The sequence below is a fragment of the Thermobia domestica genome, chromosome 18 (genome assembly GCF_964235325.1).
Source record: "Thermobia domestica chromosome 18, izTheDome1.hap1.1, whole genome shotgun sequence".
Classification (NCBI taxonomy): Eukaryota; Metazoa; Arthropoda; class Insecta; order Zygentoma; family Lepismatidae; genus Thermobia; species Thermobia domestica.
In genome coordinates, this window is record NC_137471.1 from 83,015,020 (window position 1) to 83,087,108 (window position 72,089).

A 72,089-nucleotide genomic window follows, 5' to 3' on the forward strand; every position below is an offset into this window, starting at 1 on the left:
GACTATCCGCAACAAAGTCCCTATAGATATTTTTGGGGCACAAGCAGAGATCACCCATGTCACACCTTCAACGCGCAAGCAACCCCCTCCACCTCGGAGGCCAGCTCTTCTCTTTGTTGTTATCCGCGGCGTAGACCCGTCTTACACAGACGAGGAAGTTCTTGAAGAACTCAAATTTGAAGTATACACCATCTCTAAGGCACTTAGAAGCCGAAACGACCGTGGGCCCACCTTCATGGTTCACATTCTTACACCCCATCGAGATACAATAGACGATTTGCTTGCTCATGGGGCTCTCATCTACAATCACAAACATAGAGTCGAACCCTCACGTTCAATGGCACCGCTTCCAGTTTGCTGCGAACGCTGTCAGGCCTACAATACTCATAGTACAACTGAGTGCAAAAACGAGTTCAAATCCGGTTACTGTGCAAGACCACACTCTACCAGATTATGCACAAATTTACATCAGCCAGCACAATGTTCTACATGTCCTGACAGCCATCCTACCTACAGTTATAAATGTAAAGCAAAACCGGAACCGTCGCCGCAGCACCCTGAATTGGTCGTACCGCTACGTACAACATCCAATGTTCCCACCACCCTGCCCACAGTCGACACTCCAGTCACAGTAACTCAAATGCTTACCTTTCTTACTCTTGCACTGCAAAACATCCACCCTTTTATACGGCCACATATCTTGCAGCAAATCACCCTTGCAGCCAAAGCAACCTTTCATATTCATTTCAGGCAACATATTCTGGGAACACAGTCCATTTTCATGCATCTCCAACTAATCAAACCGGTTTATTTCTACTTCATCATGGCCCTAAACTTTCTCTTTTTAAACATCCGATCGTTTTCGAAAAACAAACTCCTGTTTGAAGCCCTGCTCCTCGAGGAACATATTACAGTTTTTCTACTCAATGAAACATTCCTCACAAAATCAACTCCATGTCGCCTACCAGGCTATACCATATTACGCGCAGACAATGTCCTGCCAGCACAGCGAGCTAATGGGGGAGTAGCAGTTGGTTTCTCTCCTCATTTACCTTATCGCCAACACAATTGTTCAATTACGGCTCTACCGGAACACATCATTGTCACTGTGTATTTTAAATTTCTTATCATCACCCTAGCTACAATCTACATCCGGCCTGGCCATCCTCTCCCATTACAACTTGTACAGCATATTTCCAACACATATCGGCACTATATTATCATGGCAGATTTCAATATGCACAGTCGTTCCCAACACGATCGTACTAACTTTGAAGCTTTTATCACCACAAACACCACTGGCACCATCCATCATCTGCCCAAACCTACGCGCCCAGAGTCTAACACAACACCAGACATCGTTATCACATCTAGCAATCTCCTAACTCATAGCTCCATTGCAGTACTTGATACTCTAGGTAGTGATCATGCTCCTATTAAACTCACCATAAATCTCAACTCTTCTGCATCCCCTCGCTTCCAAATGCCTTCCCGGACCTCCTATCGTTTTGACAAAGATAACTGGGTCTCTTATCGGTCTTACCTCACTCACCACACCGAGCACCTTTCATCCCCCACTACGGAAGACGATCTCTACACCACTGTCAATACGGTCACACATACTATACAGGAAGCGAGCACTCTTTATATACCTACCAGTAAAATATTCCCTATCAACCTCGCTTGCTCCCACATTATCTGACCATGATCTCACGTTCTCGCCAACTTCATCGAGACTACATTCGTACTAGAAATCCTGAAGCTTTACGCCATCATCATCAGCTACAGAGAACTGTGCACAACTACATTCAAGCCTATAAACTTCGATGTTGTGTTAAAATCTGTAGTAATCTGTCTACCACCAGCCACCTACCAAATACTGGAAAAAGTTTAATGCTTTATGATGCGGAAAGCTTACAAAAACTCCATACCCCATTCTGATCGGCAACTCCGCTGCTCACACTGATACGGAGAAAGCAAATGCATTCGCAGATCATCTGCAGAGCATCTTCACTCCACCACCACCTGTAAATACACCCCATATTGCTGATAGAGCCGACACTTCTCCACTTTTACAACCTAATCATCTACATGAACTCTCTATCAATTAACCTGTCACTGCACCTATCACTGTACAAGAGATCACCGATACCATCAATATAAACGAAACACAGTGCCTCGCCTTGATAACGTGACTTATCGCCAGATCAGGGAGTGTCCACCTACACTACTCATCCTTATCGCCAATATCTTCACGTTCATACTACGTACAGGTTACTTCCCTCTGTCCTGGAAAACATCAAAGACACTTATGTTCCCAAAACCACGTAAGCCTCCTCAAGAGATCTCTTCGTACAGACCGATCCAGCTCACAAGCACATTCAGTAAAATCCTCGAACGCATCCTCGTTAAACTTCTTCATATTTATCTAAATAGCAGAAACGTCATACCTCTCACTCAAGCAGGTTTTCGCCCTTCTTTCTCGATAAACGATCAACTTTTACGACTCACAAGCCTTATCACTACACACTATAACAGAGTGAAACCATCATATCTGGTGTTATTCGATCTCGAGAAGCTTTCGATAAGGTGTGGCATCTCGGACTTATTCACAAACTGTTCAGGCTCCGACTTCCTATAGCATACATAAGGATTATCTTTAACTTTCTCTCTGGGCGTCTCACTTATGTTGCCAAAAACGAACATCTGTCTCACCCGATCTTCTTACTCTCAGGCGTTCCACAAGGATCCGCACTTTTACCTCTATTATACATCCTGTTCGTTGCTGATATGCCACGTCTTCCAGATAAAGTCTATTCTTTCCAGTATGCAGATGACACCGCATTTCTTGCTCTAGGAACATCTATCCAGCATATCAACAACGTCTTACAAACAGCCATCACTGACTTCTGCCTTTGATGTCGACATTGGAAACTTACCATAGATGCTACTAAAACTCAAGCCATCCTCTTTATTCCGCCAAAGAAAACTACCAAAGTCCGCCGAAATCCAAGTTGTCTTTCTCTCTATGTGGACGACGTTCCATTGCTAGCTACTAACACAGTCACCTACTTAGGCATCACGCATGACAAACATCTTACCTGGACGCACCACCTTAAAACAATCTTAACTAAAGCTTACAATCGCCTGAATTTGCTTAAACGTCTCGCAGGAACGACATGAGGTCTACAAGCCCATATAGTCTTAACCACTTATAAAGTCTTTCTCCGCCCTACTCTAACATATGATTTCACAGCTTGGATTGCTGCATCAGAAAAATTCTATAACAAACTTCTTATCCTTGAACGTCACGGCTTCCGCATAGCTTATCGTATCAAATTACCTAGTCCAACACAGGAACTCTATCAGCGCATTACTTTTCCTGCCTTGCAGTACTACCTCGAAACTCTTCGGTTATCATACATACGTCGCCGTTTTCAAACCCAACATCCTTTACTTTTCGAGACTATGCACAACATAGCACTACATCCCACACCTACCCGGTATTTTCACACTCCCTTATCTCTTCTGTTTACATTATATCATTACACGCTTCCTCCCGATGACCCCTCCCTGTTCTTGCTAAATGATTACGTCACTCATGCTCATTTACCACTCATTTTTCCATCATTTCACGCACAGTAAATTCCTCATACTAACCTGGGTCCATTAGGTCTCTCATCATAGCCTAGCCATCTGTCTGCTAATATTTTCCTATGTGTTGTCCTGTGCTTGCACCTCATCTCATCACTCACCATCATTAATTATTATGCTATAATACCACGAACAATCACTTTATGCTTTCCTCATATTTATATATCCCGTATTGTTTATATAATGTTTGTCATTTATTGTTATTATTGTTATTCTCATATTTCTACTTTGATGTTCATAACAGCTATATATGTTATTCTTTTGTGTCTATATATTTATGTGTACCTTTAAACCTAATGTTAAGGAGCGAAAAGTTCCTTAAATGTCTTACTACTATGAATAAAGTCTCTTAAATCACTTAGACCAACCACAAACCTTATACTCCTCTGTCTCTTAACATCATTTCCCTAAAAGAGGGCGTAAGCTTCTCAGAGATAGCTAGCTTTTGCTAGCAATGTAAAAAAAATATTAATAACCTAATAATATGGTAAATCCCATTTATTTCGACAAACAATACGAGGGGTAGTTTGCCGTTGGGGCCCCTTTTGTGATATTTTGCAACAAGGACACAAGTGACTTTCTTCTTATTTCATAAATAAATATATTTTTTAATAATTCTCTAATTTTTTGTATAAATTACTCCTTAAAAATATTCAAAAAGAGTAGTTTAATATTGATGGCGAGCTTCTTCGCAAAAATACTTTTTTTTTCAAAAACGACTCAATCGATTTGACATATTTCGTAAATAAATATTCTATTAATATTTCCATAATTATAGATAAACCGCGTCCACCAGAGTCCACAGGGATAGTTGACTTTTGAGGTGAGTTTCGGAATTGGGATTCATGAGATTTTGTTATTTTATAGACAAATATTTCATTAATAACACATACATATGAAATGAGTCATTTATTATGGAAAATCTAACAGGGATTTTTGGGGTGAATTTTCTTTGGTTATTATAATTTTGTTCGAATTTCCCTAGAAAACGTCATATTATTAAATACACCCCAGCATGATTTAGTTTTAATATTGCAGTAATAAAGTTTAATATGATAGCCTGTTTTGCATCTTGTGTGCCGCTGTTGGAGCAACAAAGGAATTGCTTGTTAAACTAAAAGTGACTTTATATGCCCAGCTCTATAATTTTACCAGCTACGAACATAATTTAGGTGTCTTTACAATCTTAAAGTTATATTTTAAGATATTTCTCGTTGTAAGTGTTTTTCATTTTGTACCTATAATGATTGAACTAATATTCTATAACACTGAAATTTGCATTTAATTCAATTAATTTAATTGTCTTCTTTCACTTCATGTTAGCACCATGCATTTCTTATTCTATGATTAAATGAAAATCTCTTTGTCAATCGTATACGGGTTTTGAAATTCTAAAAATAAATAATAATGATGAAAAATATTTTTATTACATATGAAGATGTGCTTAGCGGGTTGTAAATTTCGCGAACAAGTATCTGTTTGTTCGGGTAAAAGATGTGAAAGGAAGTCATGTTCTTACATCCCTAATAATGAGTACTTTAGAAGATACTTATTACTAGATAGATAATATATCACCCAGAAAATAGCATACAAGACCATTTACATAATAACCATTTATGAGAAAAAACAAAACACTTTACAAAACATTATAGAGTAAACCTGTTATTTTGAAATTTAGTGTAATTGTTAGTAAACATTACCGTCTCGATTGGTCACAAGAACATTAGGCAGCATGATTATAGTCCATCCATCGTTTCAGAAAAATGAAACGTGTTATGTGTAACCTCATTTTACACATAATATTTGTGGTGATGTCTTACAAAGTACGTTCTATTATAATTATAATTTAAAACGCCATTAACTATAATTTGAATGATTATGAAATTATATGCTAAATGGTTCTAAGATAGTTACGTGGATAATTTCACTAACGTGTCGTAAAGTAAATGCTTCTCTAAAGTGGAAGTTCGTTGTTTTTCATGTCGAAATTGCTTGCTGTTAAAACCCTTCAAGTAGTTTCAACATAGTGTATGTTTCGTAACCAAATAATATGAACGCTGATGTAAGTTTTAGTTTCATTAGACATCAGTATTTGTCCAAAGGACGAGGAAAAAATAGAACTTTGCTGAGTCGCAGTTCGAAGACATTCATAACATACTCTGTATTATCTGTGCGAATAGTAAGCTTGCTTTCAAGGAGAACAATCATTTCTCTATATTTTATTATAATAAGGTATTCCTAACTATAAAATATTATAATTGATTATACTGTTAAAACTATACTTAAATTTAACTTAATTCAAAAGGATTCAACCACAAAATACGCTTTCCATTTCTTTGAAAAATAATAAACATAAAATTATTTGTCTTAAGGAGGTTGAATACCTGCATCATTTTTCTTTTTCTAGCCCACTGATTGATAGGAGGAATCCGATCAATCGAAACGAACAGGAATTTTAATATCTTTATTTTATTTATTTCATCAGAAAAATCTGTTTGGATCTTCTTTGCTTTTGTAAAAATTAAATACATGGTTTGCATGGTTTCGAATACTTAATAATTTAATTTAATTTCAATATTACTAAATTTATTTTTAAAGCAAATGCGTTTTTAAAAGGAAACAATGTTTAACTGATTGTACAGACAAAATCAGAAAAGTTGAAACTTTAAAGCCGCTATTCTTTTGAACAAGAAAAGAATTAGTTAGAAAAGAATGCTTCCAAATGTTAGTCAATGAGGTAAAAAAAAGAAAAATTGGTGCCAATAATCAACAGCGTTTTGGACTTCGATGTGGAAGACGTATTACACGAAACAACAGTCATAACTAAACTGATGTGTTATAAGCGATTTTTCGTTTTCCATCACAAGTGAGGAAATGAATCCCATGTAGTGCAACATCTATACGTTGAAGCACATCACTACAATGCAAAGTGCACAAAAGTAGCTGATGGTTATGGATCAGGCAGTCCGATTAGGGTTTCTGTCGTTAAGCGACAAAAATCTATGATCCTATAGTTACAGCATTTAACATTTGGCACAATGCAATTATAGGGTTTGAGAATCCATTAACAACGAATTCGCTACTCTAAATCAGTTAATCTCTATCTTGAAAGAAAATTCTTCTTGAAGCTCCGAATCACATTGTTGTCAACGAAGACACCACAGTCCTTACCCTTCTAAATTTCACGCTCATCATTCACTGGCTATCATGGATCAAGTGTGTTGAGACTTTTGACCGAATCAGGCAATATTTCTTTCGATGAAGGCTTTGGTAAAGAACGATCTTGTTAACGTTTTATCTGAAAATACAAGCACATGTTTAACAATTTAATATCTCTATGTTGTTAAATAGAACATTTTCTTCCTTATCTTTGGTGATGGCCAATATAGGAGTATAATCTACTATATCTATATCTATCTATCTATCTATCTATCTATCTATCTATCTATATATATATATATATATATATATAGATAGATAGATAGATAGATAGATAGATAGATAGATAGATAGATAGATAGATAGATAGATAGATATAGATATAGATATAATTCTAATTAGAGTTTATTTTACACAGGCTTGGCATTGGTGGTCATGTCATTTAACCAAAATCAAAATATTACAAGGTGGTGATATGGTTTTCAATTAAGCTTATACTGGTGTATTTATGAAATCTTTATAATCTATCAAATCAACTAGAAAATCTACACTTACTCGGAACGTTACCACTAGATTTCTACATTGTCGGTTTCCCGGCAAATAGTTTGTGATAATACTTCGACAGAATAAATAAGGACGTTTCGCTTTCCAAAGTTTGCTAAGTGTATACCAATATTGGAGGTGTAGCGTGAATTTCGTGGAACTGAACTAGTTCGCCGATTGGTGATACAGACCAGTGGTTTCCAACCTTTCTTGATTGATACTCTTTACTCAACTTCCACGACATTGCGACGCATTTGTTTGATTTTTATAATTAATTATTTAAACTCTAATAGTGTTATGCTATAAGTTTCTATGCGGTATCGACTCTATGCAGTACTGAGCATTGCTCCTTCTTCTGAGGGCATTACATGTATAGTCTATATTTAACTTTTAGTTATTATTAAATGCTTTATGCTTTTTAAATTCTAAAATTTCGCGACAACCTTTTGGGACTGCGCAACACATCAATATGTCTTCACTTAACCGGTTTGGAAACACTCCTATAGGTAAATCAGTGCGGCGGGACTCGCATAAGGTTTTCTGTTATTAGGCTAATTTTAAAAATATGAAACGTAGCATATCTTTGTATCTAAATAAGCCTGTTTGAAGTAGTAGGAAGTAAAGTGAGGAAGTAGGTAGAGCTGAAAGGACATCTTCATTTGATATTCATTTTATCACTCGCTCATTTCTATGTTCTTCGCTTGCCTTCTTAGCTGCGAATATCAAACTGCATGATTTGTGGAGGGAGAAGGAGAAAGATAAGAAAATGGGCAGTTAGTGTCTTCTACGTAAGATGAATATCTCCCATCTTGACCAATAGTGTATGAGTCTGGTATTTTTGTTTGTTAATTTAATTTAAATTTACTTTTCATAAGTTCATACTTGAGTGATTGACTAACCATTTTACAGATATCACACCCTTTTGCATTTAGTACGTCTTAATTTTGCTTTGAATTTAAAATAACCTTTTGCAATTTTTCAGCATCAAATATTCCTTTAATTTCTTCACTATTCCAATCTTTTAATTTAAATGTTATGGAATTTAATTTAATACTTTATTAACAATAAATATTTGTTGAGACCATTTTGGTAAATATCTTTTTTCTAACTTATGTATATATTTGCTTACACGAACAGAATTTCCTACACTAAATTTAAAGTTATTTTTCTTACACTTATTTTGATTTGCATATAATGTATTTATATTCGACTTTCATTTGAATCATTTAGTTGTGCAAATGCCATTTTAATACTTCTATAATAAGAATAATTATAATTATGTACAATTTAACCAAGAACGTCAATACACTATAACGATCTATTTCTTATTGTAAAATAACAATATTTATTCTTTTAAAGTACACCTTGTCTCAAAAAGGTTGAGCGCATTCTTTATTGGTGTTTTGAGGCAAAAATTTTCAAAGTCCAACTTCGGGTATCTTCGGGAAATAGTAAACCAGGTTCGAACCTCCAAGCCAGCCTTTGCAATCGGGAAAAAGTTTGCAGATGTGTTTTTCTTCTTTCAAATATAATAAGACTTGTTATCAAGTGTTGAAAAAAGCAACATTGATTGAAATACTTAATGATACAATATTTCGAATCATTGTATTAATGTCAGCACAATTTTGTTTGTCATTTAGCTCTCCATACGTAATGGAACATTTAGATATGTAAACGAATCTTTCCATATGTAAAAGAATGCTCAAAGTTAAGACATAGAACATAATAATCGCCTGAGTACTAAAATAATAGTCAAAGTAGAATAAAAATAGCCTTTCTAATGGGTATGAATGTCATAATTTTCTTGAGAACCGTTATACATCGCTAAAAGTACCTTAGTAGAAGTAGAAGTACCTTAGTAGTGTGTGTTAGCTCACTGGTAAGCTGTCGGATTTCAAATCATAAGGTTGTGAGTTCGAATCCCATCTGGGTCAATGCTCTTTTAAAAATTATATTTTCAGAAATGCATGAAAAATTATATAAAATAATGACATTAAATACATCAGTTGTATATATATAACATAATCATTGCAGAATGTAGTAATTATTATGTTTAAAATATAACATCTGAAATAGGTAGGTGTTCACAGTAGGTCTGTATTATATATATGAGAATGTTAAATACAAGTTAAGAAACTCGTTCACTAGCAATAAATAAATCATATAGTGTATTTATTTGCAGCTATTTGTCATATAGAGGGTAATTCTCAACATTCATAATACAGCATATCATTTATGTTCTTGAAAACTTATTCGATGCATAAACCGAGGGTTTAAACAGAGAATCCAAAGTCGCAACGCTCGCAAGAAATTCATGAACCCCAAAGGTCACGTGAGCAGACTGGAATTGTCCTTATGAAGCACGCCACAGCAGAAAGTCTTTACATAGATTTTCAATTCAATTCCTGATATATGCTTTTGCAATGTGGAAGTGGTGATGCCTTTAGTCGCTCTCTCTCCCTCGCTCGCTCGCTCGCTCTCTATTTATACAGAATATAAAAGTGGATGTATGTGTGTATTTCAACATAATTCTGATATATCTAGCGCAATTATAACTATATTTCTTACAGTCCGGAAAAGAGTACTGTCGGGATACATATCAAAAATGCTATTTTAGAAACCGGTCGATATTAGTATCGATTCCATAGCTTCGTGATCGCTTAGGTGAATAGCTCTACTTTCAATTCAAGTCCAATTAAGTTCCCATTAGCACCCAGGGTGGTTACGTAGCAACATAAAAATATCGAAATCAACCGATATTAGAATCGAATCGTAAGTTTTCAGCGGCGCTAACAGTGCCGCATTTCCCATTAGTCCACATTAGTCCACATTTCACATTAGTCCCATTGCCTAGAGGGCAATATATTTGCAGAGTGCAAAGTTTAAAACTTGAATAATATTTTAATTTTTTCCGTATGAAAAAGTTAAAAATCAAGAGCAAATATACTATTTCATGAACAATTCTCTTTTACTGTTCTAATATGTATATTAATAGCGTAAGAAATCTAAAAATAATTCAGAACACGTTTCACATTTGTTATTTTTTGTTACGTAGTTCTAGCTGTAGCATGTAGTGAGTGGTATTTAAATGTAATAAATTCACTAATTAAGCATATTCGAATTAAGTTTTATTTTTAAGTTAGGGATGAAGGGGCGGAGAAATATGTAGTTATTGGGGGCGCCGAGAGCAAAAGTGCGTAGGGGCGCCGAGCTTTTAAATGCAACACTGGTCGCTAAATTAATTGGTAGAAATTTTAATGTCATTTAAGACCAAATTTAGTCCTAACGGTGGCAGTATTCGTTTGCTCTCCTAGGAGAAATGAAAGGGGCTGACATCAAAATTATATATATATATATATATATATATATATATATATATATATATATATATATATATATATATATAAAGACCGACATTAGTGTCGAATCCATAATTTTCGAGGTGGATTAGATAAAGAGTGGCACTCCAGGTGCTTAATGATATAGAAAATTAGTTTTTCTTTCTTTTTTTACGTTGGTCTACTTTTCTTTGATTTGAGACTTTCAAATTTCATCCTATGTTCTACTGAAATGTGTCTGTAAGGCAACAAAGAAATAATTATATATGATAAATTTCAATTAATTTTAATTCGGAAGTTGAGAAACACTTTGCCATAATATATCGTAGAGGTCAGATCCACCAGTATAGTAACAGAGAGGTGCTTGAGCCATTGACGGTAGAAATTCAAACTCCGATAAGTGATAATTTCACAGTCTTGTTTTATTACAAGTGTAGCCTCTTTAGTCAACGGAGAAGAGGACGTGGATCATGGGTCAGAGTTGATGACGATGGGTCGGAGTTGGTCGCAATGGTTCAGAGTGGTTCATAGTTGGTGGTGGGTCACAGTGGATCACGATGGATGATGGGTCAGAGTGGGCCAATGGGTCATTTGGGTGGTGTGTGATACTGGATCATGGTGGGTCGTGAATCAAATTTTCATTGACCCACTCCATCTCTGGTTAAAATTGTACTAAAGAGAAGAGGCACCGAAGATGCATGTCGGCTATTATGCTCAAATTTTGCACATAGATAGTACCCCACCAGAAAGCAATAAATCTGAAACGGTTCACGGTATCACCTCCTAGAACTCGAGATGTAGGGGTTTGTCTGATTGGCTAAATTAAGACGTCAATGATTTATCCATCAACAAGCAAACTTTTTATGATCGTTTCCGTGGGGAAATCAGAAGAACACGTGCCTAGTAATCGTAATATTGATAGTTCGCGTCCACCCCGGGGTATTTGTTTTGTGTTTTTTTGTCTCACCTAAATATAAACAAATCAAACATATAGGCATTTTAACATATTTTGGGAGAGTAATTTTGTGGTTCGTTGTCGTTTCATCGCGTCTCTACCGCTGGTAGTAAAGTTTTCAAAATGGAACTGGGGCCACCGCGGATTGTCGCTGCGGGGCCACCAATTTTTGGCGAGAGGTCAATAGTTGACCATCTGTAGTCCACCGACGCTTACAGCTTAGGGTAAAGAACGATGTCTTTGCCTTGTAGACGTCATGACTACCGACGTCGGCAGTCAACTAGCTTTTAGTATTCCTTTACTAACCATCTATCGTTCATGTTTATACACGGTGTTGTAATAGTAATAATAATAATAATAATAATAATAATAATAATAATTATTATTATTATTATTATTATTATTATTATTATTATTATTATTATTATTTGTAGTAATAGTACTTTAATTGATGATAGAATAATTATATTGTCTATGTATTGTCTAGGTAGGACTACACACAGGATTTGGCTCGTTTTAGTTTGACTCGACTCTAATCCGAGTCGAGTTGGAGGATATTTTTCGCGCCGAGTCCTAGAGTAGACCTTAAAGATGTCTGTTTTGAGTCGAGTCGAGTTTCAAAGAAAAGTCGCTCGTGCCCATCCCTACTAATGAGAGCTTAATCGGAGTTAAGCGAAATCGAAAGTCACACTATTTATCTAAGCGACCCCGAAAACTATGAATTCGACACTAATACCGATCATTTTCTAGCAATCTTTTATATGTATCCCCCTCCCATTCACCATAGGTAACCCGACAGCACTCTTTTTCAGACTATAAGAAATTTGGTTAAAATTACTCTAGGCCAGTGGTTCTCAATCTAATTCCTATCACGATCCCCTTTTATCACATCCTCTTGCCAGCGACCCTTTTATAATTTGTGTTTTATAATAAGCTTGTGTGGGATTTTTAACATACCTATTTCTATAATAGTAGAATCCATTTCTTGTTTATAGTGAACAGTGCCGTGACATGGAAAATCAGCGCTCGGGGCGAGAGTATACGACGATGTCTCCGTACATTTGAGTGAAAAAAAAAATTCAAAAGTAAACCCTGCCTTTTCTTGATTTTGAGCACATTTTATTACGTTTTTCCTTTTATTTTATACATGTGCACATGCACTTTTCTATAGAGATGCACGCGAGACGCGAGAAGTCTCGTCTCGTCTCGCGTCTCGTCTCGCATTTGCGATACGAGACACGAGACGACAGTGAAAATTTTATGCGAGACGCGAGACGAGACGCTAGACGAGACTCGGTTAAGTCTCGCACGAGAAGTCTCGCGAGACTTCTCGCCGTCTCGCAACATTTATGAATTACATTTAATTGTATATTTAGTAATTTTACATTTATTGAGTTTTCTAAGTTGAGCGTTAATGCCTTCAGGAACAAAAAAGTGATTGGGGCAATAGACATTTTATGAGATTTATTATTAATCAAGGTTAATTTTCAGAATTAAAGCCTTCTTTAGTTTCTAAAAAAGTAAAGCTTTGTAAATTGGAAATTTATTACAGCATCGATTTAGGACTTTATTTTGCGACACAAACACATAAACGCGGGCGCGCACGAATACATGAACTTCTATTTTTGGTCTGAAAAGCGAATAAGACCTGTGCTGTATCTTGAATATTTCCCTATTGCTGCGAAATATGATATTTCTGTTGTTTCTGTCTTTTTCACATTACTACTAGCGATTAATGTTGAAGGATGGTGGGGAAATCCCCTCTCGCCAAAGTTTATCCCCGGCCCGGTTCGCAGAAATAACATTATATTTTTACATGGAATAAGTATTTTTTTCTATATATTTATCAAAAACATCCCCGTCTAGTTCGGAAGTTTAATTCAAATACTGGTTTGGCATGATGTCCCTATAGGTTTCGTGGGAGATGGTAGGAATGGCCCTATATCTGTCAGTAATGTTATTTTCTAGATCTGGCAGTATAAGTTGAAAGCGAAAGTTGATAAAATGCGATAATCCAACATTGCTACAAGCGCGAACGAACCAAAAGAATTCGGTCGTATTGTGTTGTAAGGAGTTCTTTTGTTGTGTACAAGCACTTTTGGTGGTATAAAAACATCTTTATACTGGAAAATCACCCTTCAAGGAAACGACCAAAACGTGTAAATGTTGACAGTGGCGACGATATTTTAGAAGAGCCAAATATTGCTGGACACCTCTAAGCTGGAAAACAATGTTGGATCCAGCAACAATTTATGCTGGTTTTGCTGTAAATTATGCTATTCATCATCATCATGATAGGTATTCTGCCTTTATTGGCAGGTCACTTGCTGCAGCTGAGAAGCTTCCATGCTCCACGGTCCTCCGCTAATTTTTTCGTCTTCGCGTATGATCTTTCTGTTTTAATATCATCCATTAATTGTAGTCTCTTTCGCCCTTTCCCTCTCTTTCCCGCCACCATACCCTCTAGTACGTCCCTCATCATACAATCTCTTCTTACGCAATGTCCCAACCAGTTTCTCTTCCTCTTCCTAATAATATCTAAAAGTGTTCTTTTCTCACCCACCATTTCTAACACTCTCTCATTCGTTTTCCGCTCGACCCAACTAATTATTTCCATTCTTCTCCACACCCACATTTCTAAGGCTTCCAGTCGATTTTCGTCACCTTTACGTAATGTCCACGTTTCCGCCCCATACAATACAACACTCCACACGAAGCATTTTATGAGTCTTTTTCTCAACTCTTTTTTCAAGGTCCCACAAAACAGACTTTTCTTTCTTTTAAAGGCTTCTTTCGCCATTCCCATCCTTGCTTTTATTTCACGTTCGCATTTCATGTCATTACTAAGGACACAACCCAGGTATTATGCTATTAATTTGACGAAAATTAATGGTCCAGCGATCAAATTCCAGCACAACTTTTCTTTTAATTTGGAGCGGAGGGGACACAAGTTCGGATACCATGTTGAACTCTAGGTTCCGTCTCCTTAGGATGTTATGAACATTCATCCCATGGAGAGCAATGGCAAACCACCATTCACCTTGCCAAGGGACTTTTAGGTCAAATACCTGCCTTCGGACAGAATATCACATCATCATTCATAGAATAACACATTGCAAAATTTTGACCTAGAATATATGCGAGACAGCGAGACCATGCGAGAAAGTCTCGCGCGAGACGCGAGATGAGACTCAAAATTTTATGCGAGACGCGAGACGAGACTTCACATTTGCGAGACGAGACCTTACGCGAGACGAGACCAACGCTTGAGGTTGCGAGACGAGACGAGACTTTTCCATTTCTCGTCTCGTCTTGTCTCGCGTGCATCCCTTTCCTAACATGAGTAACACACTTCCTCCGAAATTTGTGCCCCCTTTTTTCGGCGCCCGGCATTGACAGTGGATACAGTAACTGTACTATCTATATTCCCAACGACGAAGGTGCTGGTTCAAGATGGATGTGAAACTCCTTCATTGAAGAGGCCATTAACGTATCTGATCTAAGCCCACAACTTCTTGACCAAATAATAGAATGATCATGCTACAAGTCTTTGCAACTGGTTTTCTGTAACGAAGACTTGGACAAGTTCTGCCTGATGAGGACAGAAGAATATCCTGGTCTGGTATCTGCTGCTTTAAAAGTAATAATTCCATTTGCTACATCGTACTTGTGCGAAAGTTTTTTTTTCATGGTAAACATTAAAACAAAGACAAGAAATCGCTTATCAGCTGAAAGTGGCTTCATAATGTTCGTCACGAAGATTGAACCGGGCATTGCTGCACTAGTAAAATTACACCATGCTTAGGTATCTCATTAGGTTTCAATTTTAATTGCATTTCAATGTGCAGGTTTTGTTCCATGTGTATTTTTCTAGTATTTCTATATACAGTTCTCATTAGTATCATATCATACCTCTTTCATTTAAATTCATTTTTAAACAACTCTGCACCCTTTGACAATGTTCAATAGACTTATTTTTTATTGTTCTTTACAGTATGTATAAAAAATAAAAGTATGCCTATCAGAACAAAATTCAAAATAATTTCCGGTATTAGATTCTAACTATATTTATCTCTTCCGCTTATCTTCGCGACCTCCTAGGGGCCACGACTCCCAGGTTGAGAAACCTTGCTCTAGGCATTCATGAGTTATGTTGGAACATACATACATACACTTTTATATGTATAAATGCAGATAAGATAGAGTTGAGAGAGAGCGATTAAGGTATTACCGCTCTCAATCTCTTCACTTTACTTTTGCGATTCGTGAATTTCTTACGTGACAGTTTGGGGCTAGCTAGTTTTTTTGTCTTGAACCACGATCCGATTTTCGATATGCTCTACCTAAATGCTGTAATGCGAATATTGAGAAGTTACCTGCGTATGAAAATAGCTGCAAATAAATACATTACATAACTTATTTATTGCTATTACACGATTTTCTTAATTTCTATTTAATATTCACATATAACATACCGACGTTCTGTCAATACCTTAAATGTTATACTTTAAAGATAAGAATTGCTTATATCGTGAAATGATATGAATATATATATTCAACTGATATATACAATTGATGAATTGTAATGTAACTATTTTACATAATTTTCATGCATTGAGGAAAGTAGAATATCATAAAAGAATCTCACCTGAACGGGTATCGAACTCACGATTTAAACGCTCGGGGGTGTACCACTGAGCTAACATGACCGCTTTTCGGAAGCTGCTTCTGAAATATAACTGAGCTCATACGTAAATTATTTTTTTTTCGTATGGAAATCACAATGACGAAACGAAAGTGTAAATACATAGTTTCGAAATATTGTATCATTAAGTATTTCAATCAATGTTACTTTTTTGTACACTTAATACCATTTCAACATGTCTTATTATATTTAACAGAAGGAAAAACATATCTGTACATTTTTCCCGAGTGCTAAGTTTGGCTTGGAGGTTCGAACCAGCAGCTTTAGTTTACTGTTTTCAGAAGATACCCGAAGTTGGACTTCGAAAGTGTTCGTCTCAATACAGCTATCATCATATCGCTCAATCTGTTTGGTATATGGTATATGTATTTATACGTGTAAAGTCAGTATAACAATTCATTCTTTAAACAGCATTTCGTATGTATTAATACTCCTTTATAAAAACTGTTATTAATATTATTATTACGGCGCACCATTTTCAGATTTCTTTCGCGAGTCGTTGACCAAGTCGTTCCCCACAATAGGCGTGTCGTGCAATTAACCAACCACACGTCAGGTACTAGCTTTTACCTATTGCTTCCTGTTCACAGCTCAGAACATTGGTAACTATGGATAGACGTACAGCAGTAATTACTTTATGGAAGTTGGAAGGCTATTCTGCAACTGCAGCTAGCAGGCGAGTAGGTGTCCCGGCCTCTACAGGAAGGCGATGGATTTGGAAATATGGTCCTACACGTCAAACTGGTAATTTACGATCTTCTGGTTGTCCGCATGTGTCAACCGAAGCCGAAGATGCGAGATTAGTAAACGAAGCCCGGTTAGACCCACTAAGGACGTCTAGACAGCTAAGGGAAGCTTCCCTTTTTCCTGGTAGTAAGCATACAGTTCTGCGAAGGCTTCGTCTTGCTGGCTTACGTGGCTGTGTTGCTACCGTGAAGGAAAAACTCTCAGACGACCACAAAATGTACCATCTCGCGTTTGCACAGGCGAATGTGGGTCGCAATTGGGAACACGTAGTTTTCTCAGATGAATCCATATTCACAACATCAAATGAGGGAAGCCGTTTTGTGTATCGCCCGAGAGGCACCCGATATGACCCTGGATGTGTTGCTGCTTGAAATCGCAGTGGTCATGTATCTATTTCATGTTGGGGTTGGATTTTCAGGCGCGGAGCAGAACAGCTTCACAGAATTGAAGGACACCTGGACAGTGCTCAGTACTTAGATATTATGAGTAATATCATGGTGCCATCTGTACGAGTGTTTCAGCCTGATGGTGTAATTCAGTTCCAGCAAGACCAGTTGCCAATACATACTTCCCGTGTGGTTCAGGAATGGTTCGCAGGGCAGCCTGAGATTGATTTAATTGACTGGCCGCCTCGTGGAGCAGACCTCAATCTCATAGAAAATATGTGGGCAGAAGTGAAGCGTACTCTAAGGGATAGTTGGCCTGAGGCAGATCCACCAAGAACCCAGGATGACCTGTGGCATCTTGTTTCCGAAGCATAGCTGGAGGTAGGGGAAGGAGATAAATTTGTCACCCATTTAATAGATTCCATGCCCAGAAGAATGGGGCGTGCAATAAATTCAGAAGGGTATTGGACACAATATTAATGTCCCCGCCTTAACTCCCGAAAACAGCCCTTTTCAGGGCTACCTAAACGCTTCTGAAAATATTTCTAGAAGGAAACCACTCCTTGAATCCGATTTCTGTGCAATTCTACTATTAAAAAAAAGATAATTCTCTGCAGGCTTTGAACTCAAGACGACCTCATTAACAAGCCCGTACTCTACCAGTGAGCTAACATGAACACGCAAATCCAACCTGAAGAAACACAACTTTCAATTTCCGGTATTCCATGACACTGATGGTCATATACTTTGCAAATGTTGTATTCAACTTGGGATATTCCGCAACACATAAACAAAGCGAAAGAGAGAGAGAGAAATGAATATACAAAAGCATATTCAACGTATTCGAATGAGACTCTAAGTAACGATATTCCGTTCTAAAGAGAATTTGTGTTTCTTCCCGTGACGTTAAGGGGATCGGGAAAAGTTATGTGTCTTGAAGCAGGATCCGACTTTGGATACTCTGTTTACACACTTTCTATATCTGTAGGAATATACTGTATTTCACGAATGTAAGTGATATGCTGTATTGAGAATATTGAGAAGTTACATCTGTATGACAAATAGCTGCAAATTAATACACTACATAATTTATTTATTGCTATTAAACGATTTTCCTAACTTGCATTTAACATTCTCATATATAATACCGACCTACTGTGAAAATTATCTCAGATTTTATATTTTAAACATAATAATTACTATGTTCTGCAATGATTATGTTATATATATACAACTGATGTATTTTAATGTAATTATTTTATATAATTTTTCATGCATTGCGGAAAATATAATTTTTAAAAATGCATTGACCCAGATGGGATTCGAACTCATAACCTTATGATTTAAGGTCCGACAACTTACCAGTGAGCTACCACAAGGACTTCTGCTAAGGTACTTTTAGCGATGTATAAATATTCTCAAGATAATTATGACATTCATATCCACTTCAAACGCTGTTTCTGTTCTACTTTGACTTTTATTTTAGTACTCAGGTGATAATTATATTCTGTCTTAACTTGGAGCATTCTTTTACATATGGAAAGATTCGTTTACGTATCTAAATGTTCCATCACGTATGGAGAGCTAAATGACAAACAAATATGCGCTGACATTAATACAAAGTTTCGAGATATTGTATCATTAAATATTTCAATCAATGTTGCTTTTTTTCTACACTTGGTAAAAAAAGCAACAAGTCTTATAATATTTAAAAGAAGAAAAACACATCTGCAAACTTTTTCCCGATTGCAAAGGCTGGCTTGGAGGTTCGAACCTGGTTTACTATTTCCCGAAGATACCCGAAGTTGGACTTTGAAAATTTTTGCCTCAAAACACCAATAAAGAATGCGCTCAACCTTTTTGAGACAAGGTGTACGTATAAAACGTTTTCGTAATGCACATTTAATTTCTTAAAGTACGATATAATGATTAGTATTATGTTCCTTAAACATTTCACATGTGGATTATATAAAATTTCGAACCTAAATCAGTATGTACGTTTTTACAGGAAATTTATTTCTTAAATATTTTTCGTACCCAAAACCTATTTTTTAAACGTCGGTATGCTAGATGTCGCTACTCTTTCAGACTAATTCCTCATTCCAATTATATAAGTGAGTGGATATAAAACCCAACACTAGAAGTGCTCCAATGTCTGATCCTACGGGCTGATGCACCTATTTCCTATGCATGCAACTCTTCCTGTTGCAGTCCTGCCCTGTCTCGGTGATATAATATTCTTGCGTTTTACTAACCATCTACCACAAGATTGTATTAATCTGCACTGATAAAAAACCATTAGGCCCTACTTATACGAACAGTTTACAACTAGCTTACTGTTCATAGCGCGCTTCCTTCGTCGTTATCCCTGTGCTCCTACTGCAGTCCTTTCTTAACTCGTTAGATAGTGATATTGTGTTTAGTAACCACCTAGTACAATTTCGTTTCAACACATACTAATAAGAAAAGATAATTTATACAAATAGTTAAAAATTCCATGCATGTTCAATATCGCTGACACGCTCCCTCGATATAATTTTCAAGCCCTGCCCGACTCCTGCCCTTACTCGGTTATATACTATTCTTGCCTTTTACTAAGTATCTACCACAAATTAATTCTAGGGCGTAAGAAAAAATAATTTTAACTCTCAATTTACAACTCCTTCAATCAAACAATCGATCACACGATTCTCCTTCTGGTTCTTCCTGCCATCACTCGATTAGATAACAATCTTGTCTTTTACTATCCGTGTAGCACAAGTTGGCTTTTGCGAGTATTTACAAGAAAAACTAATTTAACTGACAATTTCCAATTTCATGCATGCTCACGCGCTCCCTGAATATCACTTTCAACCACTTCGTTGCTTTCCATATGAATATGTATACCAATGCAAAAGATAACCAATAAGGACGTGTTACTACCTACTTTTACTACTAATGTATGTAATTAGTACCTCTTGTATAACTGAATCTGTGTTGTATTTTTTTCAATGTAACAATAAGCTAGATGTCACTACGTTTAAGATTGTTTCGTCAATACTATTAAAACAACTGAGTGCATATCAAAACCAAAAGTACAAGCGCTGCAATGTCTTACTCCACTCTCTTCCGTATGAAGGCAACCCCTCTTGCCGCACCACAACCCTCACTCGTTAGATAGCATTTTTCTTTTAATGACCTACTCCACATGTTTGTTTCAATGTGTAAAGTTATTAGCATCGAAACTAGATTTAAATTTCGTACCCATTTTGCAACATGTTTATATATTATTAATCAGTAATCATACACCAAAGGTCATATTAGTGCACAAGATCTAATGTCTCCGTATAGCGATTACTTCAATATACGCAAGTATTCGGAGCGTAGCGATTTTCATACACATCTTCTCCACCGCGGGATGATTTAGACTAAATATGATTTTACTTCTCATATAACTATAGAATACTATGTACCCTCAGTCATTAACGCGACATTTAATTGGAAGTTAGAAATTCCGATACTTACATTTTTTGCAACAATGTTCCAGAAACAGAATGCAAATAATTCACCCAGTTTTATCCACACATTGCAAGTCTAACTACTCATAATGCACAATAATTCAATAAAATAGTGCTTTGAAGGGAATATAATGAGATAAAAGTATAATGTATTCAAATATCCGATTTCAACCATAATTTTCATAAATATTATTGTAAGGTACGGTTGAATACTCTTTTCTGGGTTTGATTAACACACAAATTTCAAAGCTTGCAAGTATACTTTTCACTAAGCATAAGGGTGATTTTTCATTATAAAATACATAAGTTTAATTCTTATTCGCTAAGACTTTATGAGAAGGCATACCTCTCCCAAGGATCATCAACCCAAACCTTATGGTTCTAAAATATTCGAAGACACGTTAGATTTTAGTTTTAAGTATATCAATTAAGGTTATCTATATTCAACTTAACCAATCATGTCTTCTTAATTTTAAATTGACTACCTAACTTTCTAACAAAACATTATTTCAATCAAGTATTAATAATACTTTTCCAGAATAATATTACATCTGTTAACTTGCATTAAGATTATTACTTAATAGTGTATAGTGCAAATAAAGGACAACATCGAAACACAAATCCAGAAATAGCTGTTAAACGGAGAAAAAAAGTAAATATTGTCGAAGTGGGTACATAAAATTCAAATGTGAACAAATGCGCCAACAACCAAACGCTTACCAAACAACGATTTCGGTGTATTGGTTATGGCGCTAGATTACAAATCCGAGGAACGTCAGTTCGAATGCACTGCAAGCAGTTTTTTATTTTTCTTAATAAAGCATAGAGCACATGAGAGTTGGTAAAAGAGAGCGTATGACCGTTTACTATGTTAAGTGAAAACGTGGTAAAAACACAAGTGACAATTATTAGAGAACTGAAACCATGAAAAAGAAGCACCTCTAATCAGGGGTAGGTATCAGAGGGCGGTTATCAGAAAAAAGAAATGTTCTCGAATTCCGAACATGTGAGTCTCTAAAATAAGCAAATGTCTTCAGAACTGTGTCTATTGCACAGGACATCATGTCAGAAATGATAAAAATTTTACGCACGTCTGCGGATCATCACCCTCTGAGAAAAAAACTTCCTAAGGTCCCCGAAAGTTTCTCTCCTTCTGTGTCTATCTGTCAATATATATATATATATACATATATATATATATATATATATATATATATATATATATATATATATATATATATATATATATATATTGTAGAGATATTGGATTTTCCTAATATTTTTAATATTTAATATATAAATAAATTAAAATTTAAAAACAATATTATTTTTTATTTTTTTTTATTTTCTGTGGATAATAAGAGACAAACACAACTTGAAATAATAAAACAGTTAGCAAACATTTTAAAATTTTTTTTAGTAGATAATTTCTTATTTTTTATTTTTGGTAAATTTATGTAACTTATGTAATTTGATGTAACCAAAGCGTTTTGTAACTGTTGACAAATTATTAAATAAATCAAAAATTCCATTTACCTTGCATTTTTTTGAATCCTACACGTGCGTACTTTGGATGCTCTATGCTTTATTAAGAAAAATAAAAAACTGCTTGCAGTGCATTCGAACTGACGTTCCTCGGATTTGTAATCTAGCGCCATAACCAATACACCGAAATCGTTGTTTGGTAAGCGTTTGGTTGTTGGCGCATTTGTTCACATTTGAATTTTATGTACCCACTTCGACAATATTTACTTTTTTTCTCCGTTTAACAGCTATTTCTGGATTTGTGTTTCGATGTTGTCCTTTATTTGCACTATACACTATTAAGTAATAATCTTAATGCAAGTTAACAGATGTAATATTATTCTGGAAAAGTATTATTAATACTTGATTGAAATAATGTTTTGTTAGAAAGTTAGGTAGTCAATTTAAAATTAAGAAGACATGATTGGTTAAGTTGAATATAGATAACCTTAATTGATATACTTAAAACTAAAATCTAACGTGTCTTCGAATATTTTAGAACCATAAGGTTTGGGTTGATGATCCTTGGGAGAGGTATGCCTTCTCATAAAGTCTTAGCGAATAAGAATTAAACTTATGTATTTTATAATGAAAAATCACCCTTATGCTTAGTGAAAAGTATACTTGCAAGCTTTGAAATTTGTGTGTTAATCAAACCCAGAAAAGAGTATTCAACCGTACCTTACAATAATATTTATGAAAATTATGGTTGAAATCGGATATTTGAATACATTATACTTTTATCTCATTATATTCCCTTCAAAGCACTATTTTATTGAATTATTGTGCATTATGAGTAGTTAGACTTGCAATGTGTGGATAAAACTGGGTGAATTATTTGCATTCTGTTTCTGGAACATTGTTGCAAAAAATGTAAGTATCGGAATTTCTAACTTCCAATTAAATGTCGCGTTAATGACTGAGGGTACATAGTATTCTATAGTTATATGAGAAGTAAAATCATATTTAGTCTAAATCATCCCGCGGTGGAGAAGATGTGTATGAAAATCGCTACGCTCCGAATACTTGCGTATATTGAAGTAATCGCTATACGGAGACATTAGATCTTGTGCACTAATATGACCTTTGGTGTATGATTACTGATTAATAATATATAAACATGTTGCAAAATGGGTACGAAATTTAAATCTAGTTTCGATGCTAATAACTTTACACATTGAAACAAACATGTGGAGTAGGTCATTAAAAGAAAAATGCTATCTAACGAGTGAGGGTTGTGGTGCGGCAAGAGGGGTTGCCTTCATACGGAAGAGAGTGGAGTAAGACATTGCAGCGCTTGTACTTTTGGTTTTGATATGCACTCAGTTGTTTTAATAGTATTGACGAAACAATCTTAAACGTAGTGACATCTAGCTTATTGTTACATTGAAAAAAATACAACACAGATTCAGTTATACAAGAGGTACTAATTACATACATTAGTAGTAAAAGTAGGTAGTAACACGTCCTTATTGGTTATCTTTTGCATTGGTATACATATTCATATGGAAAGCAACGAAGTGGTTGAAAGTGATATTCAGGGAGCGCGTGAGCATGCATGAAATTGGAAATTGTCAGTTAAATTAGTTTTTCTTGTAAATACTCGCAAAAGCCAACTTGTGCTACACGGATAGTAAAAGACAAGATTGTTATCTAATCGAGTGATGGCAGGAAGAACCAGAAGGAGAATCGTGTGATCGATTGTTTGATTGAAGGAGTTGTAAATTGAGAGTTAAAATTATTTTTTCTTACGCCCTAGAATTAATTTGTGGTAGATACTTAGTAAAAGGCAAGAATAGTATATAACCGAGTAAGGGCAGGAGTCGGGCAGGGCTTGAAAATTATATCGAGGGAGCGTGTCAGCGATATTGAACATGCATGGAATTTTTAACTATTTGTATAAATTATCTTTTCTTATTAGTATGTGTTGAAACGAAATTGTACTAGGTGGTTACTAAACACAATATCACTATCTAACGAGTTAAGAAAGGACTGCAGTAGGAGCACAGGGATAACGACGAAGGAAGCGCGCTATGAACAGTAAGCTAGTTGTAAACTGTTCGTATAAGTAGGGCCTAATGGTTTTTTTATCAGTGCAGATTAATACAATCTTGTGGTAGATGGTTAGTAAAACGCAAGAATATTATATCACCGAGACAGGGCAGGACTGCAACAGGAAGAGTTGCATGCATAGGAAATAGGTGCATCAGCCCGTAGGATCAGACATTGGAGCACTTCTAGTGTTGGGTTTTATATCCACTCACTTATATAATTGGAATGAGGAATTAGTCTGAAAGAGTAGCGACATCTAGCATACCGACGTTTAAAAAATAGGTTTTGGGTACGAAAAATATTTAAGAAATAAATTTCCTGTAAAAACGTACATACTGATTTAGGTTCGAAATTTTATATAATCCACATGTGAAATGTTTAAGGAACATAATACTAATCATTATATCGTACTTTAAGAAATTAAATGTGCATTACGAAAACGTTTTATACGTACACCTTGTCTCAAAAAGGTTGAGCGCATTCTTTATTGGTGTTTTGAGGCAAAAATTTTCAAAGTCCAACTTCGGGTATCTTCGGGAAATAGTAAACCAGGTTCGAACCTCCAAGCCAGCCTTTGCAATCGGGAAAAAGTTTGCAGATGTGTTTTTCTTCTTTTAAATATTATAAGACTTGTTGCTTTTTTTACCAAGTGTAGAAAAAAAGCAACATTGATTGAAATATTTAATGATACAATATCTCGAAACTTTGTATTAATGTCAGCGCATATTTGTTTGTCATTTAGCTCTCCATACGTGATGGAACATTTAGATACGTAAACGAATCTTTCCATATGTAAAAGAATGCTCCAAGTTAAGACAGACTGTAATGTAAGACTTTATGAACTGTAATTTCATAAAGAAGAATAAACAAAAAGGAACTAGAACATAAACACATATTTCAATAAGACCTATTTGCACTCTCCCTTTCTCTCTTTTAAGATGTGCATGATTCTTGAATCACATCTCTAGATGGAAAATTTTGAGCAAAGAGAATATTGATCGTTCACTTTCCGTGCAGCCATTATTTTATGCGAAAAAAATGTTATATGGTGTGGAATTGACCCAACTTTTCCAGTTGGAAGTCTACCACGATAACCATATTCAGCAGATTACCCAAAACTTTTTAACAAATTGTGTGATGTTTCTTTCTGAGACCCATAACAATGGATACTTCAGATCAATGAAGTTTTGAACTGCACTGGTAATCACTGTAGATGTTTGTCCTTTCCCAACCAACATTCGAAAATCATGTCCGCGATAGCTTCCTTCCACCTTCTTAAGGATTGCTCGTTTAGTGTGAGAAGTCATTCTCCGATTTTTTACGATCGCTTTGTAACAATACCGTTCCTTGAAAAAGTTTTGAACCTGTGCTCATTAGGTGTATTACTCACAAATCCATCACACTACCTTACCTGTACACTACCTTAGCAAGTAAAATGAGAAGTTAAATATTTCTAAGTTCAACCCTGATGTTTTGAATGTATCTGTAGTGTTCTTCTTGTAATGATATTTGCAAGAAAGTGCATGCCGAAATTCATCTATTCGATGACCTGAAGACACATTAGTGCCTACTAACAAACTAAATAACATACAATGCAAGAACAATTACAAAAATGATAACATATTATACAGTAATTTCGCAATGCATACTCCGCATTTATCAATATCAATAGTTTTTTTACTTTTCTTTATGAATTACAGTTCTCGATTACTTAGAGTATAGCAAGATATGTCAAAGATATATATATATATATATATATATATATATATATATATATATATATATATATATATATATATATATATATATATGTGTGTGTGTGTGTGTGTGTGTGTTAACTATTTTCATATTTAAAACATATTGCATGTTTTCTATTGACGCAATAGTGTTCACAAATTAAACTTTACACACTGCATGCCTTGGTTTTCCTTTATTAGTTTGTCTTTTTTCGATTACACTTTCCAAACAGGCTTGAAACGAATAATATAACAACGAAAACTATTCTTGTTGGCTTTAATATATAAATAATATCACAGAAGAATCTTCTCAATAGAGGACTTTGTTCTTTCCCTTAAGGTCTTCTCGCTTTGAACTCCGTTCCCCACTAGAAGGCGATTGCAATAACCGTTTATCCACTGAGGAGCTCACCGTTGAGAGAACTATCAACTTCCGATATTTTCTTCCACCATCACGAATGTGAAGCGATTACTTATTTATTTTTCAAATATAAAGAGGTTGTTAAACCATATTGTGTGCATACAATTTAGAAATACTTTTTAAGCGTAACAGAAATTTAACTTAATCGAAATGGGGAATAGTTCTTACACACAACCTTTCAGAATCCTAAACTAATAGCTGTCTACAAACAAACATGATCATAATACAAAGCAATTTGTATAAAGCTACACGTCGTGTATTAACATCCGGTAGCACTTGTTTCATTATCTAACAAGAAATTGCCTTTATCTTATTACCAGAAGCTGAGGTATGAAAAATTGTTTTGGGCCTTATCTTTTTAGTGAATTTACAACCCTGCAAACCACTGAATATCTAAACAACTTTCGTTAAATACAAGTTGTTGTATTCACAGTTACACCCATTTGTCTCTACATGATAGGGTTAGTACTGGAATACAGACAAATTTAATGTATCATGATCACAATGTAAGACAGTTGTTCTTTCTCTACTCTATTGTAAAATTGTGATGTATAATATACGATCTATTCCAGGATACAGAACGAAATATCAATTTAACCAAAGTTGTTGTATTACTACATATCTCATTCCACCTCTGTTAATTGTGGTCGACCTCGTTGACGCGACATGTTAGTTTTATGTACCCTTGTCTTCTTTTAGTGACCTAGACAGTAACTATTCTGAATTATGTTACTGCGCATGCCTCGTAGATAAATATTTCTTCTGATGATAATAGTTTATGATTTGTCCAAGCACTCTTCTGTTTCTTATTCCCAGCCTGACCCTCTTATTAAATAATATGGAGAGCATGTAGGTCTAAATACCTCATGCATTACATAACTTGCAGGTATAACTACTACATGTAAGCCTGTTGTCGACTTACATCAAAGAAGGAACATGCGATCACAATATACAACCCCCTAAAGTGGTATCTATAATTGCTAACGATGTAGTGGCTGAGTGGACAAAGCACTGTCTTCTCGCGTCGGTCACCCGAGTTCGAATCTAACTTGACTTTTTTATACAATTGAATTAAGTATTGTTTCTTTTCGTTATAGGTAATCACTCTTTATTTTTCGTCGTCCTTCGCAGTTAAAGTAACTATTCCTTTTTTTTCTACGAATTGATGGATCTTCTGTTTGGTTCCAAATGAAACATGCGCAGATAGTGAAAGACGCTGTTGATAATGACAACAATAATAATAAATATTACTAGCTGACCCGTGCGTATATTTCGCACAATATAATTTTGTATTATCATGTGGAAATAAGTAAGAGAGGATGACGCTACCACATATTTTTTCGATGCGCATTATGGGTTCACAGTGTCCAACATTGGTCCCATCCCTCTATCACGTCCTTTTCTCTCGATATGAATTATCGACATTTTTCCTGTGGAGTTCTCTGCCGTGGCCCCATGACAATGCCCCTTCCTTATTATTTGCAACTTGTTTACATCTTAATAGAGTTGTGGGAGTCTGGTGCATACACATATTGTTTTCGATGGGCCCTAGAAGCGCATAGTGTGCAACGTTTCTTCCATCCCTCTATCACCTCCCGTTCTCTAGATATACAGTAAACTATTAATATTTTGCTTGTAAATGATATATGGCGTTTCAATCATTACTTTTCATGAAGAAGTGAAGAAGATATGGCATTGCCTCATAAAACACCTTTTACTACTACTATACATAGTAATTATTATTATTATTATTTTACTTATCACATATATTGCCAATCACTGTTTCCAGTGCAATGTGTTGCTGAAAACAAGTCAAGTAACAATCCTCGCCATTCAGGCTTTCGAATTAGAAACAATTGATTTCTAGTTCTCTGTATGAGGGGAACGTAATTTTATTATACTATTCTTTCAAATAAAACGTTTCACAAGCTACTGCATTTTCGACGTGTTACTTCACATTATCCCTAACAATTCAATAGGAAAATATTCCCCTCCCAAAACCCGAGCCTGACCGTAGTGACAGGACGCGAACCTTCTTTAAGTGATTAATTGGATCAGATATTTCAATAACAGGAAAAGTTCCTCGACACAAATATTTCAATACAAGAGGAAAAGTCACTCAAACATTGTGAATACCCTCTTATGGGCCAAATTTGGTTCTTTTGGAACTTTTTGAGAGTTCGACCGGTTGCCATATTGAACATATTCATCTGATTATTATTGCTAACGAACTCATCAAAAATATTTCAACAATTAATGTTTGCGTCAAGAATGGTCTCAATCCGCTGAAATTTACGGCAGATATGTCATTCACAAAAAACATTATATATATATATGTCGAACTCTCAAAAAGTTCCAAAAGAACCAAATTTGGCCCATAAGAGGGTATTCACAATGTTTGAGTGACTTTTCCTCTTGTATTGAAATATTTGTGTCGAGGAACTTTTCCTGTTATTGAAATATCTGATCCAATTAATCACTTAAAGAAGGTTCGCGTCCTGTCACTACGGTCAGGCTCGGGTTTTGGGAGGGGAATATTTTCCTATTGAATTGTTAGGGATAATGTGAAGTAACACGTCGAAAATGCAGTAGCTTGTGAAACGTTTTATTTGAAAGAATAGTATAATAAAATTACGTTCCCCTCATACAGAGAACTAGAAATCAATTGTTTCTAATTCGAAAGCCTGAATGGCGAGGATTGTTACTTGACTTGTTTTCAGCAACACATTGCACTGGAAACAGTGATTGGCAATATATGTGATAAGTAAAATAATAATAATAATAATTACTATGTATAGTAGTAGTAAAAGGTGTTTTATGAGGCAATGCCATATCTTCTTCACTTCTTCATGAAAAGTAATGATTGAAACGCCATATATCATTTACAAGCAAAATATTAATAGTTTACTGTATATCTAGAGAACGGGAGGTGATAGAGGGATGGAAGAAACGTTGCACACTATGCGCTTCTAGGGCCCATCGAAAACAATATGTGTATGCACCAGACTCCCACAACTCTATTAAGATGTAAACAAGTTGCAAATAATAAGGAAGGGGCATTGTCATGGGGCCACGGCAGAGAACTCCACAGGAAAAATGTCGATAATTCATATCGAGAGAAAAGGACGTGATAGAGGGATGGGACCAATGTTGGACACTGTGAACCCATAATGCGCATCGAAAAAATATGTGGTAGCGTCATCCTCTCTTACTTATTTCCACATGATAATACAAAATTATATTGTGCGAAATATACGCACGGGTCAGCTAGTAATATTTATTATTATTGTTGTCATTATCAACAGCGTCTTTCACTATCTGCGCATGTTTCATTTGGAACCAAACAGAAGATCCATCAATTCGTAGAAAAAAAAGGAATAGTTACTTTAACTGCGAAGGACGACGAAAAATAAAGAGTGATTACCTATAACGAAAAGAAACAATACTTAATTCAATTGTATAAAAAAGTCAAGTTAGATTCGAACTCGGGTGACCGACGCGAGAAGACAGTGCTTTGTCCACTCAGCCACTACATCGTTAGCAATTATAGATACCACTTTAGGGGGTTGTATATTGTGATCGCATGTTCCTTCTTTGATGTAAGTCGACAACAGGCTTACATGTAGTAGTTATACCTGCAAGTTATGTAATGCATGAGGTATTTAGACCTACATGCTCTCCATATTATTTAATAAGAGGGTCAGGCTGGGAATAAGAAACAGAAGAGTGCTTGGACAAATCATAAACTATTATCATCAGAAGAAATATTTATCTACGAGGCATGCGCAGTAACATAATTCAGAATAGTTACTGTCTAGGTCACTAAAAGAAGACAAGGGTACATAAAACTAACATGTCGCGTCAACGAGGTCGACCACAATTAACAGAGGTGGAATGAGATATGTAGTAATACAACAACTTTGGTTAAATTGATATTTCGTTCTGTATCCTGGAATAGATCGTATATTATACATCACAATTTTACAATAGAGTAGAGAAAGAACAACTGTCTTACATTGTGATCATGATACATTAAATTTGTCTGTATTCCAGTACTAACCCTATCATGTAGAGACAAATGGGTGTAACTGTGAATACAACAACTTGTATTTAACGAAAGTTGTTTAGATATTCAGTGGTTTGCAGGGTTGTAAATTCACTAAAAAGATAAGGCCCAAAACAATTTTTCATACCTCAGCTTCTGGTAATAAGATAAAGGCAATTTCTTGTTAGATAATGAAACAAGTGCTACCGGATGTTAATACACGACGTGTAGCTTTATACAAATTGCTTTGTATTATGATCATGTTTGTTTGTAGACAGCTATTAGTTTAGGATTCTGAAAGGTTGTGTGTAAGAACTATTCCCCATTTCGATTAAGTTAAATTTCTGTTACGCTTAAAAAGTATTTCTAAATTGTATGCACACAATATGGTTTAACAACCTCTTTATATTTGAAAAATAAATAAGTAATCGCTTCACATTCGTGATGGTGGAAGAAAATATCGGAAGTTGATAGTTCTCTCAACGGTGAGCTCCTCAGTGGATAAACGGTTATTGCAATCGCCTTCTAGTGGGGAACGGAGTTCAAAGCGAGAAGACCTTAAGGGAAAGAACAAAGTCCTCTATTGAGAAGATTCTTCTGTGATATTATTTATATATTAAAGCCAACAAGAATAGTTTTCGTTGTTATATTATTCGTTTCAAGCCTGTTTGGAAAGTGTAATCGAAAAAAGACAAACTAATAAAGGAAAACCAAGGCATGCAGTGTGTAAAGTTTAATTTGTGAACACTATTGCGTCAATAGAAAACATGCAATATGTTTTAAATATGAAAATAGTTAACACACACACACACACACACACACATATATATATATATATATATATATATATATATATATATATATATATATATATATATATATATATATATCTTTGACATATCTTGCTATACTCTAAGTAATCGAGAACTGTAATTCATAAAGAAAAGTAAAAAAACTATTGATATTGATAAATGCGGAGTATGCATTGCGAAATTACTGTATAATATGTTATCATTTTTGTAATTGTTCTTGCATTGTATGTTATTTAGTTTGTTAGTAGGCACTAATGTGTCTTCAGGTCATCGAATAGATGAATTTCGGCATGCACTTTCTTGCAAATATCATTACAAGAAGAACACTACAGATACATTCAAAACATCAGGGTTGAACTTAGAAATATTTAACTTCTCATTTTACTTGCTAAGGTAGTGTACAGGTAAGGTAGTGTGATGGATTTGTGAGTAATACACCTAATGAGCACAGGTTCAAAACTTTTTCAAGGAACGGTATTGTTACAAAGCGATCGTAAAAAATCGGAGAATGACTTCTCACACTAAACGAGCAATCCTTAAGAAGGTGGAAGGAAGCTATCGCGGACATGATTTTCGAATGTTGGTTGGGAAAGGACAAACATCTACAGTGATTACCAGTGCAGTTCAAAACTTCATTGATCTGAAGTATCCATTGTTATGGGTCTCAGAAAGAAACATCACACAATTTGTTAAAAAGTTTTGGGTAATCTGCTGAATATGGTTATCGTGGTAGACTTCCAACTGGAAAAGTTGGGTCAATTCCACACCATATAACATTTTTTTCGCATAAAATAATGGCTGCACGGAAAGTGAACGATCAATATTCTCTTTGCTCAAAATTTTCCATCTAGAGATGTGATTCAAGAATCATGCACATCTTAAAAGAGAGAAAGGGAGAGTGCAAATAGGTCTTATTGAAATATGTGTTTATGTTCTAGTTCCTTTTTGTTTATTCTTCTTTATGAAATTACAGTTCTCGCTTACTTAGAGTATAGCAAGGGATGTCAATGATATATATTTTTACTATTTGTCATATTTGAAACATGTGACATATTTTCTATTGATTCAATAGTGTTTACAAATTAAACTTTACACACTGCACATCTTGGTTTTACTTTATTATATTGTCTTTTTTCGATTGCATTTTCCAAACAGACTGGAAACAAATAATATAACATTGAAAACTATTCTTGTTAGCTTTAATGTGTAAATGTGACACAAGAATAATTCCTTTAAAAAATTGAAACTATAATGGACTTGCGGATAAAGGAAATTCTAGCAAAACACAACAAAGCAATTTAAGGAGCGAAAGCGTAGATTTCATAAGTTTCTTCTCCACATTGAAATCAGTGTTGTCTGTGTTATCATCACAGTAAAACGACTGGACTATTCTCAATTAGTTTTTGAACATAGGTCTGTACTTAAGTTGGCTTTTCATCATGTTAGTTATATGTCAGTCAGCAATATCTCAGCTCAGTCAAACTAAACTGAGATTAGTAGGGTTTAAATGTATGACAAAAAGGTATCTCACTGTTTTTCAGGTTTAGCATTTGAAACTCGGTATATATAAACTCATTAGTAAAGATAAGTTGAATGAGTATCCCAGTGGTTTCGAAAAATTCGTTTTTAATGGGAGAAGTGGACAATTTGGATCATAGGTTAATTTCCCGTTTAGTATTAAAAATTGCCAGACTGAGGAAACAGCTGAAGCGTTTAAAATGAATTTTTGGATACAGTTAAAACTTGGATCGACCTGGGATTTTTGGCATTTCCCTTTGAAATACATTGTAAGTGACTGAAGAACTTTAAGTATATCTCCCAAATATTTTAAATGATATTTTTGAAAATAATTTTTCAAAGTACTTTTTCCTGAATAGGGTTATCAAAAAATGAAATAAACCTAGAGACTTAATTTGGCTATATTATTAACGTGAACTAAGTTCTTTTTTCACAGTTCAGTTTTAGTATGGCTGGAAAATTAGGTAAGTTTATGAAAAATTTGTCATATATAAACGATAAAAAATTCTATTTGCTTTCGTTTTCGTGAAAAGGTAGTGTTCTTTCAACATACGTATGTGCTCTGAGAGTGGAAGTCTAGCATTCGATTTGCTATGAATGGCTATTAGGAACGTCTGTAGGTCACATATTCATAAACTACATGTCAAATTACTGATGAGCAATTTACTACTCGTGTTCAATATGACGGATGAGTCTAATTAAAGCCGTTGGATAGCTCGAGTTCTCTGTACTTAGAGGCACACCCATGCGATCGAATGCCTCAAAATCATCGTAAATTGATACAGATTTCTACACTTTCTTAATAAAATTCTACTTGTTTAGTACAAAAATGATTGTTGTAGAATAAGGACCATATGTTACACTTCTTCTGTGCTCTTTATTTGATCATAAAACAACTAGTTCTTTCATTTTTGTGAGAATATAAGTGAAGCAGTACTTACAGCAGACAATACACGTTCAATATCATTGACATTATTAATGCCTCAATATTATTAATAATCCAGAACTACCGTCTTTGGTACTGACTCTACACTTTCAAAATATTTGTCGATATTTTTTCTTTAACACAGTTAGTGCAAAGCATCAAAATGGACATAATGAGAATAACAACTGTTTCCACTTCAGTGCTACAATATAGGATAAAACAGCAACAAACTTCAGTGAATATGGATCGCTCAATCAAATAGTAATTATATTAATAATAAACTGATAATTATTTTAATTATTATCAATATTAGTAGCTAGTCTCCTAGTTGTACCTGGTGTATGAACTCACGGCGCGATATCAAGGATTTCCCCACTGACAAAATATCAGCACCCTGTGGGGATGAAAATTTCCATCCCTAGCAGAAACAACTTCTACCTCCTCTAGAACTTCTTCGAATGATTATAAATATAGAAACAAGGAAGAGATTCTATTTAGTAACCAGTTTCTTTTTTTTAAAAAAAAGCACTTTAATTTCAGTTAAAATAGTTTATGAACTGTCTTGCTTCTCAATCATTTTGTAATTGTTAGAATCGCACATTTGTCTTTCCTGAAATGTTTAGTTGTTCATACGGAAAGAAATTTTGTTTTGCCAAGAGCAACCTAAAGAGGCTCAAATACGTTGGGAAGGTCATATGTTTATGCCTAAACTTCTTGGAAAAGCATTAGGCCTATATATTTGTAAGAAAATAATAATAATAATAATAATAATAATAATAATAATAATAATAATAATAATAATAATAATAATAATAATAATAATAATAATACCTACAGAAATACTTGATCTTGGAGAATATTACACATTTAATTCCAATGCTGGTTGTGTCAATTTCGTACAGGACTATTTTATACACTCCATTAACTGTTGCTTCTCTAGGACCCATTCTTAATTTCACTGAAGATTCATATTAAAAACATCCTCTCTGACACCAGATGTATCCTTGACGAACACAACAAAGACATGAAAAGAACCTTCACCATTTTCCAGTGGTATTAACGATAATATTGACCTATTCATACTTAGTTCAATATTATTACCGATATTCTCCACCAAATCACAGTATTGATGGCTGAAATTCAACATCTCCACATGTTATTCAATATCGTACGTCAACTCGTCAATATTGCGGTGCTAATTTGAATAATATTGACATTTCTAAATATTGTCAATAATATTTTACATATAGCGTACCATTTGCAGTTATTTAGTCTCTTCGGATGTAGTAATACGTCGTTTGAATACTACATACAAGTAATCCATTGTAGTATTGGTCTCCTAAAAATCTGGACCCTTGTCAACAGCTTTTTTGATGTGCCCAATGATATAGCATTAGTTTGTGCAAGTACATTTTTCGTTTTGATTAATAAGTGTAAGTTTTTAATCATTCACTTAATTGTGATCTTGTATGTGATATATTTGCAGTAACTGCATTGTAACGAGCAAGGATATTAACCTCCTGGTATTTAGAAAAGAAATTGAAATCCATACCAGAAACAAAACAAGTAACGAAAAAAGAAAAAGGCCAAGAAAGGCAAACTAGTAATATCTATAAAAATGCATAAAATATAACAAAATAATGGAACTTGAAACCAAAGTTGTCACCGAATGATTTGCTTGTTATTATTAGAACGAAAACAAAACTACTTAGAAATGAATAATCTATCATTGATATATTTGTCATTCACCTGGAAGAATGTTTTATCTAGGAAATTCTTTTTAATGTAACGCAAAGATTATAAACTATATCATGATTATGAAATGTAGTACTTGTGAGAATGCATATTGCCTAACTAAAATTGCAACCCTCTCCATCCCGTATCCTTGACCAGAGAACAATATAGAAAGACTATCTGAAATATCTGATCTGTGTATGAGGGGAATAGATTAATGTGAAATATTTGAAAGGTATAATTGAACTTCCTTTATCCCCCTTATAATGCATTTTTTGAATTCAAGTGGAATTATAAAAGCAGAGCTCAAGTCAAATGCTAACCACTTTCCGAAATTCATCTGAAATAGCTTAAACGTTTTTCTGTGATAGTGAGAGAGACAGTCAAAATCATTTATATATCGGAAAAAATACAAAATAGCCGCTTCTCTCTCCGTTGGAAGTGGAGTTTCTGGAAGCACTGGGTAAGTCCAGTTACATTTAAGAAAGACATCATAATTCACGTTACGAACTCACTAACACAAGAACTCGTAATTACAGGGATGACTAACGATATTACAATTTGTAGGGATGGTCAAGATTTTCCGGAATCGAAAATTTCACTTTCTGGATTTTCGAAAAATTCCGGAATTTTTTAAAATATGGATGTTGGAAATTTCTGAAATTTAGATAGATTCTGAAACTCGAAAAAATTCAGAATTCGAAAAAATCCAAAATTTTTCCGAAATCCGCTTTTTTTCTAATTCCGGAATTGTTCGAAAATTCAATTTTTTTCCGAATTGTGGAATTTTCCTATTTTCCACTCCGGATCCCGGAAAGTAAAAATTTCGGAATTGTCCATCCCTAATATGTTCTACATAATTCTCCCTTACGACGCATTTTAATCAAAGCGATTAAGCTATTCAGAAAAGCCGCAATTTAGTGGGTTATTTCTAAGTCCAAACTTGCCTTCCTTAGTTTAAAAGTGCTGAATTTAAAGATTCGTGAAAACAGTAAAGAAATTCTTATTTAAAACTAAGATTTCAGCGTTTCTAAAAATTCCGCTTCTAAGGATAGGAAGCAAATCATTTCTATAATATCCAAATTTCGTTTTCAGTTTTCAGAAAATGTCCAATATAAGGATGCTCAAATTGAAAGTGTGAAAATTGATATATAACCTCTTACTTGAAAGCTAAGCTACTACACGTTTTAGAGTTTTTGGAAACTGCTTTTAAAGAAGAAAAATAAGATTTTTCTAAAATATTCAAATTTCACTCTTTGTACTTCAGAAAGTGCTGAATATCGGAATTTAGTTAAGTTATTGGTGTGGGCACACAATCTGCTCATTAAAAAATCATTAAGCATTTTCGAAAATTCTTAATCTGAGTGGTAGAAATGAGAACAATTTCTACAGTATTCAAATTTCTTGTTTCATTTAGGATAGGAGCCAGTGGAAGAGATATAGTATGGTAGTGGGTACCAGCTCTATTATTACCACACTGATGCTGAAGATGATTGACATCAACAAGGCTCAGATGTGGATAAAACCAGGCAGGGATATGGTGTCCTCTATGGCTGTTTCACTGCGAAGTGGAAGGAAATGGGACACAACCATTTTACTCAGTCCCTAGAAAACAACATGGAAACAGAAATAGGAGAATGTAATATTAGCGAATACGACACTACTGTTTCACAGAGGGTTGTCCCCGACAATGGAGAGAAACACAGCAGGGTCTCCTCGGTCGTCATCAAACCCATGAGGATAGGAACCTGGAATGTGCGATAGCTGCTAGAGTGTGGAAATCTGGAAAGCCTGAAGAAAGAAATGGAATGCATGAAGATAGATATCCTGGTAATCAGCGAACTGAGGTGGCCTAATGGAAGAGACATGTGGAGCGGGGATTTCAGAATGATTTACTCAGGAGCTGTAAACGGTACAGCAGGAGTCGGTTTTTTCTTGAATAAGATAGGACAAAAAGTTATAAGCAGCTGGAGATGCAATGAAAGCATAGTAATGTTGAAGATAGCAACCGAACCGAGAAATATGATGATAATCCAAGTATATATGCCTACATCAAGCTACACAGATGAGGAAGTAGAAGAAACCTATGAGCAAATAGAAGAAGTATTGATGAAAGTTGAAGACCAGGACAATTTAATCATCATTGGTGACTGGAACGCGGTAGTCGGCGAAGGCAAAGAAGAGAATGTAACTGGGAATTTTGGCCTAGGAGAAAGGAATGCGAGAGGTGCACGATTAGTTGAGTTCTGCAAAGCCCATAATCTGACGGTAACGAGCAACTGCTAAGAAGAAGATACACATGGACAAGACCAGTAGACAAAGAAAGATACCAACTAGGCTATATACTGGTTCGAAAAGCATTTAGAAATCAAGTGAAGAACAGTAAGAGTTACCCAGGAGCAGACGTTGGCTCAGAGCATAATCTAGTTTTGAACTCCCACTAAAGAGAGAACGAGTGGTAGAATCAAACAAAAGATGGAACGCAATCAAGCTACGAAGAGATGAAAACATGAAAAAGGGATTTGCAAATGCGACAGATAAAGAGACGTATAAGATAGATTTAGCAGGTGATTACATCAACTCAAAATGGGAAGCCATGAAAGCTAGGATTACAAAAGTTGCCGATGAGCACATAGAAAGAGAAAGGAGAACCCAATATAAACCCCGGATAACAGCAGAAATATTGGAAATGATGCAGAAAAGGAAACAGTTCAAGATACCAAGCAAAGAAGAGGAATACAGGAGATGCAGAAATCACATCAACAGAGAAGTAAAGAAGGCCAGAGAAAACTGGATAAACAACTTTTTCAAAGAAATTGAGGAAAATATAGTAAAAGGCAATACAGAAATGGCATATAGAAAGGTTAGAAAACAGTTTGGTGAGGAAAAGAAAGGCACAGAGATTATCATAAACAAGGACGGAACAAAGCTAATGGAAGAGGCGTAGATAACAAGAAGATGGTAGGAATACATTGAAGAACTCTACAAAGAAAACAGAGTGAACGAAGAAGAGATAGAGAAGGAACTCACATCGATGAAAATGAATTATGACTATCAATTTTACAGTACGAATTTGACAATACTTTGGAGAAAATGCAACAAGGTAAAAATCCCAGTAATAGATCAAATTCTAACGGAAGTAATAAAGAATCTCGGAATAGCAACAAAGAAAAATATATTTAATCTTATTAACGAAATGTACATATCGGGAAAAATACCAAGAGACTTAGAGAAAAGCATATTGGTCCCTATCCCGAAGATGAAAGGCGCACGGAAATGCGAAGAACACAGAACGCTGTTTGCTTTCTCATGCATCAAAAATACTGTGCAAAATTATTGCACAACGAATAGAAGAGAAAATCGAAGAACGGCTATCGAAGGACCAGTTTGGATTTAGGAAGAAAAGGGGAACAAAGGAATCAATACTTAGTCTACGGTTGAACATGGAACAGCACATCAGAATAAACAAACAAATTGTGATAGCATTTGTAGATATAGAGAACGCTTTTGACAACGTAGGTTGTAACATCATATTCAGAGCGTTGAAGAATCTGAAAGTGTATTACAGAGACAGAAGAAGAATATACTCACTTTGCAAGAACCAGACAGCTGTTATAGAAAGAGATAAGAAGGAAGCAAGAATAAGTAAAGGAGTGAGGCAAGGATGTGGACGTTCACCTCTCCTGTTCAACGTCTATATGGAAGGAGCTATGAAGGAATTCTTTGAGAAAAACTAGAAAGGCGTAAAAGTAAATGGTCAAGTTTTCAGCACAATAAGGTTTGCTGATGACATAGCATTGATAGCGAAGAACGATGAGGACATGCAGGAAGCACTTTCAAACTTGAACGACCAAGTGGAGAAAACAAGCAAAAGGAAGATAAATAAGAAAAAATTCATAGTGATAAAGTACACAAGAGCAGCATAGAAAAGGACCAACATATGGCTAAATGGAGAGAAAATGGAAGACGTTAAAACTTTCCACCATTTAGGAGGTCTAATATCATCGGACGGGAGAAGCGAAAAAGACGTAAGTTCCAGAATAGCGCAGGCTAAACAAGCACTCTATAGGAATAGAGGGCTATTAACATCAAGAAATGTGTAGCTGAACGTTCGTAAACGATTTATTAAGACACCGGTATGGAGCGTGGCGCTTTATGGATCAGAGACATGGCCATTGAGAAAAGCTAAAATATCCAAGCTGGAAGCATTTGAAGTGTGGTGTTGACGCAGAATGCTGCGCATATCATGGACCGAAAGGAAAAGGAATGAAGACGTACTAAATGAAGCTAATGAAGGATGACAGATCGTGAAGATAATAGGAAAAAGAAGAAACAACATGCTTGGCTATCTTATTCGGCGGTTCTATGGTTCACCGTGCTCATAGAAGGAAAGGCAGAAGGAAAACCAGGACGACGAAGAACAAGGATAGAATATCTAGATGCAGTTACGAAGAAGAAACCTTATCAAAGTATAAAACAGCTTTCCCAAGCGAGAGAGAAGTTTTAAAATTTACATGTTGCCCACCAACCTATGGTGCAGGTGAACAAGGAGAATATTTATAACACTTTATTCTTCTCGTACGCAGAATGGACAGTAATTTTAGTGTTGATATAATTATCTACCATTTATTTTCATACATAATTATTTTCTTTGTGCTAAATAATAAAGAATTCGTTTCTTGAACATCTTAAAATATTGATATCTGTTTAAAAGTAAACATTATTATCTGTTGTATTGGGTTTAGTGCCCTCTCAACACCAAGATTATATTAAACCTGGACCTACCCCTTAACGTGGAATTCGAACTACATGAGCTCCCATCAAGTATCAAATATAAATCTTATGCTCCAGAGTAACCGTTAGAGACAGGAGAAGAAATTGTGATTTTAGTTAATGCATTCTTTTTAGAGTACTGTATTACATAGCAGAAATGTATTTATAATGAATGCTCTTTTTCAATATTGCAGCTAACTTAAAAGATAAAGAAAGAAGAAACAGCTTCTTTAGACAGGATTCGAACTCGTATTAACATTATCAGTTATGTTATGTTACTCACTAGACCAAGAGCAATTCACTATTAGTCTCCTCTATTTGCTATGGTGATGGTGCACTCTTCATAGTCCCATGTACGCCATCATCCAGTATGCCACCTTTTGAATGTCCTCTTTTTTTTTTTACCACATATTACAATTGTTTTTCTACTTGCCATATGTATATTTACTGGAAGCCATTCTCCTCATGTATTTCTATTATAGAATACATACTTACACTGTAACAAAATGAGGGAAAATAGACTTTCCTTCCGAGCACATCTGAGGAACGAAAGAATCTAGTTTCAACATTTTGAACTTCGACTGCAATACAGTCTATGGTTTTGTATCGAGAAATGCACACACGACTCAAAAACTGTATTACCACCTGCTATTCTCTCTTTCCTGCAATAGTAGACAAAAGGGAAAAAAACGGGTCGTTGGGGTGGCTGAGAATCAGGAAGGCGTTGGACAAAACCTCAATTGTGTTACAAATATATCAATTTGCCAAACTGCTAATAAGAGAGGAAGATACATTTTTAAGAATTACGATTTCATTATAATGGTGCCAGTGGATAGCATAAAATGTTACAAAATGATCTTGCTTAAGCATTTCAACAAGATAAATGGTAAGAAATAGACATCAGATTAAAGCAGCTTCACTCCTTTTTTAAAAAATCTTGTGAAAAAGGAAAAAAAGGTTTCATAATGTAAAGGTTAAATTAAAAGTCTAATAGCACAAAAACAAATATCCATACGAAACGGAAAGACAGACAAACGCAAACTAAGGGAAACCATTGCCGAACCAGATTTGCAGACCTCCTGTTCAAGTAAAAGAGTTAGGACCCTAGTTGTAAACCCACTAGTTATAATAATAATAATAATAATAACTCGTTTCCTTTTCAAAATCTCTGACTCTTCTCAAGAGCATATATGCATATACCGGGCACTTGTGCACTTTTTTCAATGAGCGGTCCCAAAGGACAAAAGGGACTGAAATTTCAGAGGGGGCAACAAAAAAGTTTTTTGGCTTAAAATGTTTGTTCGGGTTCACCCTCTTCCTCCTCAACTGTGGGTACGAAAATGGAAGAACAGATTTAGATTTTGATTGGTGATTCAACTATATTCCATACCATAAATTTTCGATTACGATCTTCGGGGGAGGGGAGATATAATGACTCCTCAGTCTGGCGATAGATGAAGTAATAGAATTTAATTTTTACAATGATGTCTTCAAATTAGATTTTTTATTACCAGAAATTACAATGTAAGAAAATCCACTTGCAAATTTGCAATATTGTATACAGTAATTTTTTAGCCAGCCAAAACATTTCTGTTTGCTCCCCCAAAAAAAGTAGCTGTCAAATGCCAGGGCTTAGAATTTATCATAAGAAAGCTTTTTTGTTGCTTTCTCTTGGAGATTTCCATTTCTTTTGGCCTTTGGGATTGTTCATTGAAGAAAGTGCAGAAGCGACCGCTAAATGCATTCATGCTCTTAGGAACAGTCAGAGATTTTGAAAAGGAAATGAGTTTTTAATAACAACAACAATAATAATAATAATAATAATAATAATAATAATAATAATAATTATTATTATTATTATTATTATTATTATTATTATTATTATTATTATTATTATTATTATTATTATTATTATTATTATTATTATTATTATTATTACTATTATTACAAGTGGTTAACACATTGGCTGCCGTATTGGTCCGATGGGACCAACATTGTAATATTGACTTTATGACTCTATTCCCAGCCGTTGGCTTACAACTAAAGGTATTTATTCGTGCTGTCGGACGAATACGGCACACGAAAGTATACCGGAACTAATGGCCTGCGAAAAAGTTTTTTGCTTACTAACTTTATGGGAGGAGGATTATAGTAACCAGTGAATATTTCAGTGAGAGTTACATAATAATGTATCAATGGCGCCTCGGGCCCAACCAGATAATTTTATCCGGCAGAACAACTAGGGTCTCACCTATTCATTTTGCATGGGAGGCCCGCAAGTCTGCTACGCCACTTGTGTCCCTTAGTCTGTGTTGGTCTCTCTTTCAGTTTCGTGTGGATGTTTGTTTTTGTACTGTTAGTCCTTTTTTTTAAACCCTTTCATTTTGAAACTTTTAACAAGTTTTTCATAAACGAGAGAAACTGCTTCCCTCTGATATCTATTCTTACCATTCATCTTGTTTGAACTGATTAAGTGAGATCATTTTGTAACATTTTATGTCTTTAATGATAATAAAATCGCCATTTGTAACAATGCATTTTCTTCTCTTATTAGCAGTTTGCCCACTGATTTATTTGTAACAAAATTGAGGTTTGGTCAACCACCCGAATGAGCCTGTTTTCTGGTTGCCTACTTTTGCTGGAAAGAAAGAATTGCAGATGGTAATGCATTTTTATAGTTGTGCGTACAATAAAAAGCTTTGTCTAAGGTGGAGAAACACAATATTTTGATGTTATTTGTAGTTTTAGATTAAGGTATTTACTGAGTGAAGAAAATAAATGAAAAAGTGTTGAAATACCTATTTCCGTTTTGTGGGGCATATCGTTTTCAATGTTTTCTTTCCTGAAATATACACATAAAAATCGCTCCGACGTTGAATCTGATTTAAGGTTAAAAGTTACAATTTTGAATCAAATGTGGGAAGAATTGTCTGAAACAAAAGGAAGTATGATTTTTCATAACCACTAGATTCTAAAATATACTTTATGTCATTTGCTTATAATTAGTAAGGATGCCATTTTTTATTGATAAAGTTACTAATCTACCACTCAACTATCTTTCCTATGTCATACCAACATTTAAAGATGTTCGGGTTAATGATTACCTTAAATGTAGAAAGTGGGTCCACAACTTTAAAGTAATTAGGAATCACTTGCTTATTGTGTTACTAATTTAGCTTTTTAAAGATATAATTTGGTACATATGAGTGTTCGTGTTTAATTAATCTTCTAATACCGTACTTTTGATCTGAATAGCTTCGAATAATTCTATAGTACAATCCAAGCCTTTGATAATGATTTCAATGAATAAGTAAAAATAGTCAACATAAAGTGATACGTGCTCTTTAGGTCCTAATGGTTTAACGTCCAAGCATTGGTCCTTCAGGTTGAGCTATACTATAGGTCTTATACTAGGACAAGACTGTGTTGCCAGTAGAACAGAAGTATTGTTATATAATATGATCATAATATTTCTTGTTATTACTATATTTCTATAATGCATTTTTCTTATTTTTACATATATTTGTTAGTTAGAATATAACAATAGAAATAGTAAATTTAATAAAATATAGGATAAATTAAACCATACTTCAGAAATAGAATATGACGAATGTTTTTACCATGAAGATACATAGAGTAAAAATAAACTATACGATACTTGCTGTATTTATAATATGTATAAAGATAATAAAATACACCTAGTCACGTTTTTTAAATGAGAACGTGATTCAAAGCTGATAACGAAAGAACAATGGCATTAAATTGTACCAACTTCGTTTTCACTAGAGTTCATGTGTGCCTACTATACGAAAAATTAATAATTTTCTGCTGGAAGTACAAAAAAACACAGTTTCTTTGCGTACTATCCCTAGGATGTTATGTCCTTCGACGTTTCTTCATGAACAATAGAATGCTACTTATGTTCCATGTAGTAATGATCCAATAGACTAGTATCAATAAGATATGGAACTAAATTTATCTTCAAGTGCACAGGGCTAGCCTGTGATTGTTATACGTTTATGCATGGTAATAAAACCGATTGTATCCTAAAAGAATCTTATTATATATGACTTAATACTATTAAACTTGATATTTGAATTTGAAGTTCAACATTTTTCTACCTATCATTGCAGGCCCGGAAGAAATAATTACCATCATGCTTCGCATATTTAGCTTCTTATGGCTTTTAATAGTTTCTCAACAAAGTGTAATTTCTAAGTTGATGGAAATTCAAAACAATGACTTCACTGTGCAATGTATCAGGAACATTGTCAAGAATAATTTCAGAAATATCAGAACCTTAGTAATTGTTCAGGAGAAAGAAGTCGAAGATTACTCATATGATATAGTAAATGGTTTTGAGGGGGCGTATTTGAGGATTCAGTATTCCGTTCATGGCAACATCTTTCATAGGAACTCTGTCCTGATCTTGAGAACTGAACGCAACAATATTGCATATTTAGTCTTATTATATGATATTCATTTATCGGAAGATATAATGAAATACATGACACAACTAATGTTCTGGAATGTTGGTAGTAAAATTATTATTATACTCGAAAATGGCTATTATACACAGAAAGATATTGAAAGTTTATTTACCGTAACAAACACAGAAAGGGTGTATAATGTGATCATCTTAGCTAGGCGTAACTCAACAGTTTTAAGCAATGATAAAGATATGTACATTTACACATATTTTCCTTTCTCAAGCTCCCATTGTAAGGCAGTTGGAGAACCTAAGGTTTTGGATCAATGTATTGAAGGTAAATTGATGATTGGAGACAACTTATTTCCTAACAAAATTAGAAATTTACATAATTGTTCTTTAAAATTTATTACACATGCGGGGGATCCGTATGTCACAGTGGAGAAATATTTTGATAAGGAAGGTGTAGAAAGATATAGTTTAGGAGGGGCAACAGTAGATTTAATGGATGAGATCGCTCGTCACCTTAATTTTACATATGAACACTTCTCATACATTACAGAATCAGGGAACAAAACATTTCTTCATGATTTAAAATATTTAACATCTTACAACGTTGAGGCAAGTTTTAGGATGAGAACTATTATTGACCCTCCAACCCCGCTTACAGACCATTTTGAAGTTATCATGTCGGGGTACTTTGACGATCTTGTGTGGACAACAATCATACCAGATTATTATCCACGGTGGTTGAGTGTAATTTTTCCTTTTGATCTTTTCACTTGGTTATTATCACTTGTATCCTTTGCCATGGTAGGTGCAGTAATTGCATTAGCAAAATTAATAGATCATGAGGAAAATAGATATGTTTATCAATTCCCTTTTCTGGACAGTTTGTCTATCTTCCTCGGAGTTTCTCTTCCGCACCAATCACGTGGACTTTTCATGAGGATTATATATTTGAACTGGATTGCAATGTCTCTAATTCTGTCTACTGGTTACCAAGGATCGTTCTTTGAATTTCTTATAAACGGTAAAAGATACCCACTTGTAAAAACAATGGAAGATCTAGTAAACTCAGAGCTTCGTTTTGGTGGACCAGATGCTCATCGACAGTTGTTTCGTGAAACGATAGATCCAGTGTACCAAAAAATCTACAGAGAATGGAAATATGTGGAGGAAGGCATTAATACTCTTATGGTTACTAAAGACTTCGTGGATCGACAGAGTCATGTCGATAATTATTATTATTATTATTCTAATCAGGTTCTTTATGTTATTCCTGAAGTAGTGATTACTTTGCCGATGGTTTACTTGCTCCCTAAAGGATCACCTTTCTTTTTTGATTTTAATGATGTTATTAGTCATCTCTCAGAATCAGGTTTGCAGGTGCATTGGAAAAGAAATGTGGAAATAATAAATAGGATAAAGTTGAACTTGATTGACTACGACACCCAATATAAAATAGTTTTAAGTTTGGAGCATTTATCGTGTGCTTTTATTGTATTTGGAATCGGTTTAATGATTAGCCTCACACAGTTTATTCTCGAACTTAAGAAAGGCAAGTCTAAATACAAGAATAATTAAGTAAAATTGAGAAAATTTATCTTTTAATTGCTTGTGAAACCCCTGAGCATATAATATTTTATATCTTTTAAGTTATATTGAAAAAAATTGATATTTTCTAATAGAAGCACGTTTCCAACAGGGACTTATACCATAACTTATTTTGTCCTCATGAGGGCTATTTTTACGTCATTTTGAAGCATGATGGTGAGGGAAACACTAAATTCAATGGGTGTGTTAGAGCATAGCAGGATAATTCAACTACGTAAACAAGCGTTAATCTTATGAAGCTTTTAGAAAATACATTTTCTGACTTATATGTAGTTGTTTTCATGCTATGATTAAAGGAGAATGTGAAAAGACACAAATGTTTGAAAGTATATGCAAAAAATGTTTAATTCATTCTATATTACATCATTATTTTTATGATACTGTTATATATACGATTATTTAATTGGATTCAACAGAATATTTTACTCATACATTTACAATGCGATATACTAATACAAAGCGAGAATAGAGAATCATCTATTTGATCTTTATTCCAAGTCGACATTGAAAATAGTATCCGACTGCGAGTTCTCTCTTTGTAAGATTGTACTTTACCAGCCACTACACAGTAGAGATCGGGAACTTGACCTAAGTTTGACTTTTGCACCTTTAGAGCTCCCGTAAACCAGTTTGTTGCTATAGTTAGGACACGCACCCACACTGGTAGACGCCTGCAACTGTCGAAGTTCGGAAGTTCCCATGGGATTAGTTCCTATGTGGTACAGCATTGTATGCTTGTATTGATTGGCATGGGGTCGACCGTGCTAGGACGATGTTGGCTATGAGCTGAGGATGAGATATTCATCGAACGAACTTCCTCAGAGGAAAATTGAATATTGCTACGATAATTATTTTCAAAGTCATTTTTGTGGAAGTACCGTGCCATGTTACGTATGCATCAGACTCCATCGAATTTAGCCTTGGTTTTGTTACATGTGAAGGTGATTAGTTGTTATGTTCCATCGAATCAAGTCCCTCTGATTGTTGCTAGGACATTTTTTGTCAAAGTCACGTTTTATTGTAGAGGTATTGGCTCACGTAATGTGTGTGTGTGATTCAATCTTGTAGAGAAAATGAATGAGATTAATCTTGGCTGTTAGTTGATGAAGTGTGTGCGCGTTTGACTACGTGTATAAGAGGATTTGTTTCTGCGTCTGTGTATGAAAATAAGTAAGTATAAGTGAAAAAATCATATTGTTTTGTTTTACATCCCATGTTTAAACCTGAAGCATTGAAACTTAAATTACATCTTGTAATAATACGTGAACTGGAATCAAATAAAAAAACTCACTCAGACATGTATTTAAAATAATGAACGTATGTTCGATCATGAAAAAAACTCCCTTCTCTTTGTTGTATTTGAAGAAGAAGGAATGAATGATATTGAATTTAGCTTTAGAAATCACACGCATGCATAGAAACGTTGTGTAGTTCCAAGAATGCAATGCAAATTAACTGAAATTATCTCTGAGCTTTGTTGTTTTATATTTCATTGGTAATTGGTCTTAGCTACCGCGTGAAACGTGGTAATGTTTGTTGTGGAAAGCACATATTCAGGATTTTAACATTTTTTTCGGGAAAATTTAAATCTCAGTTTTGATCAGCTTGTAGTTCAAATAAATTAAACGAACTGAAGAAAACATTTTAAAAGATTCGTTGTCGCTTCATGTACACAAAAGTGTTCAAAACACTAAGACTAGCAATAAGATACATCTGTTTTTATTACGAACGAATATACTCGTTGTTTTAAAATCGGTGATTTCCAAGTGCCTAATTCGGGCCTAAATTTTAGACAGTTTTAGTAATGTTTGCTTCTACTTACCTCTACCTTCAACGTACAACAACAATAACGAATTAAAAAAATATAAAATTTGGAACGACTTTAGCGGAAAAAATTAAGTTAAGCGGTTAAACTGTAGATCCACGTTTCATATAGCTTCGACAGTATAATCCTTAGTAAACTAGCAATTGAATTTATTGACTAGTTTTTCCCTTTTTGAATCATCTAAATTTTATTTTCCAAAACCATCAACCTATCCGCCACCAAATATCTCTTACTAAAATGTAAAATCGTTTATTATTGTAGAAGTACATACAAACTCTATCAAAACACACCGTATCACAACAGACAAATGGGGGCCGCGGTGGCTCAGTGGTTGAGCGTTCACCTCTGGTGCTTAAGGTCCCGGGTTCAAATACTACTCCCGCTAAGTAAACTTTGTGGTGGACAAACACCGTGTACGTGGGTTTTCTCGGGGTTCTCCCATTTCCTCCCACTTTCTTCATTCCACCATTTCATTCATCTCTCATTATCACCGTCTCTTTTAGCCTAACTGTGGGAGGTAAAATTCAAAACTTTCATTTCATTTCAAAACACACAAATTTAAGGAAGTGATATAAGATAAAAGTAGTCTACTGAAAACTATTTTGAAAGACAAATATACGATTATTGGACAATATCAGATAATATGGAATCACACTGTGTGTAGTGTGAAGGAAACGCCACGAAATTGTGGTAGTAAGCATACTACATGAATACTTATATTTTATTTGACTGTTATGGTAACTTTAACAAGTCAATTTCGCCTCGCATTATGACACAATGGTAGACTATCAAACTATGATAATCCAATATTGAAATCCGATTTGAAAGGTTTATCATCTCTTTATGAAAGAAACTGACAACGTATAACGAAGATGGGTGAGCAAAATACCGGAAGTTGAAGTATATTTCCTACCTTCCGGTTTAAACAAAATGATGATGACAAAGACGAAATCTCATATCTTATAACATCGCTGGAGAAACCAAACTATCCTGGTAATGTGAAGGAAGGAAGCATACTTATTTTATATACTAGCTACCATTTAGACATTTACCTGGTGAGTATGGGGGGGGGAATCTAGGAAAACCTCGTAGGTTCATGTGTTTCGGATTTAACGTTAATCAAGAGGTCACGTGTCTTATATAATACCATCTCTTCTGAAACCACATTATTTTGGGAATATGTAGAAAGTATTAAGCGGTTAAAGTGCATATACAAGATACCATTTAAACATTAACCTGGTATGATGAAGAATCTATGTAAATCTCATATAAAATGGCTGGCCTTTAAAAAAAAGATTTAAACATTTTTCGTTCGACTGACCCCATCGAGAATCGAACCCTGGACCGAAGGATTTAGCCTACAGCTTATTGAGAAATTTATGCCCCAACGTGATCAAACAGGAGTTGTTTCCGTCAGAGGCACATACATCATCCCTTTAACTCTTCACGACGCTAACATTAGTATACGCATTACTTGTAAATAACTAGACACTTGAATAAATTGAAACTGGAACTAACTAACTTTCACCATTTTGTCATCATAAGACAAAAAACGAAGCGAGAAGAGAAAAATGTGAAACGTGCCGTTTTCGTAGCCATAAGAAGATAATTAATGCTGGAATACCAAAGATAACTTACATTTAAAGAAACAGAAAAGTTTCCTATGTAGAAGAATAATATGCAAGAACATTTAAAGAGAAACAAAATTCCACATCAACTTAGCTAAGATGAAAAGTTCTTTTTATTTTCTTGTCTCCTCTTAAAATAATTGCTCGTCTTTTATTCTCTCGAATTTCACACAGAGGAAAAGCTCAATAATAGGTGGCTTCGTAAATCGTGGATTCTTATCCAAAAAAGAAAGTTATTGTGAACTTTTCATCTTAGTTCCTTCTGTATTATGTGACGTTCTTAGACAACGAGGAAACAAGTAATGTTTCTTATTGTGTCTTATAGAAAAATGCAATAACCATTCGATTTCTAATAATCTTTTCCCAAAAAATAAATTTAATATGACATCCTCCAAGAAAGTTATACATAAAGTCATTACCTTGTTAATGTTTCTAGAAAGAACGAATATGATTGTTACATTGAGTGAACAAAATTGGAAATGTTAATTTGCTGAATTTAGTTGTAATAAATCTTTGTAGTCTTGATGAGCAAATTCTCTCTCACTCACTACATTCACCATTCACCATTGGCTTTGTTTGCGTTTTAATTACACGCAATTGAGCTTATTATTAACCTATTTCGTTTACATTCTAATTTCTGTTATCAAAAAATAGCCTCTGTTTATGTGTTTTTGTAAACGAATGCTTGGTAATGCCTTCTAAGATACCACTTGAAGTTTCTACAGGATGTTTTCACAATATACTCAGGAGAACTGGTGAGCTTAAAATTCTTTTTAGTCCTGTGTGATTTTGTTAAGTCTTGCGTCTCAAGTTAGAGAGTGCTTAAAGCAAAGAGAACAAGCTGAATTTGTGTTTTTTTTTTTAATATTGCACAGTGATTTTCATCACACGTGTTCCTTACGTCCTACGTTTCTAACATGAAACACGAATCGAGATAAAAAGCATTGAACATAGTATCTTGAAGGGAAACTTGTCGTTTAGGTTTACTTCCCTTTAGATATATTAGCGTCGAGAAACTTGTCGTTTAGGTGTATTCTTTAAAATTCATCATCGAGATAAAGATGGCATCATCAGTGATTTTTTAATTTAACTTAATATACCGTCGTTCATGTCTTTTACAAAAATACGCATTTACAAATTGCTAAACATATCGTATTGTAGACTGCAAATTAATTACAACGATGTATGGAAATGTGTGTGTGACATTTGAAGAAGGCCAAAAAGTGATTTTACCAGGAGGCTTTACTGGAAAAGTAGAAACAGATGGTCCATTATTATCATATTTGTAAAGTGGAAATATATGTTCAGCACACAAAGGAATAAAGATTACTTTAACTGGACATAACATGCACAATATTGAATTCACTGAGTTGGGCACATCGTAAGTGAATGGACATGTACAAAGAAGATTAAACAAGAGTTTCTTCTTCTTCTTCACTCTCCTCTTCCTTTTGATATGTGCTCAGACACCTGTGTGCATGGTGACATTATTCTGTGTGGATCAGCTATTAAAGTAACATGTCTACGAGTGTTTGCGCATCAATTATGGATGCTAGGAAAGAATATTTATTAAATGTTACATAAGGTTTTAGTTCAATGAAAACCAAATTAATTTGTATGGCACTGTATAATGATGTATTTGAGCAAGTGATTCGTATTGATAAAGAACTTGTGTTTGGAGTGAAGTTAAATTTAACAGAATGGGAGAAACTTGTATATTTGATCCCGTTTTTTCGGATTATTTGAACTCTCAAGTGGAAATTGTATTTATAAAATCTCTTGGACAAAATAAAATCTCTTGGTGATGCGAAAACTATTGGGTGAAAATTTAGTGAAGTTAGAAAAGAAAAGAACGCTTCATGCTCCTTGAAACAACGTGTACTTAAATTCAAGTGATAGGTTATATTTTTTGGAATTTTTTCCATGTATTGAACATGCTGTTAAAATAATAAGACTTCCAGTGATGTGGTACGTGAATGTTTTAATTTGTGTATAGATACTATTCGCAAACATGTACAACCGCAGTGTGTTACAGGTATTGGACTTGATGGAATTCATATATGTGTCAATGAACAACGTATTAATAGAGAGAGCATCAGTTTTCCGAGTGTGTTTCTTGCTAATGTAAACATTGATGGTGAAAGACTTAAATTGCAAATAAAAATCTTCTGTAAAAAATTCATAGAAACAATTAGGGATGAATTGTTTGCAAGAGTGAATTCACAATATTACCGATCAATCTGAGAAGTAGCGGATATTCAACCATTGTAAGGTATTAATGAGATGGGTATATATTGATATAGAACATTACAAACAAGAAGAAAGAAGAAAATAATGATTTTTCAGTTATAATGGGAAGTGTAAATTTAGGGCATTCTATAAAAATTACACATGGTGATCCAATTTTGGATTTTGGAATCTCACTTCGCCACACTCCTGATAAATATTTTTGTACATATTTGGATAATACACTATTTTCAATAACATATCATGGTTTTGTATAACCTGAGTCAGGCGAACCTAATCCAGAAATATGACAATCATTGAAATTTTTTGAACGCAAAGAAGTAGGAATTGCAATTAACTTTTCTCCTAGAGATTTTTGTTTCCTGTATAGAATACTAATATTAATAGTAGAGCATAACACTTGTGTTGTATTTTTGAATTTCTATCTTCTTTTCGTTTTTATAAAAATATGTGAAAAAGGATATTTTTGCTGCTCGGTTGCCAAAGCTTAATAATTCAAAATTGAAAATGATTTTATGTTTCTTGCCCCAAAAATGCTTGGATATTCTTCATTATTACGTTCATGTGCTAAATATCTAGAGGTTTAGAAAATCTTGAGAGAGCATCTCCATCTGAATTATTTTTTCCACAAATTTGTAATTAAGTAAAGTTGTACGATTCTATCTCATCCAATCTCGAAAATTTGCCTGCATTTTTATTTGCCTTATATAAATCAAGGTAGGACAATTTATCTGTAAATAAAAATGGCGTCCCAAAAGAAAATATGTGACTGATCATAAAGAATATAATAACACTAATAATTCAAACTGATATTTGTGTAACATTTTTCAGTAGAACTTATTGCACGACTACAATAACAAATTAGGGCAAGAATCATGTCATCAGGAAAATTTTCAAGTTGTTTTAGGACTCTAGAAACTTGGACGTGTGATGCATCAAAGTACAAGTAAAAATGATATGTAGGCTTATATCTCATCAAACGTGAAACACAAATGATGGCGTGTTTGATTTTATTAAATGCCGTTTCTTGAAGTTCTTTTTGTCCAAATAATATATAGGCACTGAATATCGTGTACCATTTCTAACACTATTGCATACACTACGCTCATATTTATTCTGTATATTTGAAATGGTTTTCTCATTATAACGCGAGTTGTATTAATGTAAGCAAACGTTTGGCGAATATTCTCATCTGGTTGACATAGATGCAAATAAGAAAAATTCTTCTGTTGCAAGCTAGAGCGCGCACAAGATTCAATACAAAAGATTTTCCTTTGTGTGTGGGTGAGCAGATTTTTCGGGCGGCGCTGTGCTATGAAGCAGGAGTCTGCTATTTGATGGTTACTAGGTGAGTTTACACATCTGTTTCTTGTTGAGTCAAAGACAGTTTCATTTGCATTATGAGAATGAACATCTAAACAGTTATGATATCGCTATGTTGTGTTATCACTGACAAGATGCAACTCATGTTTGTCAATGTCAACTACTTTGAACGTTTAACCCACAAGTGTGTACTGAATCATATGTACTGTCTAATTCAATATGTAATTAATCCTCTCTTCTAAAGCTAGGTAGTTTTCTAATTCAATAATGGAAATAAGTGCTTTCTTTGACACTGCAGAATTAAAGGACGCAATAACATTTCTACAATCAAATGTATTTGTTTTGCTACCGACATACTAGAATCATAACTTAGTATTAATTTCCACTTATGAAAAGCATAATCTAAATCCAATACAGAATCTAATTGTACTGTTTGTCTCATTCCTCGTTCTAGAACTTGTGAGATAAAATTATCCTCATTTGCTTCTATCGATTTACTTTTAATTTACAACTACGTGAGATTATCATATTATGAAGTAGGCTACAATGGTGACCAACATGATCGCGTACAACCATTAAGACCGTATGGCAGAAGATGTCGTTCCTGTATGTCTCGCAAGGAATGATTGACTGAATCAATACGTGTAAAAGCTAGTATAACACCGATAAAATGATAGTATAAAGGTAGTATTTACATCTAACATGCAATAACCTTGTCACGCGAGAAAGAGATCGACGATTTTATTAATATTAATATAGTTCAATAATCACTCTCATTCCTAGTGTATCAATTTATTTGAACAACTAAATAAATTAGACAGAGTGGGTTGAATTGGTTCTTACAACTAAAAAATTAGACAGGGTGGGCTGAATTGGTTCTTACAACTAAATTAGTATATCTAAAGAAATGCAAGCTATGAGAGTCATTCTGAGAATTGAACCAATCAGCTGACGTGTTTACATGAACATTTACTAAATCAAATAGATATCAAAGTTGTTAATTAAAAGCAACTTTTTCTCTGGTATAATTTAAAAGAGTATATACAAAATTTGTTTTTCACTTTTCATCTTTCTGTTCTCTATTTCTGAACTATCCTAATCATAAAAGGTTGTCTTCTGTGATGTAAAAACGGAAGTCCTTGTAACTAACTTCACAAATATTTTGACAAAAGTATACATTTCTGTTTCACATTTTTTTTCTTTTCCCTTTTACTTAAATTTGTTTTGCTTCTAAAAGTGGTTAATACACTTATAGTATCGTATACACTTATGGTATTTTTATTAAAATTAATTGTTTAATAAAACACTAAAACATTTTGGTCTTGTCTCTATATTCAAGTAACACTCCTACACTTAAAAACATACTACTAGAGTGATCCTGAACTGGACACCAATAACTAATTTTCGTCAAGTCTTTGCGGGACACCCTATATATGGCCTGCACTAGCAAGTGGAGTGAATCACTATGGGAATGCACAGCTCAATGGAATCGCAAATTTGCTAAATACTTTGAAATATTAGAATGTAACATCGAAGGCAGATCATCACGGCATATGGATAAGATGCCAGACAGAGAACGCTAAATAATACAAGTGAAAGAATGTGTGTTATTAATCGTACCAAATAAAAAACAACATACAAAAATATGTTTGGTATTAAACCAGTGTTATTTAGTATGAAGACTAACCAACAAATTTATAGTGTATATATCACTATACACTATAATCACTATACACTATACAGTGAGATGATCAAAGCGTCCGCTATTCTCTCAAGTGCAAAGTCATCGTCCACGATAAAATAGCTAAGAAGTGATTAGCTATTATTTTAATGAGAAGGTAAACATTATAAGAATGAAAGGTGGGCACAAGAGACCAATAAATGAATATATGTACATACAAATGACAGACTAGGTCTTTTGTTTTTTAAAATATATATAAATAGAATCTAAAAAATGAATGAATCCCAACACCAAGCATATATACATAAGTAATCATATTCTTGTTGTGTGATGATGATAATAGGGACTGGTTAAGGGAGCTTTCATAGAATCAGATCCGGCAGGTCTGGACGGGTTTGTTTCTGATGGACGCATCAAAGATGACATTAATATAGTAGTGTTCGTTATAACGGGATTCGTTCTACTACGGGGAATATTCCTCTACTGAGCCGTTATATTGGAATTGTAGACGTGAGATCTAGGCCGTGAGCGTGCGTATTTGTTGATAGAAATACAGGCGATTAATGTAGCGATAAGAGCCAAAGTACCAATGCTTCCACATGTAATTATGAATTTATTTATATCAATGAGTTGTTGTAAGGAAATTCTCACTTTTGTAATTGTGCAGATACATAATGAAAAATTCTACATGAGATTCTTGTAGACCTAAATTATAAGAATATATTGCAAATGTGCAAAGAAATTTAGATTAAAATTTATTTCCTGGATTCTTGCCATAGGTCTAAACAAAGATGATTAATGTTGGGAATTTCCGTATAAACGAGAGAAATTTGTCACAATTAAAGGTAATTTTAGAATTTTCCTTGCAGTAATCGCTTGGTCAAATTCAATTGCACATAGTTTCACCGGTGGCGTCACATGGTTGCCATCTGGGTAAACCTGGAAGTAATGCGTGAAAACTAATTGTGTGCAGGTAAAAGTATTGGAGTAAGGGGCTAGTGAAAACATAGGGGTGGGAAAACTTATCCACAGAATATGTTGGGGCAGCCATCAACGACAGTAAGAGGAACTTACAACGTGGTATATACCAAGTAATTCGTATCATTTCAAGAGCAAGTTTTGTATCGTGCTACAAGATCGCGAGTGTTGAATTGCCGATACTGTTTCGACAGAATAACAGCAGTGACTGGTGAGTACCAACATATATATCTTTAGTAGGTTTTAATAAGATTTCCACGTCATAACATAAATCGTGAACTGGGGTATCTAAGTAGGGAAATCTTACCTGCCCAACGAATAAGGGATGGGTCTGGGTTTGTGGGCCTAATCACAAACTATGCCGTACTTTCCATGGGCGTTTTCTATCGTTTGATTGTGTCAATTCATACCACTAAGTCGAAATCAAAGCACTAAGCTCTTTCCTTCGTCTTCCTATTCCAGAAAATGCATTTTCTACCTATTAGATATACGAATATATGCTCAATGTAAAATACACTAGTGTCATTGTGTCATTTGCTCTTAAAGAAATAGAATTTTGACGGAGTATAATCAATATCAAAACGATATATACGTATAACTGCAATTTTCAGGAAGGGGGGGCGGCAAACGAAGAAAAAAGTCTTCTTTTGCGAACCAACCTGGCTGTTGTGCGCTGTTGTTATGTAAGATCGCTGTACGATTCGGCGAAACATGGGTATGAGTCCGTGTGCTATGACGACCAAGAAGCATGGAACGTAATTCCGTACAAGACATTTTTGTCAGTTTTATGCAAAAATTGGTCATAAGAACGAAACGTATTGTCCGAGTGGTACTAACGTCCAATTATTTACGTACGCGCAAGTGTGGTGATATGATGAGATGAGTGTATCAGAATACTATACTAATTTGTTTTTCGTAGCATAATATGTAGCCTAACATCCGTAATGAAAACACATAATATTCACGTTATGAGAAACTAACCATACAGTGCTAAAGAAAAATGGTGTAGGATCACTCAGGCAATGAGTTAATGTATAACCGACTCCAAAAGTGCATTACCACCTGCAATTCTCCTTTTCCTGCAATAGCGGGCAACCCAAAAAGCTCGGCGCTTCGGTTGATTGCGAATTCGAAAGGCGTTGGACCAAACCTCAATTTTGTAACAAATATATCAGTGTGGCAAACTGCAAATAAGAGAATAAAATAAATTGTTAAGAATGACAACTTTGTTATTGTGACGGAGTTGGATGACATCAAAAGTTACAAAATGATTTTACTTAAGCAGTTCAAACAAGATGAATGGCAAGAAACAGATATCAGAGGAAACCATTTCTCTCCTTCCATCCCGGAGGAAGAATTTCACAAAAAGAAAAAAGTACATAATGTAAAGGTTTAATATAAAAGCCAATCCCAAAGTTTTCAAAGCTGACACCCGGAAGGCAAGAACAACTGAACCAAAGTGAATGAAACTTTGCAGAGATATTGCAGACGTAAAATGAGGGAATACCGGTTTCGTATTTTAACGGAGAAAACGGTTGGGTGGGACACGGACTCCTCCAAACATCTGATCACGAAATATCAAACGTGCTAGTAACAGTATGTCAGATGTGTGTAAAGAACATGAAGAATTGCAACGAAACTTTATGTATGGACAATACGCAAAAAATAAACGAATACGTTTTTTTATTTTCTCCGGAAGAACAGTTTTAGGGGCAAAAGGCCCAACCAAAAATTTTGAAAGTTGACACCCGAAAGACGAATACTAGTGAATCGAAGTCAATGAAATTGTGCACAGATATTGTTGACGTAAAATGAGGGAATACGGGTTTCGTATATTCCTGAAAAAAAATGGTTGGGTGGGGAAAGGACCCGTCCAAATCTTTGATCACGAAATATCAAAAGTGCTAGTAACAGTATATCAGAGGCGTGTAAAGGACATAAAGATTACAACATGACTTTGTGTATCGACAATACGCAAAAAGTAAACGAATACGGGCTTTTTATGTTCTGCAGAAGCTCGGTTTTAGGGGACAAAAGCCCCAACCCTATGTTTTGACAGTTGACGCTCGAAAGGCAAGAAGTGAACCGAAGTAATGAAATTGTGCACAGATATTGTAGATATAAAATGAGGATACGGGTTTCGTATTTTCCTGAAAAAAGAGTTGGGTGGGGCACGAACCCCTCCAAACCTTTGATTAAGGAATATCGAAAGCGCTAGTAACATTATGTCAGATGTGTGTAAAGGACATGAATAGTTGCAACATAGCTTTGTGTATGGACAATACGCCAAAAATAAACGAATACTGTTTTTTATGTCTTCGAAAAAACTGGTTTAGGGGGCAAAATCAAAATTCCAAATTTTTGAAAATTGATGACCGAAAGGCAAAAAGAAATGAACCGAAGTGAATGAAATTGTGCACAGATACTCTAGACATAAAATGAGGGAATGCGGGTTTCGTATTTTAATGAAAAGACGGTTAGGTGGTGCACCGACCCCTCAAAACCTTTGATTACGAAAAATCAAAAGTGCTGGTAACAGTATGTCACATGTGTGTAAAGGACATGAAGAATTGCAACGAAACTTTGTGTATAGACAATACGCAAAAAATTAACTAATACTGTTTTTTATTTTCTGCGGAAAAACGGTTAAGGGGCAAAAGCTCCTACCCAAAATTTTGAATTTTTATTCCCGAAAGGCAAAATGAAGTTAACCGAAGTGAATGAAATTCAGGGCAGATATTGTAGAGATAAAATGATTGAATACGGGTTTGGTATTTTCCTGGAAAAAAGAGGACCCGGACAAATCCGCCAAATGACAAATCCGCCAATTACCAAATCTGCCAATTACCAAATGCGCCAAACGCGAAAATGACCAATTGCGCCAATTGTGAAAATGGACAAATCAGCCAATGGACAAATCTGCCAGTTACCAAATCTGCCAATACCAAATCTGCCAAACGCGAAAATGACTAAATGCGCCAATGACGAGAATGGACAAATCTGCCAATTGACAAATCCGCCAATTACCAAATCTGCCAAGCGCGAAAATGACCAAATGCGCCAATCGTGAAAATGGACAAATCAGCCAATTGACAAATGTGCCAATTACCAAATCTGCCAATTGACAAATCTGCCAAACGGAAAACACCGAACTCTGTTTGTATTATCATCAAATAACTGGATAGTCTAGTAAAAAAAGCATACAGAAAGAAAGTATTTATCAATATCTAGCAAGAAACTAAAAGTAATTAATTAAGAAAACCAAATCTGTCCCACAGAGATTATTAAAATATAAGGGTCGGCAATCCCTTCATAGCCTTTCTGAAACAAGATGGAATGTACACGAATTGGAATGGATTTGAGTTAAGCATCCCATTCAGCAGAAGACTATGAGCCTTGGGCCTACAACTTAACATAGTTAACGATACACATGAGTTTCCACCGGTAATCGAACCCGGGTCTCCCATACCAAAGGCGCGTAGGCTATCCACATAGTCACAAGGGAGCCCTGTGTACGATTTAAGACTATAAAACCTATGGCAGAAGAAACGGGTAGGTTACACTTCTCTAAGTTACAACCATTAATTCTCTCGGACGTTTGAAGATAAAATCTAGATCATATCAATGTAAGAAATTGAATCCCGCATTTGATACTGAACCACTCCGAGAAGAAATCAGAGAAGAACAATTTAAAATATTGGCTTTTTGATGTAATCGTACACAAGATCGTATCTCAGGTGGATTCTCGGTGTACAGAAATGAGATATATTTACTTGACTTTTCAAGCAATTCTCAGAGTAAACACTTTGGATGACAGTGTCGCAATCAAGAAATTAATTACAATCTACTCTGATGACTTCAGTTGTAATTTTGTCAAAGAGAAACAAGTATATAAGTCAGTCTCTGTGCAGCTACTTTCTCGGATCTTCACACTAAAACTTATAAATTGATATTATATTTGTGTTTCCTGAACTTTACAAGGCACTCAGAATTTCCTCGCGCGAAGTGGATTTTGTGGTGGACAAACACAGTGTGTCTGAGGTTTCTCGGTGTTCTTCTTCCTCCCATTTTCTTCATTACCGTATTTTTCATTCATTCTTATCATTACCATATCCTTTAGCTTACACGACATAAGGGTAGGGCGTCATTGAAATTGAAAGCAGAAAATTATACAACAGGAGGTAATATTAAAACTCCGTTAGAAGAGAAAATGCAATTATATCAATTTATTAAGTTATTGTGATATTAATGATGTTCTGTGTTCATTTGTTTTGAGTTAGTGTTCTATTTCAACAGCGACTCTAATGAGACCTCTCTCGTCCCAAACGCGAGAACATTTACTACTTGTACCAGAGAATCAAAAACAGAGGTGCCTGGCAACCCTTTTTCTTACTCCAGATGTGAGTAAATTTTCAAGATAATAAGATATGATAAGATCGGAATGCAAATACTTCGTGGCAAACAACACGAAAATCGAGTCGTGGCAAACAACACCGTTGCAAACAACACGCCACCCAAATTGTTGTAGACGGCATTATGATCATTACATCTTTTGAAAATGATCTACGTAATTAGATGTGATACTTATCTCAGCTCTTTTTCGAAACAAAGCCCTTTGCAAGAAGTCAAGTTTTGAATTCCTTGTAGCTTTTCTCTTCTGTTTGATAGAAATACATCATATGCTGACCATAGTATTCGATACTAATCTGCTTTCGATGTGCGATGCACCATCCGTCTCACTTGCGTCCTTACTGTTGTAGAGGCCTCCAAAAGTGTGAAGGATATGTGTATTCACCAGATAAAGATTCAAATTCAACACAATTTAGAATAACAGTAACCTTACACCCTTCACTACAATTGCAATATTATTTAGACTCACGACAGTAGTTTATCCGATAAATATATTCTTCCTAACACAGTAATCTTTCCCTTCGCTTATATGCAATGAAAGATATAGCCATTTAACACACTTAAACACACTTGCACTTATACACTTTCGAGTGACGAACTCAGTACTAATCAGGTACTTTTGCTAGTGATGAGCAAATGCAAGACCAAGACCAAGACCTAGGTAGTCTTGGTCTTGGTCTTGGTCTTGGTCTTGCACTGGAACCCTTGGTCTTGATCTTGGTCTTGGTCTTGCTGCAAGAGTCTTGCAAGTCTTGCTTTTAAGAAATCTTATGCTTTTCATAGGTACATTTTACTCTGGATAAATTCTACAATACTCCAATAGTAACTGAAATACAATGTATGTTTCTAAATGTAATATAGTTTACAGTGTTCGGAGTGGAGAAAAAAGCAAAGGCAGTATGTTTTATTATGATTTTGACTCAACATACCGGCTATTTAAATATTTTCTTGATCACTGAAAAAACAGAGACGGTATGTCTTCATTACTGAAAAAACGGATGTGGTTTAGCATACCAGCGTATACCGTCTCACTTCGACCACTGATAGTTTACCTTTGTTTAAGCATGAGGATAGTGTACAACATAGGAGATAATCTTTTTCAATGTGTGCCCGCGCTTCACTACTTATAAGATAAATTACAACGCTTCGTAATATTTTTATATTTTTAACAGATACATTACTCCTCTGGTTCCCAAACATTGGGGAGGCTACTCCTGAGACGCATGAAAGAAAATCAAGACATTACAGATTACTGAAATACCATGAATTGCTCAATTATTTTTACATACTAAATGCGTCAGGTATTTTTTTATTTCCAACCAAAATTAGCTAATCTTTATATTGAATGAACTTCCAATTAAATATTGAGATTTTCTTTTACTAATTCCAGTAAGCACTCTATGGAACAGAAACATGGACATTACGCAAAAGCGATGAAAAACATATTGAAGGCTTTCGAAAAAAGGAGAGAATTAGCTGGGTTGAACGGAAAACGAATGAGAAGGTGTTAGTAGTAGTAGGGGGAAAAAAAGAAGAATTTTAGATTAATTAGGAGGAAGAAAAGGAACTGGTTGGGACATTGGCTGAGAAGGAACTTTATTATGAGGGACGTCCTATAGGGTATGGTGGAAGGAAAGAGAGGGAGGGGCAAAGAAGATTGTAGTTGAAGGAAATTATTAAAACAGAAAATTGCTACGTCGAGATGAAGAGACTAGCTAAGGAGCATCGTATATCGAAGCTTCTGAGTTGCAGCAAGTCACCTGCGAATAATGACAGACCAGCTATAATGATGATGATATGTTAGCAATATTGGCCAGAAAAGAGAGCGAAAAAATAAGATAATAACGATTATAATCAAACCTCTTAATATTTTAGAATAATATGAGTGCAAACTGAAAACGACTCAACTGTCCATGCCTTTTGTGTAAACTCAATTTATACAAATACTTTTTACCTATATTAGAAATACAAAAACATAGTATCAAACTCAAAGATATTTGAAATATCGGTACAAAATCACTCTCACTTGTGAATATGGATTATTTATTGTTGTATAATGTTATATTGCTCAATCCTCGGATGCCATATACCTGACGAGGCTAAAAGTTATATTGATAAACAATTATTCAACGTACAAGCACCCGCCCATGAAATCAATCTTGCGGTCACATACACTAAGTTTTTGTCAATATCATAAAAATGTTATTTCGATATTAATTTTTTGAGCACACATTAAAAATTTCTAACGGATGCTTGAACCTTGGAACCAAGTCAATACCCATGTAGCCGGCACCTATGGTGTACGAAATTACCGGTGTTGAATACATCATTTCTCTTTAGTTTTGGAAGAAGAAAACCACAAATATGCTTTGAAATTATGTAATATTTAGTTTTACGTGCCACAATTATACGTCGAGGCTAAGGGAGATGGTGATGATGAGAAATGAATGAAATGGTGGAATGAAGAAAGTAGGAGGAAACTGGAAAACCCCGAGAAAACCTACACACACACGGTATCTATCCACCAAAAAACCTCAAATGGTGCAAACTGGCACCAGGGGTGAATGATCTACCACTGACCGGTACTTGTGCAAGACTCTTGCGCAAGAATGTCGGTCTTGGTCTTGGTCTTGGTCTTGCATGCAAGACTCTTGCAAAGACTGCAAGACCAAGACTCTTGCGCTCATCACTACTCATCATACACAGTGTGAAACTACTTGAGCAACGTACAGATCTTTAAATGTGACACCTCATCTGAAACCTGTTACCTGATTTACTCGTAATAATCAATCATCTTACAGAAAACAAAGTTACACAAAAATTCTAAAATCCCTTCCCTTTCCTGCTCTACCTTCGCAAATATATAGAAATAATCTAATTACATGAATATAAACATTAATTCTTATGCCTTTTCAATAATTTATCCCACTGACAAGAGCGGACTTGGCTACCTGGCTACCCGGCAATCATTTCTTTCAACTATTTTAACGTATTAGCATTGTTAATTTTTTAAGAAAAGTACTTCATTTTATACTATATTCTTCATTTGCTGTACGCAGGGGGTGTGCCTGGGGATCCGAAAACCCCTCTCCGAAATCACGACTTTTCTTAAATTTTGTCTAATTTTAGGGGCGATATTACAAATTTTAATACAATTTGTCCTCATATTGAATTTGGACACGTTCCCTCCGAAATGAATTCCTGCTCACTCACGTCCCTGGCTGTATGTAAGTATTAAACAAGTTTAATTAACATATAAGCGAACTCTATTTGGCAGGATATGGTTTGAAGGTCCAGCTCTTCGTTCCACTCTCTGGTTACCCTTCTGTATTGTACTCGCAAGTTCCTTGTTGCATTTTTTTAATGTCAACTTTACCAAATATACCTATCCTTCCTTTAGGTTGTGAAAGAGTTCACTTATATTTTTTTCTGACTAAGTATAGTTGTACACTTTCTGCTTGAAATTTTTTGCATACTATGGAACGTTAGGCTCAGACAGTTTGATGTCTGGGAAATTTTCTGAATCGGAATTTGTGCAAACATGTTTTCATTACGCAATAAATGAAACATGATTATGAGAACTATCATTTTAATTTGTCTCTTTTCTTTACACATAAGTATTGAGCGTCGGTAAAGAATTTTTTCACTCTTCAAAAATTTTCTGCGTTCCTGATCCGAGTTAAGATGTTTTCGAGGAGTTACAATTCTATTTCTGTAGGCAGAATAAACGATTTATATTGAGGTAAAAGAAATAAAATGCATGTAAGGTGGATAATGTTAAAAGAGATTCTACTGTTTTACGTACAAAAACAAACACTTACGCACTCCACAACTTATAGGACTATGTTTATGCCGTTTTTCTTTTCTTCTTTCTTTTCTTTTATCTTTTTTCTTTGTAATTAGGTATAACTTTGTTCCCGTGCATTGCAGTAGGGTGTCGAAAATCCGGATTCGTGAGCCATAATGGTCGGATTTATGGGTCAAAATTTTGATGGTGGGCCAAAGTTTGCCAGTCCACCCCTGCTCTGTGATAATTAATTCTTAGTTCTGATTTCGATTCCATTACATTGTTACCTTCTTTTACAATGCAACTTTTTTCTTTCCAGTTTTTCAGTATCCTTCTGTTGAACATTTAAATTACATTTATATTTGCTAAAGCAGGGTTACCAATATATGAAAATTATTGTAAGGCGAAAGGGGAATTTCCATTTTGCCTTATGATAACAAGTCATTAAGTACCAATTTTTAGTTGACGTTTCCTGTGATAAGAATCATAAGGCAAAGCGGGAAAAGGCGAACAGTGAAGACACGATTGGGATCACTTCCCCATCAACTACTTGTATCGCCAGGATTTCTTTTTTGTGTGTGTGTGTGTGTGTGTTTTTACGTATCTAGTTGTGTGATATTTTGTATGTTTAATAATAATAAGTAACCTTAAATTCAAAATTTTCAGTCATTAAGAAATTAAGTAAGTACTATAATTTTAAATGTATGTAGTAGCCAAACTATATTTTGGATTTCAAGTACAAACATTAAACTATTCTTCACCTCTATCGATCAATATTAAGAAATTCGCAAAGAAGGTCCATTCAGAGCTTCCGTTACATTTCACAAAATATGTTTTACTGTAAAACAATCAAAATTAAAACCTTCTTTATGTGGTCACATACCGAATAAAATTACAAAAGTTTACAATTATTACTGGAAATTGATGCTGTTACCCATTTCGAACATTTCTTTTTAAGCACATAGTTTCAAACATATTAAAATTTCATTTCTTATGTATAGTATGAAACGTATACATTGTGAATTTTCATAACTGTTCTCAAGGTGGATTTGTGTACAGCCAGAGGCAGTTTTGTAAGTTCAACAAAAGGTCCAAAATAAGCCTCTTGAAAACAGCTTTTATTTGTAAAAGAATAGAGAATGATCACTTTTGGCTGTTGCAATAATCTGTGCAACCAGGTTGATAAAAATTCAACGTAGCCTAACAACACCTGTTCCTCTTATTTGCCAAAAATAAAAGAAAAAGAAAAGAAAAAAAGAAAAAAGGAAAACTCGATAAGGTGAGTGTAGGGATGCCGAAGTCTATAGCTACGGCTCTGTTTTTCCTCCCCCTTCTAAACATTTGTCTAGTTTACTGACACTCACTGGCGTCTCTGGCATGTAAAATTTGGGGGGGGACATCGAAGAAAGTGATAAAATGGTGCTACCTAGCCCAACATATTTAATATTTTGTACTTCAAAATATTGGGGAGGACGCGACCCCCTCGTCCCCCCGCCAGAGACGCCTATGCTGACTCTTATCGATTCGACTGTGATATTCCTCATTGTTGTAAAAAAAAATATAGAAAATTTTTCGAACATTAACATTCCCCTTCACTGGACGCAAATTCTTATTAATTAATACACTGAGAAAAGTCCGTTATCCGGACAGCGATACATTGTACAAATATACGGAATCATTATGTTTACTACAGGAATCTGCAAGGAGCACACGTTATCCATATGCTACAGACTTTCCTCACTTAGATGTTACATAATGCCGTTTCAGGATGTATGACAACTAACAGTCTTCCATATATCACATACGTATACGTATGTTACATACGCCAGCTGTATGTTACATGCGTATATCTGTATGTGACATCCTGGTCACTTATATACAGTTCTTTCGTTCGTACAGAAAATACTTTTATTCGAAATATTTATACGGAAAGTATGTTTTAGTTATACCTTTTTAGTTATACGTTTTTTAGTTGTACCTTAAGTCCAAAAACTACAGGATTTACACATGTAACCTACGTTTTTACGTACGCCACATACATTTTTTCTGAGTGTATAACTTCACAATACGCCCTATTCCGCCTCTCATGTTAGTGTATAAGATATAAGAAATTTACAGCATTCAATGTAAGGTCTACTGAAAACATTTTGAAACAGTAAGCAGACACTTTTGATCGATGTAAACCAACTTTTAATTTGAAAAATGATCGATTCAAATGACTGGACCAAACCATATGTTCAAATTAAATATAACAAACTTGGTGTTTTTTTTAAAAAAAATAATTTAGTTAATTGTAAACAAATTAATTTAAGTTGTTGGCCAATGAAATGATTGTTAGTGAATATTCTATGTTTGAACGCATCGTTGGATGACTAACAATTAATGAAAATATAATGAAACTAATTGTAGATCTGAAGTGAAGTAATTCAAATAAAACCGTATAGATCTAACTAAATACTACTAAATTTATTCCTTAACAATTTCTTAAAATTCAGTTAAATTGGGAATAATATTAACAAGTGTGCTGTCCATCGGCGATTAGGTGCGTGGAGGAAATTGGTGCTCTCACTTTTTTAGCTTTACACTATAACCTAATTACATGCCCCCTTTATAATAGTAGTGTTTTGTCCCCCTTTTTAGTATTCATACCCAATTGTACTTTCTATTACAATGGATCTGTGTTTTTGCGCAACTACAATCGACCACGGAAAGTAAGATAAATTTAACGCTTTATTAAAATTGTTATAGTTATTTAGTATACTAAATATTGAATTTTTCTAAAAAGAGAGGTTTGCACGTATATGTTATATGGGAACAACATATAATAAAATGTAGGGTTGTTACAAATGATTGTAGCTGTTTCATGAATTTGGCGTAGCTATGATATTTGGCATTTTATCACGAAGCTTTACCATAATATAGACGTTAATTTATTTAATTTCGAACTTATAGTACTCAAATTCGGTCCAAACATTAGCCATTCAGAACTCTCTATTCTCCAATTCAACTCAGATTAGGTTATTTTCAAACAAAGTTAAACTATTCTGAACTACTAGTTTGTTTAAATTTTAGTATATATGTTGGTACAAACATCTAACTGCTTAATTAAATGAATTGAGAACTACCCAATCTTGGTTCAGATTTTTTCTTTCAAATGATTAAACTGTTAACTCATTAAAGACACTTTGAACCAAATCCATTCGTTCATTTAAATTTATTTTTTTACTACATTTGTTTCACAACTTATGAACCAATCAGATTGAAGTAATCTAAGTCGAATTAGTTTCCATACAATACTTTTCAGAAAATAAACAGGTTTGTTTTATTTTAAATTTTCATTTCTCTCAGTGTAAAGATCCCGTCGAATTGTATGTATTTAATACTCATGGTTCTTATATTCATTACATAAGGCATATTTCACTGTAAGAAAGCGTAGTTATAAGGAATTAAGGAGAAAGTAAAAAGAAAAATGTAAACAAACTTGTATGTTATACGAAACTGAAAACAATTAAATATCAATTAATTTCGAAGCTCTAGTAGTTAAAATACCACTAAAATAACACACTATTAAGTAGGAAGTTCAATCAATTATTATATCAATTCTCCTGACAGTGATGGACATGCTACTTACAAACATAGTAAAACGATATAACTTGAGTTGATTTTGAGTTTAACGTCCGTTTCAACAGCGACGCTATATGAGATGAGACATACTGATTAACATGGAATCCGAACCACATGACTCCTACCGGGAAGCAAACCCGGGTCTTCCACGCCAAAGACACGTACGCTAACCGTTTAGCGACAAAGGAGCTCAGTATAAGTATTGAGTTGTTCATGAAAGAAATAATTTAAGTGTCAGGTATTCATTGTTATTTAATATTTTGTGGTAATATACCTTAAGTTAAAGTTTATATGGGAAAGATTGATAGTAACCATACCACAAAGGTTGAAAAATGCTTTAATGGAATACTACAAGTTAACATGAACTATTATGAGTGTATTCCTATTTCCTGCAAATAGGTGTCATTTCAATCTTGATGTTAGATATGTTCTGTTTTGAACCTACATAAGTTTTCAAGTAAGTGGTGGTAAAGTCCCCATCATGACGAGATATAATAAAAAGTTGAAAAATATTCAACATAGCTGGTATCCTGGATTGAACTAGAACTTTTATGACTGGAAAGCAAGCACACTAAAACAAGCGGTACAATGATTCTTCTATTTAGACTTAGTATGTGAGCATTAATAGAGAAATAGGATTATTAGGTCTCTTAAATTTAAATATGTGTACAATCTGAGGTTTGAAAGAATACACAAAGAAAGAAACATTAGGCTATGTATTGTGGTTTATCACATTTTCTTTTTCAGAAGTAAAGTCATGTGGAAAAAATAGTGACTTCCTGAACCCATTTTGCTACAAGTTCTTGTAAGATTGAGAAGGTACTTAAAATAACAATCAGCAGGTGGTCGAAATAGCAAAAAACTTTTCAGTGAAATTCGATATTCAAACGCAAATTTTTGCTCAGTTTTATCAGGGAGATATCGAGATAGTATCTTGTTGAAGGTCAGGATTACTACTTTTTATCTTAAATATACCTATTAGGTACCTCTAGCCTCTATGCTGGTGATGATTTCTTCTAAAAGTATTGTATGGGTAGCGTGGGTGGTAGGACAGAACAAACTATCAGAAAGCTGCACTTGGACATTATTTGGTGGAGTGTTCTTCACAAGAGTGAAATGTAATTTATCTTTGCTACTGGGGACATTTTTATTCATATTCAACCGGAGAGAACCAAGTGCCCGAAAGTATATCTGGAAGTAACATTGCTGTTGGTTGCCCTAACCTTCCTTCTTTCCATTCTCTTGCTTTCTCTCTCTTTTATAAATAGCGTGACATTTTCAGTTTGGCGAGAATTGGTCACACCCTATTAAAAGTCATGTCTCTTTTTAAATCAGAATATAAGCAATTCTAAAGGTGTGACTTCATCTTTATAACCATCTCGACCTCTGTGTGTGTGTGGGGGGGGGACTAATATGCAAATACTCCATGAAAGACATCATGATCGATTTGATTGGGTTTCAATTTAGCGACCTCTTAAACAGCGAGGCTATATGAGAAGTGGGATCCAAACTGCATGAGCTCCTGCCGAGAATCGAACAGGATGTCCCGTGCCAGAGAAGCGTACTCTGATCATATAGCCACGGAGGAGCTCTCATCATTTGCGAATTCTGATTAGGAAGTATTGGATTTAAATAGCTTTTTCTCTATGTACTGAAAATTAATTATGAATTTTAATTAGGAAATAATATCTTGTTTTGTGCAATAGAAAATATTAATTTAGCCGAAATCATGTATTGTATAGAAAGACTGAAACTAGATTGGAATGAAGATTTCTGGTGAGTCTACCAGCAAACCTCAGCAACGATCCGCGAGGACAACACAATAACAGGTTTTCTCTTCTGAAAACAATAAAACCAGAACGGGGAGAAGGCCTGGAAAGGGCAAGAGACTACCTGCTGCTCGAAAACTCTTTCATCTGACACCGGCGATACACTGACGTATTTTTCCGCCGTAGCCATAAAATTTCATGCGCGTCTTGTTAGCAGCTGTCAATACGTTAATGTATGGGACCTAGCGTACGTTTACGTACCGAATTTTTATACGCTGGAAAAGTCTCGCTGCTTTTAGCTTCGAGCGTAAATACGGCGCGTAAAAACGGCTCAGATGAAAGGGTTTTCGAGCAGCAGGTGGTCTCTTGCCCTTTCCATGGCCTTCTCCCTGGTCTGGTCTTATTGTTTTCAGAAGAGAAAACCTGTTCTTGTGTTGTTCTCGCGAATCGTTGCTGAGGTTTGCTGGTAGACTCACCAGAAATTATATTTCTAATCTAGTTTTAGTCCTTCTATACAATACATGATTTCGGCTAAATTAATATTTTCTATTGCACATAACGAGACCTTATTTCCTAATTAAAATTCATAATTAATTTTCAGTGCATAGAGAAAAAGGTATTTAAATCCAATACTTCAGAATCAGAATTCGCAAATGATGAGAGCTCCTCCTTGGTTATATGGTCAGCATAAGCTTCTCCGGCGCAGGACATCCTGTTAGATTCTCGGCAGAAGCTCACGCAGTTTGGATCTCACTTCTCATATAGCCTCGCTGTCTAAGAGGTCGCTCAAGTCAAACCCAATCCAATTGAACATGATGTCTTTCGACTACGAATTTAACATTAAATTTAATATTTGACGATTAGTCCCAAGATACTTCAACAAGATACTATCTCGATATCTGCCTGATAAAACAGCAAAAATTTTCGTTTGACTATCGAAATTCGCTGAAATGTTTTTGCTATTTCGACAACCTGCTGATTGTTATTTTAAATACCTTCTCAATTTTACAAAAACTTGTAACAAAATAGGTTCAGAAAGTCATTTTTTTTCACGTGATCTTATTATTACTCGTGAAAAAGAAAATGTGATAAACCACAATACATAGGCTAGTGTTTCTTTCTTTGTGAATAATTTCAAATCTCAGATTCTACATATATTTAAATTTAATAGACCTAATAATCCTATTTCACCATTAGTGCTCACACACTAAGTCTAAATAGAAGAATCATTGTACCGCTCGTTTTAGTGTGCTTGCTTTCCAGTCATAAAAGTTCTAGTTCAATCCAGGGTACCAGCTATGTTGAATATTTTTCAACATTTTATTATATCTCGTCATCATGGGGACTGTGCCAACACTTATTTGAAAAGCTTATGTAGACTCAAAACAGAACATACCTAACGCCAAAATTGAAATGACACCCATTTGCAGGAACTATTACACTCATAATAGTTCATCTTAACTCGCAGTATGCCATTAAAGCATTTCTCAACCTTTGTGGTGTGGGTACTATCAATTCTCCCCACATAAACGTTAACTTAAGGTCAATCATCATAAAATATTAAATAACAATGAATATCTGACACTTAAATAATTTCTTTCACGAACAACTCAATCATTTTACTGAGCTCCTCTGTGACTAAAGGTTAGCATACGTGTCTTTGGCGTGGGAGAGCCGGGTTTACTTCTCAGTGGGAGCTCATCTGGTTCGGATTCCACATTAATTCACTAGGTCTCGTCTCATATAGTCTCGTTGGTGAAAGGGACGTTAAACTCAAAATCAACTCAACTTAATCGTTTTACTATCTTCATAAGTAGCATGTCCATCCTGTCAGGAAAATTTATATAATAATTGACTTAATAGTGTACTATTTTTCTTCTTACTTAATAGTGTATTATTTTAGTGTCATTTTTTACTACTAGAGCTTCAAAATTAATTGATATTTAATTGTTTTCAGTTTCGTATAACATACAAGTTTGTTTACATTTTTCTTTTTCTTTCTGCTTAATTCTTTATAACTACGATTTCTTACAGTGAAATATGCCTTATGTAATGAATATAAGAACTATGAGTATTAAAAACATACAATACGACAGGCTCTTTACACTGAGAGAAATGAAAATTTAAAATAAAACAAATCTGTTTATTTTCTGAATCAGGAAATGGAAACTCTTCCGACTTAGATTGCATCAAATCATTGGTTCATAAGTTGTGAAACAAATGTAATAATAATAATAATAATAATAA